This window comes from Quercus robur, chromosome 11 (genome assembly GCF_932294415.1).
Source record: "Quercus robur chromosome 11, dhQueRobu3.1, whole genome shotgun sequence".
NCBI lineage: Eukaryota > Viridiplantae > Streptophyta > Magnoliopsida > Fagales > Fagaceae > Quercus > Quercus robur.
This window is the reverse complement of record NC_065544.1, coordinates 55,658,753-55,730,841: the sequence shown is the minus strand read 5'-3', so window position 1 is coordinate 55,730,841 and position 72,089 is coordinate 55,658,753. Positions and strand designations below refer to the sequence as shown.

General features: G+C 34.9%; 4 protein-coding genes and 1 long non-coding RNA gene across 9 annotated transcripts; 4 read left to right on the top strand and 1 right to left on the bottom strand.

The window, feature by feature from the left end:
- Positions 1 to 19,588: 19,588 nt before the first annotated feature.
- Positions 19,589 to 53,423, bottom strand: LOC126706099 (uncharacterized). 5 transcript variants are annotated; one of them, XR_007648513.1, is made up of 6 exons: positions 53,162 to 53,367; positions 52,849 to 53,032; positions 51,599 to 51,805; positions 51,065 to 51,256; positions 50,538 to 50,867; positions 19,589 to 19,622 (listed from the first exon to the last, which is right to left on the bottom strand). XR_007648513.1 is itself a non-coding variant. In XM_050405371.1 (6 exons), exons 1-5 carry the CDS (start codon positions 53,263 to 53,265, stop codon positions 39,996 to 39,998), a joined length of 822 nt encoding a protein of 273 aa, XP_050261328.1. In that variant the 5' UTR covers positions 53,266 to 53,423; the 3' UTR covers positions 19,602 to 19,805; positions 39,983 to 39,995. The 5 variants fall into 5 exon arrangements, 4 of the variants coding, with proteins under 4 accessions (XP_050261328.1, XP_050261326.1, XP_050261327.1 ...); XM_050405371.1 differs by lacking the exons at positions 50,538 to 50,867; positions 51,065 to 51,256 and adding exons at positions 39,983 to 40,130; positions 40,331 to 40,522 and having other exon boundaries at positions 19,602 to 19,805; positions 53,162 to 53,423; XM_050405369.1 differs by lacking the exon at positions 50,538 to 50,867 and adding an exon at positions 39,983 to 40,130 and having other exon boundaries at positions 19,602 to 19,805; positions 53,162 to 53,402.
- LOC126706102 (uncharacterized) lies at positions 32,359 to 33,150 on the top strand. Its single transcript, XR_007648514.1, has 2 exons — positions 32,359 to 32,664; positions 33,074 to 33,150. It is a non-coding gene; the product is annotated as an uncharacterized LOC126706102 (long non-coding RNA).
- On the top strand, positions 37,800 to 39,071 carry LOC126706101 (metallothionein-like protein 4B). The gene is made up of 2 exons (XM_050405372.1): positions 37,800 to 37,882; positions 38,788 to 39,071. Exons 1-2 carry the CDS (start codon positions 37,800 to 37,802, stop codon positions 38,966 to 38,968), a joined length of 264 nt encoding a protein of 87 aa, XP_050261329.1. The 3' UTR covers positions 38,969 to 39,071.
- A 2,234-nt stretch (positions 53,424 to 55,657) lies between the features above and the next one.
- LOC126706738 (uncharacterized) lies at positions 55,658 to 61,930 on the top strand. The gene is made up of 9 exons (XM_050406272.1): positions 55,658 to 56,307; positions 57,016 to 57,061; positions 57,173 to 57,251; positions 57,365 to 57,410; positions 57,520 to 57,618; positions 59,471 to 59,539; positions 59,621 to 59,972; positions 60,087 to 60,244; positions 60,627 to 61,930. The coding sequence occupies exons 1-9, from the start codon at positions 55,750 to 55,752 to the stop codon at positions 61,617 to 61,619; spliced, it is 2,400 nt and encodes a 799-aa protein (XP_050262229.1). The 5' UTR covers positions 55,658 to 55,749; the 3' UTR covers positions 61,620 to 61,930.
- A 3,482-nt stretch (positions 61,931 to 65,412) lies between these two features.
- LOC126706739 (probable serine/threonine-protein kinase PIX13) lies at positions 65,413 to 69,539 on the top strand. Its single transcript, XM_050406273.1, has 6 exons — positions 65,413 to 65,912; positions 66,340 to 66,674; positions 67,837 to 67,972; positions 68,082 to 68,224; positions 68,501 to 68,624; positions 68,779 to 69,539. The coding sequence occupies exons 1-6, from the start codon at positions 65,846 to 65,848 to the stop codon at positions 69,225 to 69,227; spliced, it is 1,254 nt and encodes a 417-aa protein (XP_050262230.1). The 5' UTR covers positions 65,413 to 65,845; the 3' UTR covers positions 69,228 to 69,539.
- Positions 69,540 to 72,089: the final 2,550 nt, after the last annotated feature.

The window sequence follows — 72,089 nt, the reverse complement described above, 5'->3', positions numbered from 1 at the left end:
GCCGAGTCTGTAGGGATCCCTGTAGCATTAAGAGCATGAGCCCATGAAATGCTGCAGTAATCCCTGCATACCTCTGGTAGCTCTTCGGAAAGCCTAGCTTCAGTCTCCTCTGCCCCAAGCTGATAAGAAGCCCTCTTTTCAGCCTCAGCTGCTTCCTTAACTAGCTGAGCCTCTTCCTTGGCAAGTCGGGCCTCCTCCTTGGCTTTCTACAATGCTGCCTTGAGATCCAGCATAGCTTGCTTTTCAGTAGCAAAGTTGGTCTCAGTCACGTACAACTTTTGGCATTGATCTTCAGCTTGCCTTTCAGCAATCTTCAAGCCAGCCTCAGCACTCTTGAGGCCTGACTCAGCTGCCTTGAGCTTCTCAGATAACTCGTAGTACTCCTGTTTAAGGGCTCCCAGGGCCTTCTCCACCTCAGCACGAGAGAGGGCCTCGACATCAGCTAACTTGCGATTGTCGTGGCACCACTGCTCGGCCACAAATACTTGTTGAGTGATCTGCATAAGAAATGACAAGATGACAGGTTATAACATGAGATGATTTAAAAATCCTACCGATAAGAGGGTGATTTGCCTTACCATCGCAAGATCTCTCTTCAAGGATAGGAAGAGTTCAGGCTGTGAAAATCGCCTGTAAGCCTCCATATCCCTGGGAAGGAGAACGGGTTGTTCCAGAGCTTCAGCAATGTAGCCCGCTCGACCCCGATTGTACTCTCGGATCGAAGCATTGTAGGGAATGGCTGCTCCGTCCACTTCAAGTTGAGGGCTCCAGGTGCGTGGAGGCATACGTACTTCAGCCCGCTCCACCTCTTCTCAGCTTTCCACTGATAGAGCCCTTTTGTCTTGTTGCTCCCGAGTTGTTTTTTGCTGTTTTCCACCCTGGCGAGGACCCACCTCACCTTCCTCGAGGGACTCAACCCGCCTCTTCTTCTTCAGGTCGGGATTAGCCTTCAAGCCGAGATTGGTTGGAATCTGTGGAGGAGCTGGAGGAAGGTCAGAGTGGGTCTGGCTCTTAGTAGGCGCCTTCGAGGTTTGCCCCTTACCTCGTGCAGCAATTAGTTCGCGCAAACTCTTTCCCTTGGAACCCATGTTGTCAACTTCCTCGTCGGAAGAGCCGTCCGAACAAGCAATCACGATAGGAGGAGCTCCGATAACGGAATTTCTATCTGGCTCGCCCTCAACGTCCGAGAGTTCGATCAAAGAAGCCTTTGGGATATCTTCCTCAAAGTAAAATCCGTCTATCTCTTCTTCTAAAGAGAGACGAGAGGACTCAGTCTCCTCCTTAACAGACGCTGCGACCTCAAGATTTTCTTGTGGAGTGGGCAGTGCGGCTAGTTGAAGGTTCTGAAGGACGGGAAAAACTACAAGCGGAAGGTCCTTTCGAGCCAAAAATCCTGGCTTCGACATGTCAATCCTGGCCAACCTCGGACTACCAGCTCTTATAGAATGGCCGACGTCCGTGAAAGTGCGGGATAAAGGCTCGTAACCTAGGATCAAACGAGCAGCACGCAGTTGCCCGTCCGTGTGAACGAAGATCTCCGACCTTAGGAGGTAGTTCAGGGCTTGAACGTTCGTAAGACTCAGCCGAGGAGCGACGTGGCGCCTATCTGTAAAACAGCCGAGAACGAAATTTGTAGTTAAAAAAAAAATTTTGAATCTTCAAATGAAGTAAGAATAAAGGGCTAAACTCCCTTCCCAAGGGATTCATCATAAAGGTACCGTACCTGGTTCTCCTGCCCGAGTTGGACAATGAAGACCGTTGCTCCACTCCCTCGAGATAATTAGGAAGTCATTCTTCATACTCTTATTGGACTTAGGAAGACAGGAAATTAGCCTAACGACCTCGGACCTGGATTTAAGGTAGTACCCCACCTTGTCAAGATGGTGGCACTCGTACAAGTGGACTACGTCGTGCCATGTAAGGCCTAAGCCCATCTACTCGTTCAAAACGTTTATGCTACCCAAAACCCTAAATAGGTTAGGAGCGCATTGATGTGGTGTTAACCTATAGTTAAATAGGTAATTCTGAGTAATCCTACACATGGGAAGCATCATTCCTCCCTCTATAAAAGAGATCATGGGAATGACGACCTGACCCTCTTCCCTATCAGTCAGCACTCGTTCCAGAGGACAATACTCCAAAACCACCCCCTGCGGGATGCGATACCTAGCTCTAAAGGCCTCCATGGCGGCTGGAGTATCTACTAGACACTCGAATTTACTCATCTAGACAATCTGATAGGCCGAGAAGGAGGGCCGAGATGAAAATCGAGATTACGAAGAGGAAGGAAACTTGCGGGTGCCCTTACAGCAATCTCTAAAGCAATTAGGAATCTCTTCAGGGAAAGACGTCTCACAAAAATGACTACGGAAATTCAAAAGGGCTGGACTGTTCGTGAATATCTGGGCACTGGAATTCTCTGGACTTCTTATATGATAATAAAGGAGAAAAGCAAAAAAGAGTCTCCTCAGGGTTTTATATAGCAGGGGGAAAAAGAGAAGGCTACTCCCGCTCAAAGATCTAGGAGAAATGTCAACCGTTGGATCTGCGCTTCGCCGTTGGATATGGGAGACACAAAGCCGCCTGGATTAATAAGTAACGCCTCATAACTTACAACGCGTCAAAATCAACTGTTCCCCATACGCGCGAACCGGAAATTAACTGGTTCTGCCATTTCAAAAGTCAAAAACCCGCTTTTCTCCTCGGATGGATATAAAAAACCGGAGTTTTGAGGGGCTATTGTGAGGGCTACGACCCAAAATAATGAGTTGGACCTTGGGCCCGTCCGAGGAGGCAACGTGGCTCAGCGATCCAGGTTTTAAGCCTTATCACGAAAGGCAAAGAAAAAGGTCTGAGGAGGAATTCCTCCTCGGACACTGAAAATTCGGAACAGAAATACGTCCAAGCCACTAAAGCCCATCCCCTAAATACGTGAAAAGGATGGAAACACAAAATATCTCAGCAAAAGCTGCTACCACCACATTGAATGCACTACAATTACCTTCCTGGCCGCATTAATCTGGAGAAGACCCCTGAACAGTGTTGCCTTAGCCACCGCAACTCATAAAGGATTCAAAGAGGTGTCTGATGGGATGGGTGCTCAAGTGGAGGCTTAGATGATCAACAAGTGTAAAGCCCAGATGGTAAGGAAGGGTCTATATAATGTATAGAAACCCCCATAAGAAAGGGGAGATAGAAAAAAGAGGTGAGAATACTGTGGCATGCAAAGTAACACTAATGTGCTAGTCTGTATGCATAAATTAGACTTTGAATCTCCTTGGACTGTGAGATTTTTCGACGTAATGGTTTTTGTTCTTGTCCATGTGTACCTTTATCCCATGCAAACCTCTGTCTAACTTATCTAACCTTAGTTCTTAAACCCATATTCTACTAAATTCATTGTGTAGGGCTTTTTGGATTGAGACTTCACACGATTGGGGTTTGGGCTCCAAAAATTGTCCCCCTACACTAAGAATGCAGATTTTACAAATAATAGGATTTTCATCTCATATGACAACAGAACTTTACCTTAAAATTTGCATTTTGCCTAGATCAAGTTTTAACTTGATAAAAAAAAAAATGATACAAAACTAGCAAGGGTCCAAACCTCCATTTACCAAACCCTGTTGGTGCCGGTAAGGTGAGTGATAAACAACTGTCCCTTTTCCCAATAGAATTGTGAATCTCAAAATGGAATTTGAATGAGGGGGAGAATTGGATAGAATTATAATTAATTTCCAAATTAACTCCTAATTGCTAAATTAGTCTCAAATTTTAGGTCTTGGGTTCTAGACTTCCAGTCCTTTTGAATCCTTATTAGTGAGTGAGTTGATATCCATTTCCTTCCATGTTGTTCTAGGCGGCGTGTAGGGATTTTCATCATCCCTGCCTATGCATTTTTTCTTTTTACCCCAAAAAAAGTTTCAAATTAAACATATGATTTAGAGGCAATTATAGCTTTGTATTTGAGAATGACTTTTTTTTTTTCATTCTATTATATGTGAATTTTGTTTATGTGCAATTTTTAAAAATCTTACTTTTAAAATATAACTTTTATTAATTTTCTTTTAGTAAGTAAATAAATTAAACATATCAATAAAAAGATAATACAAACATACAGTACCGAGTCAGATTACACAATTATTTTTTTATTAAAGGAGTGCACAATTTGTTCAGTACAAGTAATAACTAATATTATGAATCCTAGAGTTTTTAATGGACTTGATCATGTGAATTGGATCACACAGCATCATAGATGTCCAATATTTTAGCAGTAGTAAGAATGATTATAATTATAGTGTTGGGTTAAGATTTTTTTGTTGGTGGCACAGTCACTGAGAACAACTGATAATAAAAAAATTCTAGGATTTGAAAATATTATCTGCATGTGCATATATATTTAGTTATTGATCATAAATGTCTTTTCTGATTATTATAAAAGTTCGAAGAAAACACTAATAAAACAACAAAAAGATCCAAAGGAAGAAAAAAAAAATATCTCCATCATGTGAGGGCCTTTATGAAACACTGATGACTGATCTATATTAACTGTGGCCCATTTGGTTGAAATTAAAATCTGTCAGCAACCTATGAGAGTTGAAGAGCCACATGCAATACCATCAAGAAGTAGCTCTCAATGTCAAAAAAGAGACAATTTTCCAGATGGGGATTTGGATTTGAGTTTCACCAACCGATTGGACGTATCAGATTAGCAAACAAAATCTCATACACCAATGATTTTCATCCAATTCTGGACATGTTAGTCTAAGACAAAAATTCGACTCAGTAATGTGTCAAGAAAAGTATGATTCTGATTGCCAAATCAAGACTTTAATCGAGTAAAATGTTGTGCACGTACGAAATGTAATCAATCAGTTGGTTGCTTACATGAGAATGTTATTTTCATACTGATTAAAGAAACCATTAGAGAGAGTTACCAAAGTAAATAGAAACTTCTGTGTCGGGGCTAAGTTAATGAAGAACTGGCCAAAGTAGCTGCACTTTCTGGCAAAAGTAGATTGAAAAGGCCAGAATCACAGGCTATATACTTCAATTAGAATATAGGGTCTTTTTTTTTTTTTTTTTTTTGGTAAATAGAATATAGGGTCTTTAGTATTTTATAGTTTAATTTAGGCGAAAAACACATTTTGGTCCCTATATTTTCGCACGATTCCTACTTTGGTCCCTAAATTTTATTTTTACCGCTTTTAGTCTCTGTTTAGAAAAACGCCTTCTATTTTAGTCCTTTCCGTCAGTGCCGTTAGGGCACTGACCTACGTGGCAAACAGAATTATTAAAATAATAATAAAAAATTTTATTTTGTCATTAAAAAATGCCAAGTCAGTATTTAAATTTTAAAAAATAATTTATTAAATTTAACTAAATAAAAGAAATAAAAAACAGAAATAAAAATAAAAAATCACATTTATCAAGATTGAAGTGTGTCTTGAGCAAGAACAACAAGAACACTAACCCAGATTTAAGTACACAAACCCAGAACACAAGAACACAAAATTAAAATTCAAAAATCACAAACCCAAAAAATAAGAACATCAAATTAAACCTGAACAAGAAATTAAATATAAAAACAAACACAAAACACATACCCAAAAAATTAAAATAAAACCAGCACAACACAACACTTCCACGGTGTCCAGATCCATTATTTGTCTTTGTTTTTCTTCCAACACAACACAACATTTCCAGATCTTTCTTTTCAGATCCATGACTCTCTCTTTCTCTCTCAAATACCAACACCTTCGTGTTCAGCATATGGCCGCCGACGCAGCGCACGCACGACGCCGTGGTGGCGTGCCTCGTCGAGATGCTCTCCGTAGCACGGTGGCGCGCCTCGTCGATCTATTTCTCACTCTAAATCTCACACTCTTGGAACCAGCGCCCGATCGGACCTCAATGGTCCCCATCCACCTGAAAACCATCGGCCCATCGTGAACGCATCAGTCCGACCAGATCAGGTCCAAGGCGGCGGCATGACGGCGGTAGTTCTCTTTCTCTCCCTCTTTCGCATTTGGCTTTTATCGTTGGTCTTGGATTTTTGGGGGGGGGGTGGGGTTTGTTGATTGTGTTTGTTGTGAGTGGGCCACGGTGTATGTTCTAAATTTGGGGGTTTCATGGGTTAATTTTTGTTGGGTTGTGGTTCCAATTTGGGTCAGCGTGGTGGTGGTTGGTGGTTCCGATCTGGGTTTGGTCACTGTGATTGTCCCTGGGTTCGTGGCTTGCTTCAGACGTGGTGGTTGATGGGTTTTTCTGAGTTTGAGATTTTTTTGTTTGGATTGGTTGTGAGGTATTTTTGGATTGATTTGGTAGTTTGGAGTTTTAGGATTTGATGATTTTGCTGGTTGAGAAAATGATGATTTTGAAAATTTTAATTTTTGAATTTTAATTTCTGGGTTTGTGTACTTAAATCTGGGTTAGTGTTCTTGTTGTTCTTGCTCAAAGACACACTTCAATCTTGATAAATGTGATTTTTTATTTTTATTTCTGTTTTTTTTTTATTTAGTTAAATTTAATAAATTATTTTTTTAAATTTAAATGCTGACTTGGCATTTTTTAATGACAAAATAAAATTTTTTATTATTATTTTAATAATTCCGTTTGCCACGTAGGTCAGTGCCCTAACGGCACTGATGAAAAGGACTAAAACAGAAGGCATTTTTCTAAACAGGAACTAAAAGCGGTAAAAATAAAATTTAGGGACCAAAGTAGGAATCATGCAAAAATATAGGAACCAAAATGTGTTTTTCGCCTTTAATTTATATTTGAATAAGCATTATAAAGAATAGCATTTTTAACATATTCCAAATTGGGGAACTCGATTATTGTACCATAAATCTAGCAAAAATATCTTGCATTTCATTCCCCAACACACAAACAAACGAACAAAATAAATAAAATACTATAATGGAAAAATGTAAACTTTCGGTATCTTATAGGTATAGAATCGAATAGTTTACCATCCTTATGTTTTTAAGTTTGATGGGCATGGTGAACACAAAAGATCTAGTCCCATATGCTACCACATGATATGATTCAAATTCTATGCTTTTTACAGTGACTCCTGTTGTTTAATATCACTCATGGCATGGCAAAATAATTGTGCCACAAAAGTCTGATAGAGTACGTAATTTATTTACTTCTTTTTTCTTTTGGTAAATGTAAATTATTTAGTATTTACTTCTTCAAAGTAAAGGTAGGTATTTGCTGGTACAATAAGGGAAAAAAAAGAAAAAGAAAAAAAGAGACGTTTAGCCAAAAAAAAAAAAAAAAAAGAGTAAGAGACAAAAATAAATAACCATATGGCTGATTTGTGTTTTTCAAGGAATGGACGAAGGAGCAGAGCTACAGTTGATAAATAAATTGGGTATGTCTGCCACTCAGTCCCCATCATGACCCGTCCCATTCTTGCTTGCACGCCCTCGTAGCCTGCAGGCCATGCCAACTATATATGGGCTTGGGCAGGAACTCTGGTGATTAACATGATTGGATGCACATGAATATGTATATAGTTTTTGAATATTCCTTCATGAAATTAGTCCCTATAGGGTCCGTTTAGATACGGCTGAAAACTGAAAACTGAAACTGAAAACTAAAAAATACTGTAGCAAAATAATTTGACTCCATGGTAGTCAGTGCTTTCCACTATTCCAGGAGTGTCTAAATAATAAGATAACCAAGAGTTGTGGTGATCAATTGCTGTTTCACTGCTGTTTTGATAAGCAGTGATGGAACCACATTATGAGAGTGGCCCCTCAAAGTTGCTGGGCTTATCACCCCAAATTTCAATATATATTCATTTTAAAAAAATGTCATATTCTATAGGAATATTTTACTGGAGTTGGATTCATCCATGGGTATTAAATTACTAACCAATTGTTCTTTTGGCATTTCTTCTTTGGTTAATGATTTCAGGGAGCTTCAAAGCAAGCAATGGATGGTGAATTCACTTCATGTGCTCCGAAAAACTAATTGTTAATGACCAAAATTTGACAAGAAAGCTTATTCCATGAAAAACAAAAAAAGACCATGGGCCTTGACAAAAGACCTAGCCCGAGAAGTTAAGAAGGGCTGTGGAGGTCTAAAAGCCCAAAAGAAGGAAAAGGAATGAAAAAGTAAAAAAGAAGAGGACCCAAACTTAGGCCACGAGTGGGATCCTTATCCTTTAGGAAGCAGATCCGTTGAGGAAAAGCCTAGGAGATCTTGAGAATGACGTGGATGGCTTAGAAGATATTGAGAAGGATGTGGGTGATCCAGAAGATAGAACAAACCACTCACAAGTATCCTTGAAAGAAGGAAAGGTTCGTTAGATTTCTCAAAATCAAGAGGCAGATAGAAGTGAAAGAGACAAGTGGTATCCTCGAGTTTAGTACCTGACGTAAGAACCGAGGGATTTTAGTCAACGCAGAGGACATGCAGCAAAGGGGAGGATGGTTAGAGGCTTCTCAAGCTCACCCATTGTAAGGAGGAATCTATTTCATTTTTGGAAAAATGTCAAATCAGGAAGAGTCAACATTAAGGCCTTAGGACCTTGATGTGTTCTTTTAAAGCCTTGAGAAGAGGAACTTAGTTGACACATGGGAAAGCCAAGGTGTATGTTCAGATTCTCAGCAAAAATCATTAAAAATCCAACAAAACCAAGTATCATCTTTGTAACCCATGGTCCAAGCCCATAGGATCTCGAGTTGGTAGTAAGGGAAAAGTGGTTTGGTCGGTAGGGGAGTGATTTCTGGTAAAAGGAGGGTCCTGAAGTTTTCCCTTGGATAATGTATTTGCTTGGAATGCATGAACCAAAGGAAAACTCAGTTCCTCCATGCATATGACATCTCCCAACAATTTTCTCTCAATTGTCATTTTCAATCAAAGTTGTCACTCATTTCTAAGAAGGCATCTTCCATTTGTAGCTAAAGCCAAATATTTCTTTTGAGTTATAATTGCCAAATTAAGCCAAACCTTTGCCCAATGCACTCTTTCAGATTCCTATCAAAGGACATGGTTTTATCCAGCAGACCAAGTACGTCCTCGCCTAGGGTACTAGACCATTTCTACTATAAAAGGAACACCAAAGCATAACAAAGGGTCAATTTTAGAGTTTGTGAAAAAGGGGAGAGTTCCAAAGATTCAAACTGATAATTCTGAGAATTCTAAGAGTTCAGTAAGGGAAAGAGGAGAAAGAAAGAATAAAATTAGAGTGCCAAGGAAGAGGACTTTGTCCCATATCCTTGAAACCCTTTAAAATATCACTTAGACTCCAAAGAAATATTTACAAAAACATGCACACATCAGATATCACTCTCTCTCAGAAAATACTCCTCACTTGACTATCTTAGATGGAAATGTCCAAGCAAAGCTACTTGGACTTAAGTTCTAAATCCCACAAGTCTTGCGCCAACGCACTAAGTCTATGAGAATTGTGGTTAGGATCCTCGTGGCTTACTCATTTTCATGAAGATCATTTACATATATGTATATGTTTTAGAATGTATATCCTAACCTGAGGAACTAAAAATTACTTGAGAATATTTGTATTGTATAGTTTTTATGTAGAATCTACAAAGGTAAAGCGAAAGGACAAATTCTAGTAAACATGGAGGAAGATCCTGTGGCTAGGGAACTGACATTTCATATTCCCAGATCAAAAGGCCCCATGGTTCAAGGAACAAATGTTTTGGGTTCCATGGATTAAAGACCTAGTACTCTTAGGAACCACAACATTATGCTCAGGGAACCACGGACCCACATCCTAGGAACCGTTGGTGGAGATACCACCACAACATCTTTCCTATGTCCTGGGAATTGCTGGTGGATGAACCACTGCAACATCTTTCTCATATCCTAGGAATTGCTAGTGGAAGAACCATTGCAACATCTTTCCTAAGGAATCATTATGGAGGAACCAAGTGAAGGACCTCTTTTAAATGTTTACATAGTAAAAGATGAGCCTTAAATATTCTATTTTATCTCCTTCTCATTGTGAATGATAGGTCAAAAACGAATTGACCCCTTGTGAAAAATTAACCAATTAAGTTAGTCAAGTGAATTAATTAAGTTAATTAACATGCAAACGCGTTGTAGCACAAACAAATCACCAATAAACTAATTATTCAGCTGAAAATAAATAACATAGTGATTTGTTTACGAATGGGGAAAACCTAACAGCAAAAACCCCACCGGGTGATTTTCAGGTCACCACTCCCGAAATTCCAGTATTTTTAAAAGAAGCGGTTACAAGTAAAGGAATCCCAGTACCTTATACCAACCTACAGTTGAACCCTTACCTCAATACTCAATTGGACTTGTTCTGTAGTGACAATTTCCCCTTTTGAAGCATGGCTCCCAAGTATGTGACTAAACAATGCGCGGATCCCAGTACGCGGCTTCAATCACCAACTAGAGAAGGTTGTTAGCTGCAAAGTTTTTCAGTTCATCCCAACGATGAAGATCAAGAAGATGCTTGGTCATAAAACCTTACGGTGCACATACACAGCAACTTCTTTACAAGAATGATGAACTAGGACAAAACTTTGTCTTCGGTTACAAATTACTTGAACAAACTTTGCTCAACACTTGTGCAACTTGTGTACCCTTTAACGACCCTTAAAATAATCCTTTTATATGTCTAGAGTTAGAAGAAAAAAAAACACAAACACATAATCACGGATTAGAGTCAAAACAGAACTGGAATTCTGTTTTTCATAAAACTCGACAAATACTTATTTGTCAAGATGCCGTCGAGCAGTTGTCGAGCCACGGGGCTGGAACAGCTTCTTAAGCTCGATGGATAGCTAGCTGTCGAGCTAGTTGTTGAGCTTTAATGAACAACACTTCTTCAGCTTGAATCTTGGACATACTTGCATGTCTTTAACACTTGATCTTAAAACACAGTTTCTTGAAGTGTTAAACACATTCTAGATCTACCCAAATACAAGTAAAATGCGTTTTGTCAAAGGATAAGCCAATTACATAAAATAATGACATATGTTCCTAACAAGTGAATCACATATGTCCTAACAGTGAATATTATGAATAATTCTTTTACTCATTTTGTAAGGGTAAAAGGTCATTTTAAGACATTAGAACACTTATAATAATATTTTATTGCTTAGGAGGAAATTACATTTCTTCCTTGAGAAGCTCTATGTGACTTGCACACAAATCGGTTCATATAACGACCCCAATATGCCGCAGAGAACTGAACCTAGTCCAACCAACAATCAATCAGCTATCCTTGGAGGCCCAAGATCTCTTGTCATCAATGAACTTGGCTACCATAAAAAAAAAAAAAAAAAAAAAAAAAAAAAAAAAAGGAAGAAGGAACCCACACTAATGAAACTGTTGACATACTAACTAAAGAAGGCAGAGAAAAGAAATGAGACTTGTGGAATATTTGATCATTGTCCTTATTTTGTTATAATGCTTATCTATTGGATTGTATGGACATTGGCACGTTAGTTTATTAGTCCATGCTTAATAATTATGTACCTAGTTTTTAAATGCATTGCCTACTTTTATCAAAAAGAAAAATGCCATAATCTAAATTGAGAATGTAATTCTGTGTATGTTGCATGATGGAAACAAGATAGAATGGAAAATTATAAAATACTATATATGTACAATAAATGTGTGCTAATTTTTTCTCATATGAATACTAGGTTCCAACATGAATTTAGTTAGAAAGACTCATTCTTATATGAGATAAGAGAATACGTATTTATTATATTCTAGTATTCTTACAATATGCTATAATTAGCCACGACAATATAATGTCAACATAATGTCAACAAAATGGTGACAATACAATGACAACATAATAACAACACACAAATTGGTTATATATATTGCAGTTTTCTAGGACTAGCTTACAAAGAGTGTTCTCAAAATCAATTTCCTGCAATGAAATGGTCTTCTTAGAATAGAAATCCACATCTTCTTATTGAAGGAGCATTCAAAGTTCAAGTGATTTCTAGTTTCAATTGTGCTTCTGCAGTATGTGGATAACAAAACTCCTCCATACCCGCTACTTGAAAGCCTTTTTTCTTTTTCTTTTTTTCTTTTTTAAACCCCTCTACTTGAAAGCCTGTTTGTAGATAGCAATTAGTATTGCATTAGCACCGTGTTGGGCCAAAAGGGGATGAAAGTAATTAGCTATCGTCCCACCATGGCACATATCATTATCTCTGGTAGTAAAAAACAAGTAAAATTTAACTAGGAGCATTGCTCCTTCCTCTCACATGAGGGGTGGGTCTCATGGTGGGACCCACATGTGGAGCCCACCTCTCATGTGAGAGGAGGGAGCATTACTCTGAACTATATATCAAATCATTTTCCGTAAGAACTTACTTGTTAGAATATATAGGTTGAGGTCAAGAATGTTTTTAAGAGATCGAGTCAAAGTTTTTTTTATAATTCAATGGTACAAAGGAGGAGATTTAAATTTTAAACGTTTTTTTTTATTATTATTATTTTTTTTTTATTATATTACATTTTGGGGGATGTCATGTAAACCTTAATTAGAGAAAGATGTTTAAAATAAGGTCAAAGACTTAGCAATTATTTTCAAACACTCCTGGCCCTTTTGGGATTCATAGCCCCTCCAAGCTTATCAATAATCATCAAGTCATGAAAACTTATTAACCTCCTAATTGCATACATGCTTTAATTTGATTTTTTTTTTGTTTGTGTTTCTTTCTGTGTGCATTTACAGAAAATACTTCCAACATTGATTTTATCATGTTGTTATGACTTTGTCAAAGAACGATGATATTCTATCATTTTAGCTAATTAATCCCGGACAAAACTTGTATTATGGATTGGACAATATCTTTAAGCGCAATCCGGGGTTTTTGTACAGAAAAATTCTAAAACCACATAAAATGGTACATTTTGTACCGCAACTATCCATATAACAGATTGTGAATCTATGTGAAATTGACAAACAACCAGTCACAGTTTAACACGTAAGATAGTTGTGGTACAAAATTACCTATAGCTATTCCAAGAAGCATGAAAAAGTCTCTGCCACTTCTTCTACCTTAAAAACCGACACGTTGCTGGTCTCCTTAAACTTTGTGTGCCATTTGTCAGCAAAAGAAGAACCATGAAGAAGTCAATTTGCGACTTCAACTCCATTCTTTGCCATATGTTGATCTTACTATTTGTGCCCAACAATGCCATGTACGTGTAAGATTTTCCGAAAATCTTATACGTGTGCCAGTTGGCATGAGACATGCAAGGCCAAGGAATTGCACTATATAAAGGAAAGCACTGTTGGAAGGAAGATATATAAACTGAAGACTACTGTACCTTAACTAGCGCTATAGCAAGTAATTCAATTGAAAGGTGTTGTGAAAAAATGGCAGATATTCGAGGAGTTTCAGGCATGGGTTGTAATGACAAGTGTGGCTGCACTGTACCATGCCCCGGTGGTGTTTCTTGCAGGTAATCACTCAGTGTTCGATATATATGCATGTGTTGTGCAATTAGCTCCCCATGTTTTACTCATATAAACAAACATGGCCAAAATGAGTTCTTCATTGTTCCTTTAATTATGTTAAACGGGTATATGAAATGCATTAGAGTTATGATAACGATACAACAAAATGTAGAATTGAAAAGAATTATATAGGGTACTCTAAATAATTCAATGCCACCTTTTTATACTTTTTATACTTTGACCCAAAAGAATTATATAAACAAACATGGATTTATATATGACTATTTTTCAATGCAACTTTTTTATACTTTGATCCAAAAATTACCACCAAATTTTGTGAATATGGATTTATACCTAAGGAAAAAAAAAAAAAAAAAAATTGAATTTTGCAATGTGAAACAGGTGTAGTAGCAAAGATTCAACCGCGAGTGGTGGTGAACACAATACATGCACCTGTGGCCAGCACTGTGGGTGCAACCCATGCTCATGCCCAGAGAGTGCAGCGGCTGGTGGGACTGGCAGGGGCTCATGCAAGTGTGGTGCTGGTTGCTCATGTTCAACTTGCCAAGCCTGATTTGGAGAACTAAAATTAGAAATATCAACTACTATGTGCTAGGTGTTTTGGTATATTATGCAGCTTTAGACTATTAAAAAAGCCTCATCATCTATGTGATGAAAGGTTAACTAATGTTGGTTTGTGTATGGCCTTTCAAGAATAATTAAAAATAAGTTGCAACCTCTAGTTGTGTATTTAATTATTTCTACTATATATGCTATGGAATGTTCTTCTGCTCTACCTTCTTCTTAATGTTTTTTTTTTTTTTTTTTTTTTTTTTTTCCTTTAATTAGTTAGGTGGGTGGTACAAGATAAAGTATCAATCCAAAATAAGAGGGAAAAATGGTGAGATTTATAATACGTGAACATTGACTCATTGAGTTATTGTGTGGAATGATTAATCCATCCAAAAGTAGAAAGATTAACTTTTTGGTATCTAATTTTCCAACTGGAAAACTAAGAATACAGATTTTACAAAGAACAGGATTTTCATCTCATATGACAACAGAACTTTACCTTAAATTTTGCATTTTGACTTGTTCAAGTTTTAAATTTAAAGGGCTATGGCTCTCTCTCTCTCTCTCTCTCTCAAATTCTTCCTCATGGCCCCCCTAAGTAGACTTTTAATTGATGAGATTATTAAAAGAAATGGCTTTTAACAAAAGGATCACTTTTAGCCCATGGTAAAAGAGGGATGATGCTGGTGGTTGGATTTATTTATTTATTTTATATGATCGATGCTAATTTTTAGCATCTGTAATTCTATATTAATTGCTGGCTATAGTGCTTTCTCTGTACTTTAATTAGATGTGTTTAATTAAGGTCAGCTAAATTTAAATTCTTTAAATGTATATTCAATTAATGTACTTAGGAAGCAATTTTTTTTTTAATCTATATAAAGGGGAAATATTGAATTTTTTTTTTGGGGGTGAAAAGTGGGATTTATTTAAATATAAAAGCTAGAGGGCTGAGTACAAAAGAGAAATATTGATTAAAACAGTATTCTGTCATTACAAAACTAAGGGATGGGATAGAGGCAAGGCAGGCAACCTGTTCTTATCATCCCTCATGTGCTAGACATAAAAGAAAAGTTATATATATATATATATATATATATATATATATAAGTTTGCATGAACCTCATATCCCAGACATAAACAAAATAGGTTAAATATTTTTTAAACTTTGCATGAATATTGCTTTTCGTGATTTCGTCCTTGTTTTTTATCCCTAAATAATTAGCAATGTTACTGTTAACAATTTTCAACATAAAAAGTTTTTATTTTTTAATCTCTAAATTTAAAAATTTTTATTTTTTAATCTCTAAAGTCTAAACTATTGTTAAGTTTGTTTGTTTTATTTTATTTTATTTTTTTAATCTCTACACTATTATTAAAAAATTGTTTTTCTCCTTAAACTATTAGAAAAAATGAGACACAATTGGCTTCAAGATAGTATCCATATATAGGAGGAAGGCATGGAACCTTTATCTTGCAGACTCAGAAATTAGACTAGATTGGTTTGTGTGTGTGTGTTAATTGTTGGTCTTGTTCAACTTTTGGAACCTGGGAAGTTGGTGGCTTTGTTTGTCCGCAATAAGAGAGCCATTTCATTTGTTTTTCTGCTTTAAACAACCAACAACATATGTAACTCAACCTTTGCTAGAGCGGCTCTATGCGCTGTAATCTCTATAAGGGAGTACACGAATGTCCCCAAAAGACTCAAATCTAAACATTTGCATGAAGTACACCAATGCAGTTGGTCTATTGGTAAGACTAGTGGAACCAGGTAACTACAGAACTCAAACTATGACAGTAAATATCGGTAAAATAGTTTAGGTTGTACTTGTTTTGAGAACTTGTGAATAAGGATAAAACAATTCCATGCACCTTTGATACAAGTTCCACTGCTTGTATTTCACATACGGATGGGTGAACACAAACAGATGCCTCAAATGCACATTGACTCGTCGCTTGCCATATTCTAGATTGCTGTTGAGGTCTAAAAAGTTATAACACCAAGCCCCAAAAAAAAAAGCACAATGGGTGAACCTCATATAAAAGGGTTGACTTCACCACAAGAGAAAAGGATGGCCCAAGTCCATCAAAAGAATGATTTGAAGCCCAGAACCCACGAAAGGATAGGCTTTAGGGCCCATGAAATGGAGGGAAGAAAGGAAAAATCCCAGCCCGTCAAGATCAGAAAATCGAAGAAAGTCTAATGGGTAGAACTGGGTCAGGATACCCATAAACTGCCAAGGGCTCGAGATCTTTAGAACGTGCAACACAGCTAGGATGAGATTGAGATAGTTCAAAAAGAGCACCAAGAAACACAAAGAACGAAGGACAAATACATCCTTCTCAGTCACCCAATGATGCAGAAAGGAAACAGAAGGTTTGGAAATTCATAAACAAGGGGCTGGTATCTCGGACAACCTAGAAAGAAGAACTATAAAGAGAAGTAGTCGAGAAAACCTTCAACCTGGTAGGAATGGATTCGGCTCACTTGGGAAAAATGACAAAAGAAGGATAGCCAAAAAAGCTAAGTCTGAAAAAGGTAAGGATTAGAAGCCTTAAGGGAAGAGAGATTGAAGGTTAGCCCTTTAAGGACACCCAAGAATGGAAAGTCAGCAAGAAGCATTTAGGGAAACAGCACCAAAAGAAGAAAACTATGAGAAATAAGGAAATGACCAATTATCAGAGTGGCTGGCACAACGTGAGCTTTGGTACCTAGGGGAGCAAAGGAGGGGAATCAGTGGTACCCCGGAACTCTAGAATGACGCTATAAAAGGGAGAAGCAGCTAACATTGAAGGGACATTCAGCAATAGTGAATCATAACAGAATCATTAAGAAAACTCTGTCAAAAACTTAAAAAAAGTAGTAAAAGAAAGAAATATTGTCCGGTATCCCAAAATAGCCACTATAGAACATACTTGGATTCAAACTTTGCAAATCTTAGAGGCTTAGATTACCATCTAAGTCTATAATTTTTGAACTTATTTGAACCTTGTAACGCGTCTTAGTGAGAACATTGTGATTTACAACTAAAGAAAGTAATGAAATATTTCATAGTGTTTTAAGGATCCTTAACGTTAACAATATATTTGTTTCTCTCTTTATTACATTATTCTTTTATTGATTCTTGTTGTTCAATACATATATATATTCTTGCTATTATGTACGTATTGTAGGATTTTTGCTCTGTGCACCACTTGGTTTTGTAAACAACCCATTTAACTGTGGTGAACCAAGCCCAGTAACTTTAAATAACAACTTAAAGGCCTAGGGTCCTTGCTTCAACTTGGGCCTAGACACTATCCAAAAAAAGGACCCTCACAACTGCTAAAACAACCCTTTTTTTTTTTTGAGAAACCTAAAACAACCTTTGACCTTGTGTCTTTTGTCAACATGACAAAATAAATCAACAACTTTAGGGACACCAAAAATTTTACTATTTTATATAGTGGAAGGATGTATAATAAAATTAGTGTCAGTAATAAGGCCAATGTGAAACTAACTTATCAAATTTCAGTCCCAAGTTATCACCTTATTACGAATAAGGTTAATGATGCAAAACATTTTACAATTTTATTCACAAAGTATTGAGGAGCAAATGTTGTAAAGTGGTGAAATAATGTAAAACAGTAAAAGTGATGCGTTATCTTAGCAAATTTTTGTATCTTTGAAATTGCTCTTTTTTTTTTTTTTTTGGTAGACAAAAAGGGGTAAGGGTGACCATCGTGACTCACCCCCTTGAGCGTGACCACAGGGGCATTTTTTCTAGAGAATGTTGAATTGAGACATAGCTACTATGGTTAAGAGTGATCACAAACCTCACCCTAACTAGTCCCACGAGAGCGCTAGTAAATCAGGAGTTAGCTGCAAGAGGCAACTCTACACATGGGACCTCAAAACAACGGTCACACACTTTGACCACTAAGCCACCCCTCTCAGTGGTATCTCTGACGTTGTTCATAAACCAAAATTTCTTGATGACACGTATAATTTTGTAATGTGATAGAATGCCACGTGTAGATCTCTAAGATTCTGATGTCCATTTGGCAGCATTACAAGGCCTAAGAAGAAACACTACTATTATTAAAAGAAAGATATATATGGTTGAGGTTACTAGTTAGCTAAGCTAAGTCGCCTTCAGTCTGAACTTTTTTGAGGTTCAAAAATGGATACAATAGGACGAGATTCTGCTGTTTGCAACGAAACCTGTGGCTGCCCTGTTCCCAGTCCCGGAAGTGTGGACTATAGGTCAGTCAATGTTCACTTCTTACATTCTACAAACTGCGCCTTTTGTTTGCTGATTTGTGGAAGAAAAAAATATACTAAAACTATTACTAATTTTAGTATTAAAAAAAAAAAAAAGCTATATTTTGAGGTGAAAAATCAATGTAATCGGTAATATTAAAATTTTAAATTATTCATACATATTAAAAAATAATTTTAAAAAAAAAAATTGCAAAATTTTTCTTTATGTTTTAAAGTTGGTACAAGTATTATTCTAGTGGAAATAGATTTTAAGTGATGATGTTTGAAAACTGTGGGTGGACTTTTCTCATTTCTAATGAAAACATGGTATTATTGCCTCTTCTTCCAAATTGTTAGGCAGTCTATCTAAGAGACCACCAAAACTCAAAATAGTGAGAAATTTTCCAGATACTTTGCAGGATCAAGGAACCGAGTAGTAATATTATACTGAACTGTAACTGAAAAAGAAAAAAAGGATGCCTATTGTTCTCATTTTTTTTTTCAAACCAAAGCTTTAAAACATAGAGTGGCAATAAGGGGGTAAACAACAAGAGGTTCATGAATATTTTATGTTCCCTTTTGATATGAAGTCCTGGTCATTGAGTATTAAAAAAAAAAGTAGAGTAAGAGTTAGGTAAGTGTTAATACTTTAACCAAGTGGTTTTATTGGCTAATGAATCACATAATTGAATTTAATTGTCCTTAATATATATATATATATATATATATATATATATATATATATAACATTCCTTTTGCTAGATTGGTTTTAGTAGGCAGCTATCCTAAATTAGACAAGAATCAGGTCTCAAAATAGGAAGCAAAGCTGATAATTCAGTACAGTTCTAATGACATCATGTCAAGTTATAAAAGCTGTACACTTGCAACCCCCCTATCAGTCAGACAGTCACGTGTTTTAAAAACACATAATTAGTCAAGGAAATTGCCAAAGTTGTTAGCTATAACCATGAACGTGATTGGTGTCACTTCAATAACATAAATAAATAAAATTTGAAATTACTTTTTGCTTCGTGATACATCAGTTTATAAATCTTATTTGTAGTAGTCATAACTGTAGCATCACTCATAAGTCAAACTCACCAATTATAAACCAACCTGAAGCTCATTAGCGGGAAAGTGCAGCTTAAAGCTGAGTGATCTTGTCTTTTAAGAATGGGGAGGCAAAAATGCCCTCAATGAACCCAGCTCTATGCAATTTTACCACTCTCTTTTCGAACAAGGTTTCTTGAAAGAGCTCAATTTAAAGACACTAAACTATTGCATCGCATTAAGCACTCGAAAGAAAATCATAAATAGTACCAACCAAATCAAACATGGTGAACTAATCAATTAAGTCCAGTTTTATTGAATGATTATTCAACAAGTGTAGGAGAGGATTTGTATATGCCTCACATCGTGTAAGGTTGAGTTATATCTATTTTCCTCTTAACAACTAAAAGAAAGAACAAGGATGTCAAAACTCACAAGTTATCTAGCTTGACTCTACTCAGACAAGATTGACCATAGAGATTGTTGGGCCACCTTATTCTATCAATCACTCTGTCTCTTCTATCTGGAAAGTTGCAGTCTGTTCTTTCCACAGATCATTCTCCAGATGCCTCTCATAAAAGAGTACTTCCCCAGTTGCTTTAGCAAACAATGCAGAAGTGCTTCTAGTGCCATAAAGTACCTATGCAAAAGAGAAAAACTTGAGAAACTGTGTCAAAAATATTACAAATTTTACTACATAAACCTTACAAATTGATGTATCAAGAAGTAATTCAAAAATTCCAATGACATTCATTGTCACGTCAATTTGTAAAATTGTAGTAAATTTGTGATATAAGTTTCACATTTTCTGAATCATAATGGAACAGAAACTAGATTTACCAATGGAGTATTTGTGTCAACAAATATGGAACTTAAGTTGTACTCCCTTTCTGGAGGAAAAATGTGAGGTAGCAAGCTTTCATCGTCTTTCTCTGTGTTTTTCATTAGTTTTTCAACCATCTCTTTCACAGGTAGTTCTTCTTCACCATATGTATCCAATAGCTCTTTGAAATTATTGCCCAGTCTTTGAGCCTAAAATAGAAAAATGATTCAGACTAATTTGCTGAGAGAGTAAATGATGCAGAAACTTACCACAAATCAGGATATTAAGTATAAAAAGGCTAGCTGATCTATATTAACTGTGACCCATTTGGTTGAAATTAAAATCTGTCAGCAACCTATGAGAGTTGAAGAGCCACATGCATTACCATCAAGAAGTAGCTCTCAAAGTCAAAAACGATACAATTTTCCAGATGGGGATTTGGATTTGAGTTTCACCAACTGATTTGACGTATCAGATATAAGCAAACAAAATCTCATACACCACTGATTTTCATCCAATTCTGGACATGTTAGTCTAAGACAAAAATTCGTCTCAGTAATGTGTCAAGAAAAGTGTGATTTTGATTACCAAATCAAGACTTTAATCGAGTAAAATGTTGTGCATGTACGAAATGTAATCAATCAGTTGGTTGCTAACAAGAGAATGTTATTTTCATACTGATTATAGAAACTATTAGATAGAGTTACCAAAGTCAATAGAAACTTCTGTGTCGGGGCTAAGTGAACGAAGAACTGGCCAAAGTAGCTGCACTTTCTGGCAAAAAGTAGATTTAAAAGGCCAGAATCACAGAATATCTGAAGCTATATACTTCAATTAGAATATAGGGGTCTTTAGTATTCTATAGTTTAATTTAAATTTGAATAAGCATTATAAAGAATAGCATTTTTAACATATTCCAAAGTTGGGGACCTCAATTATTGTACCATAAATCTAGCAAAAATATCTTGCCATTTCATTCCCCAACACACAAACAAACGAACAAAATAAATAAAATACTTATGTTTTTAAGTTTGATGGGCATGGTGAACAAAAAAGATCTAGTCCCATATGCTACCACATGATATGATTCAAATTCTATGCTTTTTACAGTGACTCCTGTTGTTTAATATCACTCATGGCATGGCAAAATAATTGTGCCACAAAAGTCTGATAGAGTACGTAATTTATTTACTTCTTTTTTTCTTTTGGTAAATGTAAATTATTTAGTATTAACTTCTTCAAAATAAAGGTATGTATTTGCTGGTACAATAAGAATAAGAGACAAAAATAAATAACCATATGCCTGATTTGTATTTTTCAAGGAATGGACGAAGGAGCAGAGCTACAGTTGATAAATAAATTGGGTATGTCTGTAACTCAGTCCCCATCATGACCCGTCCCTTTCTTGCTTGCACGCCCTTGTAGGCCATGCCAACTATATATGGGCTTGGGCAGGAACTCTGGTAGTTAACATGATTGGATGCACATGAATATGTATATAGTTTTTGAATATACCTTCATGAAATTAGTCCCTATAATATATATACAAGCATTTCCATGAGTTTTAAGTTTCACAGTCTACATTCAACAAAAAAACCTATAAAAAAAAAAAAATACATTCGGCAAAAAAAAAAGTTTCAGTGTCTACACTGCTGATAAAAAGTTGACTCCATGGTAGTCAATGCTTTCCACTTTTCCAGGAGTGTCTAAATAATAAGATAACCAAGAGTTGTGGTGATCAATTGCTATCTCACTACTGTTTTGATAAGCAGTGATGGAACCACATTATGAGAGTGGCCCCTCAAAGTAGCTGGGCTTTTCACCCCAAATTTCAATATATATTCATTTTAAAAAAAGGTCATATTCTATAGGAATATTTTACTGGAGTTAGATTCATCCATGGTGTTAGGTTCTAAAGTTTAGGATTTTATGTATTTAGAACTCTAATGTGTATTGTTGGCAAACCATGATCAAAACAATGTGTTTAGAAGTGTTTAAAGCTAACTCAAAGTTGTATGATAATGTAAAGTTGGAATCGAGTTTAAAGCAGGAAACACTGTGGCTTTCAGCCTGTCTCGATCGATCGAAGCTTAGGCTCGACCGATCGAAACTCGGGCAGATTGCTTTTCTGCAGATTCGTCTAACTCAGTCCTATTTGTTTTAAAACGTTTTTAGGGTTTCTTATTTGTTCTAAGTATAAAAGGCAAACCTTAGCCACGTTTTAGTGTTGCTCATATTTGCTGTTTGTGTAAATCTCTTGTGAGATCTAGAGGAGCTTTCCTTTACACAAACTTAAGGTTTTCAATGAGGAGATATTTTCTACGCCTTGATGATTAATTCAGTTGCTGCCATTAAAGCTTAAAGACTACACAAGCGGGTGTGCTTGTAGCTGGTGGGAATCCAAGAAAGAAGAAGTCCGTGGATTCGGAGTTTGCACGTGGTCGTGTCAGTAAATTCTACTGGTTGGTAGCATTAGGAAGTCGAGCGGGGGTGCTTGTAAGTCCTTTTGTATGAACTTCGATTCTTTCAAGATAGTGGATTCAGGTTTACCTTGAGGATAGGTAGGTCAAATCCTCCCCAGGTTTTTACCGGTTTGGTTTCCTAGGTGATCATATCTTGTGTTATTTATTTTCCGCTGTTTTGCATGATTTGATTTTTTATATTGTGATAACCTAGACTTGTTTAATTGGACTAAGTAACAACTTGGCTAATTACCTAGGTTTAATCAATTGTTTAAGAGGTCTAAAAACTAACAAGTGGTATCAGAGCGGGTAACTCTTTTGTTTTAGATCTTTTGATCTCTGAGCTGATCCTTGACCCTTGTTGTCATGGATAATTTGAAGTGTCTTTCTGATCATGTTTCTACTCATGCTTCTATTGATTTTATTAATGCCTGTGAAACTCTTCGTAAGGAATTATTGAAATCTATGAAAATTGCTAAGAAATTCAAGGAAGAGTTAAAATTGGCTAATCTTGAAAAAGAGGAATTGGTTGTTAGATTAGATGAATCTAATAAAAAGAATGAATTTTTGAGAAATCAAATTTCCTCTCAAGATGAGAAGATGAAAAGCTTGGAACAAGAGTTAGTTGAATCTAGGACCAAAATTGAAAATTTGACTAGTACCAAGCCTACTGTTGATAACAGAAGTGTTTCTGTTTCTCTTAAGCCTAAAACTGAGAAAGTTTATATCCCTCCTTTCAAGAGGAATAATAAAGAAAAGGCTTATTTTGCTAGGTTAGACAAAGGTAAAAGTTCTGATGTAGACGCTGATATTTCTAAACCTATATCTAAACCTACTATTAGAGAGCATAATAAATCTGTTTTTGTGCCTACTTGTCACCTTTGTGGTGTTGTTAGTCATATTAGACCAAATTGTTCTTTGTTGAGGCAAAAACCAAAATCTGAGACTAGACTTGTTGTTAGGAATACTGATGTTCCTAAATTTGTTCCTATTTGTCACTTTTGTGGTGTCTCTGGTCACATTCATCCTAATTGTCATAAATTGAAATTTAAGCATTCAGTGTTTCAATCTAGGATATGTGATGATATTTTTCCTGCCATAAGTCCATATAAATTGTTTCATATTATTTTGAAAAATTTAAGCTTGTTGGCTTGTGAAAGGAATTTGCAAGATTTTAGTCTTTCTCAGAAGATTGATGTAATCCCTCATATACACTCTGCTTCACATGAATTTTCACCTACAAAGCTGAAGACTCGTGCTATATGGGTGAGAAAAGATTCTCCAAGGTGAGTGTTGTTAACTTGTCCCTGATTTAATTCTTTCAATTGTTTATGGACATGTTTTGTTTTTGTTTTTGGTTGTTTTGTTTTTTAGATTGGTTTTTATTAAAAAAAAAAAATCCAAAAACATGGAAAACTTTCATAAAGACAAAAATATTTTATTTTGTGTCTTGTTTTATTTGTTTTGAGGATTACATGAATTATGATATTTCTCTTGATTTAGAACATGCTTGACATTGTGGAGAAACTTGAAAGCTATTTTTGATTTTATGTGAGTATGTACTAGTTTGTACATGTACTCAAGGGTTAATTAAGAAATTGATATTTCTTATTTGTGTACCCTCTATAGCTTAGTTAAGCACTGTCATGCATTGCATTTGCATTGTTCATTTAGCATAATGTGTGCTTGTTGTTTTTGGTCATAAATTTTTTTAAACCAAAGAGATTTTTGTGTTTTGTATTTCACATCTTGGATTTATAATCAAGGATTGGCTATATTATCTTTACATAACAAGTTTATGTACCTTGTTTAGCTTTGATGAGCTTATTTATTGCACTTTACTAGTTGAAGCTTTGTAGTGCATGTTGTGTGGGAAAGATGTTGATGGTTTTTTATTACTATGTCTTAATCTTGAAGTCACATGTTTTTTAAATTTTGGACTTGAACTTTTAGAGAAAGGCATAAATAACCATCTCACCACTGTTCACTAGCCAATCATGAACACCTTAGTGCATATCATAAGATTTTGTGCTCGAGAAAGTGTAGCACATGCACAAAAAGAACATAAGGTGAAGTCTCGGGTTAAAATTGCTTAATTCTTAAAATCAAAATTGGTGTGTACTATTAGGTTTGATGTCAAACTCACATGACTTAAAATTGGTATGTATATTATGAGGCATAAATACAAGAAACTTACATGATTGCAAGCTTATGATCTAGGAGATGTGGGAGTTATATGATGTAACTCTTTAGGTGATAGTCTCTTTTAAATTCTTTGTGATGAATTTTGTAGACTTTGTGATTGATTGCTATTCACATATCACCTCACATGTATCTCAAGCTTTTGCTAGTTGCACACACTACACAAGTTACTCTTTGTTAAACTTGATACATTATATTGTGTGTGATCTTGTTGTGACCATCCAAGATTAAAGTTCCTTGATTTTGATGCAAAATGTGTTTAAAGTTTGAGTTTTAAGGACAAATTAATTAAAAAATTTTATGCATCATTTATGTTTAGGATTCACATGCATTGCATTATTTTTTGTATCCATCTTGCAGTTTTGTAGTCATATCTCTCATTGTTTTCACACATAACATGCATACACTTTACTACATTGGGTACTCAACTTGATCAAAAAATTGATTGATTAATTTTTGAGTTATGTACTTTCTAGTATATGCTATTTTTATGTGTGAATTGTAGAAAATTATTTTCTTAAGAGTTATGATGGATAATCAATGTGCAAATATTTTATCTACTCATGCAACTGTTTATGGGTCACATAGTGCCATGTTTGCATTTTATTGAAAGAAAAAATATTTTTTCTTCATGTGTATCCTCAACTTAGTTTTTTTTAAAAACTTGGTTTGTATCTTTTTATTTATCCCCAACCCCTTTATTTTTCCCAAAACTGTTTTTCCCAAAACTTGTTTTGTTTTTTCCTATTTTTATAGGGGGAGAAATTTTTTTTAACCTTTGTGGTTCTTAGGGGGAGTTGTTGTTCTTCATAGAGGGAGTTGTCTCTATTTTCTCTTACTCTGTTGCGTATATTTTCTGTCTATCTTTTGATTAGGTAGACTTTGTCAATACGTGCCAAAAATGGAGAGATGAAATGTGAGAATATGTGGGAATCCTGTTTGTTTTGTTTAGGGGGAGATAAAATTGTTTTTCAAAGGAGGAGAATATAAAAACTTTTTGTTGTATCTAACTTAGGGGGAGAGTTAGTTTATTTTTTTATATTCTGTTTCATATTATTGATATATGTCTTTATTTGTGTGTTGTTTGAAATCAAGAAGTTATTTTGTTTACTTGTATTATTTCCACACATGCGGTTATGCATTTTGTTTAGTGTTTCAGGAAATATACAGGTTGATTCAATTGAGCTGCTGTCTACACTTGCAACTGATGGATAGTAGTTAGGATTGAATTTGGTTTATGAGCATTATTTTGTAAAGGGTTTTTCATTTTGTAAACTTTGAGCTTCTTATTTGTGTTTTGTCACGGATTGCCAAAGGGGGAGTTTGTTAGGTTCTAAAGTTTAAGATTTTGTGTATTTAGAACTCTAATGTGTATTGTTGGCAAACCATGATCAAAACAATGTGTTTAGAAGTGTTTAAAGCTAGCTCAAAGTTGTATAATAATGTAAAGTTAGAATCGAGTTTAAAGCAGGAAGCACTGTGGCTTTCGGCCTGGCTCAATCGATCGAAGCTTAGGCTCGACCGATCGAAGCTTGGGCAGATTGCTTTTCTGTAGATTCATCCAACTCAGCTCTATTCGTTTTAAAACGTTTTTAGGGTTTCTTATTTGTCCTAAGTATAAAAGGCAAACCCTAGCCACGTTTTAGTGTTGCTCATATTTGCTATTTGTGTAAATCTCTTGTGAAATCTAGAGGAGCTTTCCTTTACACAAACTTAGGGTTTTTAAGGAGGAGATATTTTCTACGCCTTGATGATCAATTCAGTTGCTGCCATTAAAGCTTAAAGACTACACAAGCGGGTGTGCTTGTAGCTGGTGGGAATCCAAGAAAGAAGGAGTCCGTGGATTCGAAGCTTGCACGTGGTCGTGTCAGTAAGTTCTACTGGTTGGTAGCATTAGGAAGTCGAGCGGGGGTGCTTGTAAGTCCTTTTGTATGAACTTCGATTCTTTCAAGATAGTGGATTCAGGTTTACCTTGAAGATAGTTAGGTCAAATCCTCCCCAAGTTTTTTCCGGTTTGGTTTCCTGGGTGATCATATCTTGTGTTATTTATTTTCCGCTGCTTTGCATGATTTGATCTTTTATTTTGTGATAACCTAGACTTGTTTAATTGGACTAAGTAACAACTTGGCTAATTACCTAGGTTTAATCAATTGTTTAAGGAGTCTAAAAACTAACACATGGGTATTAAATTACTAACCAATTGTTCTTTTGGCATTTCTTCTTTGGTTAATGATTTCAGGGAGCTTCAAAGCAAGCAATGGATGGTGAATTCACTTCATGTGCTCGGAAAGACTAATTGTTAATGACCAAAATTTGACAAGAAAGCTCATTCCATGAAAAACAAAAAAAGACCATGGGCCTTGACAAAAGACCTAGCTCAAGAAGTTAAGAAGGACTATGAAAGTCTAAAATCCCAAAAGAAGGAAAAGGAATGAAAAAGTAAAAAAAAGAAGAGGACCCAAACTTAGGCCACGAGTGGGATCCTTATCCTTTAGGAAGCAGATCCATTGAGGAAAAGCCTAGGAGATCTTGAGAAAGACGTGGATGGCTTAGAAGATCTTGATAAGGACGTGGGTGATCCAGAAGATAGAACAAACCACTCACAAGTATCCTTGAAAGAAGGAAAGGTTCGTTAGATTTCTCAAAATCAAGAGGCAGATAGAAGTGAAAGAGACAAGTGGTATCCTCGGGTTTAGTACTTGACGTAAGAACCGAGGGATTTTAGTCAACACAGAGGACATGCAGCAAAGGGGAGGATGGTCAGAGGCTTCTCAAGCTCACCCATTGTAAGGAGGAATCTATTTCATTTTTGGAAAAATGCCAAATCAGGAAGAGTCAACACTAAGGCCCTAGGACCTTGATGTGTTCTTTTAAAGCCTTGAGAAAAGGACCTTAGTTGACACATGGGAAAGCCAAGGTGTATGTTCAGATTCTCAACAAAAGTTATTAAAAATCCAACAAAACCAAGTATCATCTTTGTAACCCATGGTCCAAGCCCATAGGATCTCGAGTTGGTAGTAAGGGAAAAGTGGTTTGGTCAGTAGGGGAGTGATTTTTGGTAAAAGGAGGGACCTGAAGTTTTCCCTTGGTTAATGTATTTGCTTGGAATGCGTGAACCAAAGGAAAACTCAATTCCTCTATGCGTATGACATCTCTCAACAATTTCCTCTCAATTGTCATTTTCAATCAAAGCTGTCACTCATTTCAAAGAAGGCATCTTCCATTTGTAGTTAAAGCCAAATATTTCTTTTGAGTTATAATTGCCAAATTAAGCCAAACCTTTGCCCAATGCACTCTTTCAGATTCTTATCAAAGGACATGGTTTTACCCAGCAGACCAAGTACGTCCTCGCCTGGGGTACTAGACCATGTCTACTATAAAAGAAACACCAAAGCATAACAAAGGGTCAATTTTAGAGTTTGTGAAAAAGGGGAGAGTTCCAAAGATTCAAACTGATAATTCTGAGAATTCTAAGAGTTCAGTAAGGGAAAAGGGAGAAAGAAAGAATAAAATAAGAGTGCCAAGGAAGAGGACTTTGTCCCATATCCTTGAAACCCTTTAAAATATCACTTAGACTCCAAAGAAATATTTACAAAAACATGCACACATCAGATATTACTCTCTCCCACAAAATACTCCTCACTTGACTATCTTAGAAGGAAATGTCCAAGCAAAGCTACTTGGACTTAAGTTCTAAATCCCACAAGTCTTGTGCCAACGCACTAAGCCCACAAGTCTTGTGCCAACGCACTAAGTCTATGAGAATTGTGGTCAGGATCCTCGTGGCTTACTCATTTTCATGAAGATCATTTACATATATGTATATGTTTTAGAATGTATATCCTAACCTGAGGAACTAAAAATTACTTGAGAATATTTGTATTGTATAGTTTTTATGTAGAATCTACAAAGGTAAAGCGAAAGGACAAATTCTAGTAAACATGGAGGAAGATCTTGTGGCGAGGGAACCAACATTTCATGTTCCCAGATCAAAAGGCCCCATGGTTCAAGGAACCAATGTTTTGGGTTCCATGGATTAAAGACCTAGTACTTTTAGGAACCACAACATTATGCTCAGGGAACCACGAACCCACATCCTAGGAACTGCTGGTGGAGATACCACCACAACATCTTTCCTACATCCTGGGAATTGTTGGTGGATGAACCACTGCAACATTTTTCTCATATCCTAGGAATTGCTAGTGGAAGAACCACTGCAACATCTTTCCCAAGGAATCATTATGGAGGAACCAAGTGAAGGACCTCTTTTAAATGTTTACACAGTAAAAGATGAGCCTTAAATATTCTATTTTATCTCCTTCTCATTGTGAATGATAGGCCAAAAACAAATTGACCCCTTGTGATAAATTAACCAATTAATTTAGCCAAGTGAATTAATTAAGTTAATTAACATGCAAACGCTTGGTAGCACAAACAAATCACCAATAAACTAATTATTCAGCGGAAAATAAATAACACGGTGATTTGTTTATGAATGGGGAAAACCTAACGGCAAAAATCTCACCGAGTGATTTTTCGGTCATCAATTCCGAAATTCCACTATTATTAAAACAAGCAGTTACAAGTAAAGGAATCCTAGTACCTTATACCAACCTACAGTTGAACTCTTACCCCAATAACCAATTGGATTTGTTCTGTAGTGACAATTTCCCTTTTTGATGCACGGCTCCCAAGTACGTGACTAACCAATGCGCAGATCCCAGTACGCGACTTCAATCACCAACTAGAGAAGATTGTTGGCTGCAAAGTTCTTCAGTTCATGCCAACGATGAAGATCAAGAAAATGCTTGGTTACAAAATCTTACAGTGCACATACACAACAACTTCTTCACAAAAATGATGAACTAGGGCAAAACTTTGTCTCCGGTTACAAATTGCTTGAACAAACTTTGCTCAAAACTTGTGCACCCTTTAACGACCCTTAAAATAATCCTTTTACATGTCTAGAGTTAGAAGAAAAGAAAGCCCAAACACATAATCACGAATTAGAGTCAAAACAGAACTGGAATTCTGTTTTTCATAAAGCTCGACAGATACTTGTCTGTCAAGATGCTGTTGAGTAGCTGTCAAGCCATGGGGCTGGAACAGCTTCTTAAGCTCGATGGATAGCTAGTTGTCGAGCTAGTTGTCGAGCTTTAATAAACAACACTTCTTCAGCTTGAATCTTGGACATACTTGCATGTCTTGAACACTTGATCTTGAAACACAGTTTTTTGAAGTATTAAATACATTCTAGATCTACCCAAATATAAGTAAAATGCGTTTTGTCAAAGGATAAGCCAATTACATAAAATAATGACATATGTTCCTAACAAGTGAATCACATATGTCCTAACAGTGAATATTATGAATAATTCTTTTACTCATTTTGTAAGGGTAAAAGGTCATTTTAAGACATTAAAACACTTACAATAATATTTTATTGCTTAGGAGGAAATTACATTTTTTCCTTGAGGAGCTCTATGTGACTTGTGCACAAATCGATTCGTATAACGACCCCAATATGCCGCGGAGAACTGAACCCAGTCCAACGAACAATCAATCAGCTATCCTTGGAGGCCGAGGATCTCTCGTCATCAATGAACTTGGGTACCATCAAAAATAAAAAAAATAAAAAAATAAAAAATAAAAAATAAAAAGAAAAGGAACCCACACTAATGAAATTGCTGACATACTAACTAAAGAAGGCAGAGAAAAGAAAGGAGACTTGTGGAATATTTGATCATTGTCCTTATTTTGTTATAATGCTTATCTATTGGATTGTATGGACATTGGCACGTTAGTTTATTAGTCCATGCTTAATAATTATGTACCTAGCTATTAAATGCATTGCCTACTTTTATCAAAAAGAAAAATGTCATAATCTAAATTGAGAATGTAATTTTGTGTATGTTGCATGATGGAAACAAGACAGAATGGAAAATTATAAAATACTGTATAAGTACAATAAATGTGTGCTCATTTTTTCTCATATGAATACTAGGTCCCAACATGAATTTAGTTAGAAAGACTCATTCTTATATGAGATGAGAGAATACGTATTTATTATATTCCAGTTTTCTTACAATATGCTATAATTAGCCACGACAATATAATGTCGACATAATGTCAACAAAATGGTGACAATACAATGACAACATAATAACAATACACAAATTGGTTATATATATTGCAGTTTTCTAGGACTAGCTTACAAAGAGTGTTCTCAAAATCAATTTCTTGCAATGAAATGGTCTTCTTAGAATAGAAATCCACATCTTCTTATTGAAGGAGCATTCAAAGTTCAAGTGATTTCTAGTTTCAATTGTGCTTCTACAGAATGTGGATAACAAAACTCCTCCATACCCGCTGCTTGAAAGCCTTTTTTCTTTTTCTTTTTTTTCTTTTTTAAACCCCTCTACTTGAAAGCCTATTTGTAGAGAGCAATTAGTATTGCATTAGCACTGTGTTGGGCCAAAAGGGGATGAAAGTAATTAGCTATCGTCCCACCATGGCACATATCATTATCTCTGGTAGTAAAAAACAAGTAAAATTTACCTAGGAGCATTTCTCCTTCCTCTCACATGAGGGGTGGGTCTCATGGTGGGACCCACATGTGGAGCCCATCTCTCATATGAGAGGAGGGAGCATTACTCTGAACTATATATCTAATCATTTTCCGTAAGAACCTACTTGTTAGAATATATTGGTTGAGGTCAAGAATGTTTTTAAGAGAGTCAGTTTTTTTAATAATTCAATGGCACAATGGAGGAGATTTAAATGTTAAACGTTTTTTTTTTTTTTTTTTCTTTTTTTATATTACATTGTGGGGGATGTCATGTACACCTTATTTTAAGGTAGTATTATTATGAATCAAATAATACTAATTTAATTTCCCGTTTTAAAGAAAAAAGGAGAATGTAAACTTAATTAGAGAAAGATGTTTAAAATAAGGTCAAAGACTTAGCAATTATTTTCAAACACTCCTGGCCCTTTTAGGATTCATAGCCCCTCCAAGCTTATCAATAATCATCAAGTCATGAAAACTTATTAACCTCCTAATTGCATACATGCTTTAATTTGATTTTTTTTTTTTTTTGTTTGTGTTTCTTTCTGTGTGCATTTACAGAAAATACTTCCAACATTGATTTTATCATGTTGTTATGACTTTGTCAAAGAACGATGATATTCTATCATTTTAGCTAATTTAATCCCGGACAAATCTTGTATTATGGATTGAACAATATCTTTATGCGAAATCCAGGGTTTTTGTACAGAAAAATTCTAAAACCACATAAAATGGTACATTTTGTACCACAACTATCCATGTAACAGATTGTGAATCTATGTGAAATTGACAAACAATCAGTCACAGTTTAACACATAAGATAGTTGTGGTACAAAATTACCTGTAGCTATTCCAAGAAGCATGAAAAAATCTCTGCCACTTCTTCTTGCTTAAAAACCGACACGTTGCTGGTCTCCTTAAACTTTGTGTGCCATTTGTCAGCAAAAGAAGAACCATGAAGAAGTCAATTTGCGACTTCAACTCCATTCTTTGCCATATGTTGATCTTACTATTTGTGCCCAACAATGCCATGTACGTGTAAGATTTTCCGAAAATCTTATACGTGTGCCAGTTGGCATGAGACATGCAAGGCCTAGGAATTGCACTATATAAAGGAAAGCACTGTTGCAAGGAAGATATACAAACTGAAGACTACTGTACCTTAACTAGCGCTATAGCAAGTGATTCAATTGAAAGGTGTTGTGAAAAAATGGCATATATTCGAGGAGTTTCAGGCATGGGTTGTAATGACAAGTGTGGCTGCACTGTACCATGCCCCGGTGGTGTTTCTTGCAGGTAATCACTCAGTGTTCGATATATATGCATGTGTTGTGCAATTAGCTCCCCATGTTTTACTCATATAAACAAACATGGCCAAAATGAGTTTTTCATTGTTCATTTAATTATGTTACAAACGGGTATATGAAATGCATTAGAGTTATGATAACGATACAACAAAATGTAGAATTGAAAAGAATTATATAGGGTACTCTAAATAATTCAATGCAACCTTTTTATACTTTGAGCCAAAAGAATTATATAAACAAACATGGATTTATATATGAGTATTTTTCAATGCAACCTTTTTATACTTTTATATACTTTTATATACTTTGATCCAAAAATTACCACCAAACTTTGTGAATATGGATTTATACCTAAGTAAAAAAAAAAAAAAAAAATTGAATTTTGCAATGTGAAACAGGTGTAGTAGCAAAGATTCAACCGCGAGTGGGGGTGAACACAAGACATGCACCTGTGGCCAGCACTGTGGGTGCAACCCATGCTCATGCCCAGAGAGTGCAGCGGCTGGTGGGACTGGCAGGGGCTCATGCAAGTGTGGTGCTGGTTGCTCATGTTCAACTTGCCAAGCCTGATTTGGAGAACTAAAATTAGAAATATCAACTACTATGTGCTAGGTGTTTTGGTTTATTATGCAGCTTTAGACTATTAAAAAAGCCTCATCATCTACGTGATGAATGGTTAACTAATGTTGGTTTGTGTTTGGCCTTTCAAGAATAATTAAAAATAAGTTGCAACCTCAAGTTGTGTATTTAATTATTTCTACTATATATGCTATGGAATGTTCTTCTGCTCTACCTTCTTCTTAATGTTTTTTTTTTTTCCCTTTAATTAGTTAGGTGGGTGGTACAAGATAAAGTATCAATCCAAAATAAGAGGGAAAAATGGTGAGATTTATAATACGTGAACATTGACTCATTGAGTTATTGTGTGGAATGATTAATCCATCCAAAAGTAGAAAGATTAACTTTTTGGTATCTAATTTTTCAACTGGAAAACTAAGAATGCAGATTTTACAAAGAACAGGATTTTCATCTCATATGACAACAGAACTTTACCTTAAATTTTGCATTTTGCCTTGATCAAGTTTTAACTTTAAAGGGCTATTGCTCTCTCTCTCTCTCTCAAATTCTTCCTCCTGGCCCCCCTAAGTAGACTTTTAATTGATGAGATTATTAAAAGAAATGGCTTTTAACAAAAGGATCACTTTTAGCCCATGGTAAAAGAGGGATGATGCTGGTGGTTGGATTTATTATTATGATCGATGCTAATTTTTAGCATCTGTAATTCTATATTGCTGGCTATAGTGCTTTCTCTGTACTTTAATTAGATGTGTTTAATTAAGGTCAGCTAAATTTAAATTCTTTAAATGTATATTCAATTAATGTATTTAGGAAGCAATTTTTTTTTTAATCTATATAAAGGGGAAATATTGATTTTTTTTTTTTTTGGGTGAAAAGTGGGATTTATTTAAATATAAAAGCTAGAGAGCTGAGTACAAAAGAGAAATATTGATTAAAACAGTATTCTGTCATTACAAAACTAAGGGATAGGATAGAGGCAAGGCAGGCAACCTGTTCTTATCATCCCTCGTGCTAGACATAAAAGAAAAGTTTTATATATGTATAAGTTTGCATGAACCTCATATCCCAGACATAAACAAAATGGGTTAAAATATTTTTTAAACTTTGCATGAATATTGCTTTTCGTCCTTGTTTTTTATCCCTAAATAATTAGCAATGTTACTGTTAACAATTTTCAACTTAAAAAGTTTTTATTTTTTAATCTCTAAATTTAAAAAGTTTTTATTTTTTAATCTCTAAAGTCTAAACTATTGTTAAGTTTGTTTGTTTGTTTTATTTTATTTTATTTTTTTAATCTCTACACTAATATTAAAAAATTGTTTTTCTCCTTAAACTATTAGAAAAAATGAGACACAATTGGCTTCAAGATAGGTATGTACTTTCTTACCCACTCCCACAAATCAACCCGGGGGGGTACAGTTAATTCATTCTCCGGTTATGCTGGACTGACTTGAATCCCCAGTAATCATCACAAAAGGATGGCCCTTGAATTCTTTCAAAGAACTTTACATTAGCTTATAAAAAACTATATAATCACATCAAAGTTGTTACAGTCTCCAAATGAAAATTTTGCTATATAGGAGGAAGGCATGGAACCTTTATCATGCAGACTCAGAAATTAGACTAAATTGGTTTGTGTGTGTGTTAATTGTTGGTCTTGTTCAACTTTTGGAACCTGGGAAGTTGGTGGCTTTGTTAGTCCGCAATAAGAGAGCCATTTCATTTGTTTTTCTGCTTTAAACAACCAACAACAAATGTAACTCAACCTTTGCTAGAGCGGCTCTATGCGCTGTAATCTCTATAAGGGAGTAAACGAATGTCCCCAAAAGACTCAAATCTAAACATTTGCATAAAGTACACCAATGAAGTTGGTCTATGGGTAAGACTAGTGGAACCAAGTAACTACAGAACTCAAACTATGACAGTAAATATCGGTAAAATAGTTTAGGTTGTACTTGTTTTGAGAACTTGCGAATAAGGTAAAACAATTCCAAGCACCTTTGATACAATTTCCACTGCTTGTATTTCACATACGGATGGGTGAACACAAACAGATGCCTCAAACGCACATTGACTCGTCGCTTGCCATATTCTAGATTGCTGTTGAAGTCTAAAAAGTTATTACACCAAAGCCCAAAAGAAAAAGCACAGTGGGTAAACCTCATATAAAGGGTTGAGTTCACCACAAGAGAAAAGAATGGCCCAAGTCTATCAAAAGAAAGATTTGAAGCCCAGAACCCACGAAAGGACAGGCCTTAGGGCCCATGAAACCGAGGGAAGAAAGGAAAAATCCCAACCCGTCAAGATCAGAAAATCAAAGAAAATCCAGTAGGTAGAACTAGGCCGGGATACCCAAAAATTGCCAAGGGCTTGAGATCCTCAGAACGTACAACACAGCTAGGATGAGATTGAGACAGTTCAAAAAGAGCACCAAAAAACACAAAGAACGAAGGACAGATACGTCCTTCTCAGTCACCCAGTGATGCAGAAAGGAAGCAGAAGGTTTGGAGAATAACAATTCATGAACAAGGGGCTGGTACCTCGGGCAACCTAGAAAGAAGAACTATAAAGAGAAGTAGCCGAAAAAACCTTCAACCTAGCAGGAATGGATTCGGCTCACTTGGGAAAAATAACAAAAGAAGGACAGCCAAAAAAGCTAAGTCTGAAAAAGGTAAGGATTAGAAGCCTTGAGGGAAGAGAGATTGAAGGTCAGCTCTTTAAGGACACCCCAGAATGGAAAGTCAGCAAGAAGCATTTAGGGAAACAGCACCAAAAGAAAAAAACTATGAGAAACAAGGAAAGGACCAGTTATCAGAATGGCTAGCACAAAGTGGGCTCTGGTACCCAGGGGAGCAAAGGAGGGGAATCAGTGGTATCCCGGAACCCTAGAATGACACTATAAAAGGGAGAAGCAGCCAACATTGAAGGGGCATTCAGCAATAGTGAATCATAACAGAATCATTAAGAAAACTCTGTTAAAAACTTAAAGAAAATAGTAAAAGAAAGAGAAATATTGTCTGGTATCCCAAAACAGTCACTATAGAACATACTTGGATTCAAAGGGATTTAAACTTTGCAAGTCTTAGAGACTTAGATAGCCATCTAAATCTATAATTTTTGAACTTATTTAAACCTTGTAACGCATCTTAGTGAGCACATTATGATTTACAACTAAAGAAAGTAATGAAATATTTCATAGTGTCTTAAGGATCCTTAACAGTATATTTGTTTATCTCTTATTACATTATTTCTTTACTGTTTCTTGCTGTTCAATACATATATATATATATATTCTTGCTAGTATGTACATATTGTAGGATTTTTGCTCTGTGCACCACTTGGTTTTGCAGACAGCCTATTTAGCTGCGGTGAACCAAACCTAGTCCTTTTAAACAACAACTCGACGACCCAGGGTCCTTGCTTCAATTTGGGCCTAGACACTGTCCAAAAAAAGGACCCTCACAACTACTAAAACAACCCTTTTTTTTTTTTTTGGAGAAACCTAAAACAACCTTTGACCTTGTGTCTTTTGCCAGCATGGCAAAATAAATCAACAACTTTAGGGACACCAAAAATTTTACTATTTTATTTAGTGGAAGGATGTATAATAAAATTAGTGTCTATAATAAGGCCAATGTGAAAGTAACTTATCAAATTTCAATCCCAAGTTATCACCTTATTACGAATAAGTTTAATGATGCAAAACATTTTACAATTTTATTCACAAAGTATTGAGGTACAAATGTTGTAAAGTGGTGAAATAATATAAAACAGTAAAAGTGATGCGTTATCTCAACAAATTTTTGTATCTTTGATGTTGCTCTTTCTTCTTCTTCTTCTTCTTCTTTTTTTTTTTTTCTTTGGTAGACAAAAAGGGGCATGGGTGACCATTTTGACTCACCCTCTTGGGCGTGACCACAAGGGCACATTTTCTAGAGAATGTTAAATTAAGACATAGTTACTATGGTTGAGGGTGATCACAGACCTCACCCTAGCAAGTCCCACGAGAGCGCTAGTAAATCTGGGGTTAGTTGATGTTGCTCTTTCTTCTTCTTCTTCTTCTTTTTTTTTTTTTGGGTAGACAAAAAGGGGCAGGGGTGACCATTGTGACTCACTCCCTCGGGTGTGACCACAAGGGCACCTTTTCTAGAAAATGTTGAATTGAGACATAGTTACTATAGTTGAGGGTCACAGACCTCACCCTAGCTAATCCCACGAGAGCGCTAGTAAATTAGGGGTTAGCTGCAAGAGGCAACTCTACACATGGGACCTCAAAACAACAGTCACACACCTTGACCACTAAGCCACCCCTCTCGGTGGTATCCCTGACATTGTTCATAAACCAAAATTTCTTGATGACACATAATTTTGTAATGTGATAGAATGCCACGTGTAGATTTCTAAGATTCTGATGTCCATTTGGCAGCTAGCATTACAAGGCCTAAGAAGAAACACTACTATTATTAAAAGAAAGATATATATGGTTGTGGTCACTGGTTAGCTAAGCTAAGTCGCCTTCAGTCTGAACTTTTTTGAGGTTCAAAAATGGATACAATAGGACGAGATTCTGCTGTTTGCAACGACACCTGTGGCTGCCCTGTTCCCTGTCCCGGAAGTGTGGATTGTAGGTCAGTCAATGTTCACTTTTTACATTCTACAAACTATGCCTTTTGTTTGCTGATTTGTGGAAGAAAAAATATACTAAAACTATTACTAATTTTAGTATTAAAAAAAAAAAAGCTATATTTTGAGGTGAAAATCAATGTAATCGGTAATATTAAAATTTTAAATTATTCATACATACTAAAAAATAATTTTAAAAAAATTGCAAAATTTTTCTTTATGTTTTAAAGTTGGTACAAGTATCATTCAAGTGGAAAATGGATTTTAAGTGATGATGTTTGAAAACTGTGGTTGGACTTTTCTCATTTCTAATGAAAACATGGTATTATTGCCTCTTCTTCCAAATTGTTAGGCAGTCTATCTAAGAGACCACCAAAACTCAAAATAGTGAGAAATTTTCCAGATACTTTGCAGGATCAAGGAACCGAGTAGTAATATTATACTGAACTGTAACTGAAAAAGAAAAAAAGGATGCCTACTGTTCACATTTTTTTTCAAACCAAAGCTTTAAAACATAGAGTGGCAATAAGTGGGTAAACAACAAGAGGTTCATGAATATTTTATGTTCCCTGTTGATATGAAGTCCTGGTCATTGAGTGTTAATACTTTAACCAAGTGGTTTTATTGGCTAATGAATCACATAATTGAATTTAATTGTCCTTAATATATATATATATATATATATAACATTCCTTTTGCTAGATTGGTCAATATAATCATGTAGTTGAATTCAATTTAAGAACAACATATGAGAAATGGTACCTAAAATTCGTATTCTAAAATAATTTACACAAAGCAGTTATTACATTTGAAGCCACATTACTATTTATTACTAAACCTTACTGTGTAGTGGAAATTTTGATCCATGTGACATAGAAATGCAATAAGTTAGTAATGTGATCATGAACAGGTGCACTACCACAAGCGTGAGCTCAACCACAGCCAAAGATGATCATATGACATGCTCATGCGGCGAGCACTGCGGCTGCAATCCGTGCACATGCCCTAAGAATGAGCATACCATGGGAACTGGCAGGGCCTTTTGCAAGTGTGGTGATGGTTGTACATGTGCAACTTGCCTTGCCAAATGAGAGATTGAGATACTATGTACTGGGGTGAATTAAGGGTAAACAGCTAAAAGCCTCATCATCTCTGTGATGAGTGGCAGATAATGTAGACCAGGGCTGGGTGTATGGTTTACATTGATATATATAAGAATAAGTCTGTGGCTGTTGATGTACACAAAAACTATTGTTTCTGAATGTTCTCCTTTATTTTTCCCTTGTGTTTTTTAGCAGGCAGAAATTGATAATTCAGGTCTCAAAATTAGACAAGAATCAGGTCTCAAAATAGGAAGCGAAGCTGATAATTCAGTACAGTTCTAATGACATCATGTCAAGTTATAAAAGCTGTGTACTTGCAACCCCCCTATCAGTCAAACAGTCACTGTTTTAAAAACACATAATTAGTCAAGGAAATTGCCAAAGTTGTTAGCTTTACAGACTGAGATAACCATGAATGTGATTGGTGTCACTTCAATAACATAATAAATAAAATTTGAAATTACTTTTTGCTACGCATCAGTTTATAAATCTTATTTGTAGTAGTCATAACTGTAGCATCACTCATAAGTCACATTCACCAATTATCAACCAACCTGAAGCTCATTAGCGGGAAAGTGCAGTTTAAAGCTGAGTGATCTTGTCTTTTAAGAATGGGGAGGCAAAAATGCCCTCAATGAACCCAGCTCTATGCAATTTTACCACTCTCTTTTCGAACAAGGTTTCTTGAAAGAGCTCAATTTAAAGACACTAAACTATTGCATCGCATTAAGCACTCAAAAGAAAATCATAAATAGTACCAACCAAATCAAACATGGTGAACTAACCAATTAAGTCCAGTTTTATTGAATGATTATTCAACAAGTGTAGGAGAGCATTTGTATATGCCTCACATCGTGTAAGGTTGAGTCTCACATCGTGTAAGGTTGAGTTATATCTATTTTCCTCTTAACAACTAAAAGAAAGAACAAGGATGTCAAAACTCACAAGTTATCTTGCTTCACTCTACTCAGACAAGATTGACCATAGAGATTGTTGGGCCACCATATTCTATCAATCACTTTGTCTCTTCTATCTGGAAAGTTGCAGTCTGTTCTTTCCACAGATCATTCTCCAGATGCCTCTCATAGAAGAATACTTCCCCAGTTGCTTTAGCAAACAATGCAGAAGTGCTTCTAGTGCCATAACGTCCCTATGCAAAAGAGAAAAACGTGAGAAACTCTGTAAAAAATATTACAAATTTTACTACATAAACCTTACAAATTGATGTATCAAGAAATAATTCAAACATTCCAATTACATTCATTGTCACGTCAATTTGTAAAATTGTAGTAAATTTGTGATATAAGTTTCACATTTTCTGAATCATAATGGAACAGAAACTAGATTTACCAATGGTGTATTTGTGTCAACAAATATGGAACTTAAGTTGTACTCCCTTTCTGGAGGAAAAATGTGAGGTAGCAAGCTTTCATCGTCTTTCTCTCTGTTTTTCATTAGTTTTTCAACCATCTCTTTCACAGGTAGTTCTTCTTCACCATATGTATCCAATAGCTCTTTGAAATTATTGCCCAGTCTTTGAGCCTAAAATAGAAAAATGATTCAGACTAATTTGCTAAGAGAGTAAATGATGCAGAAACTTACCACAAATCAGGATATTAAAGCTACGTTTGGATTCGGTTGAAACTGAAACATGCGTCTGCGTTTTTCCTTTTTTCTTTTCACGCGTTTTTGAGATTGCGGCTACTGTTCATATACTGTTCAATGAATAGTAACCACAACGTTGGACTTTTCAAACTTTTTCAGCCAATCAGTGCACATTGTGTACTGTTTACGGATCCACAAATTTCACTTTTCAGCAACTTTTTCATTAAAAATGAGTCCCACGGTACTATTTACACATTTAAAAATTATTTTGCTACAGTGTTTTTCAGTTTTCAGTTTCAGTTTTCAGTTTTCAGCTGTATCCAAACGGATATAAAAAGGCTAGCTGATCTATATTAACTGTGACCCATTTGGTTGAAATTAAAATCTGTCAGCAACCTATGAGAGTTGAAGAGCCACATGCATTACCATCAAGAAGTAGCTCTCAATATCAAAAAAGATACAATTTTCCAGATGGGGATTTGGATTTGAGTTTCACCAACCGATTTGACGTATCAGATAAGCAAACAAAATCTCATACACCACTGATTTTCATCCAATTCTGGACATGTTAGTCTAAGACAAAAATTCGGCTCAGTAATGTGTCAATAAAAGTGTGATTCTGATTACCAAATCAAGACTTTAATCGAGTAAAATGTTGTGCATGTACGAAATGTAATCAATCAGTTGTTTGCTAACATGAGAATGTTATTTTCATACTGATTATAGAAACCATTAGAGAGAGTTACCAAAGTCAATAGAAACTTCTGTGTCGGGGCTAAGTGAATGAAGAACTGGCCAAAGTAGCTGCACTTTCTGGCAAAAAGTAGATTTAAAAGGCCAGAATCACGGAATATCTGAAGCTATATACTTCAATTAGAATATAGGGGTCTTTAGTATTCTATAGTTTAATTTAAATTTGAATAAGCATTATAAAGAATAGCATTTTTAACATATTCCAAAGTTGGGGACCTCAATTATTGTACCATAAATCTAGCAAAAATATCTTGCCATTTCATTCCCCAACACACAAACAAACGAACAAAATAAATAAAATACTTATGTTTTTAAGTTTGATGGGCATGGTGAACAAAAAAGATCTAGTCCCATATGCTACCATATGATATGATTCAAATTCTATGCTTTTTACAGTGACTCCTGTTGTTTAATATCACTCATGGCATGGCAAAATAATTGTGCCACAAAAGTCTGATAGAGTACGTAATTTATTTACTTCTTTTTTTTTTTTGGTAAATGTAAATTATTTAGTATTAACTTCTTCAAAGTAAAGGTATGTATTTGCTGGTACAATAAGAATAAGAGACAAAAATAAATAACCATATGCCTGATTTGTGTTTTTCAAGGAATGGACGAAGGAGCAGAGCTACAGTTGATAAATAAATTGGGTATGTCTGTAACTCAGTCCCCATCATGACCCGTCCCTTTCTTGCTTGCACGCCCTTGTAGGCCATGCCAACTATATATGGGCTTGGGCAGGAATTCTGGTAGTTAACATGATTGGATGCACATGAATATGTATATAGTTTTTGAATATAACTTCATGAAATTAGTCCCTATAATATATATACAAGCATTTCCTTGAGTTTTCATCAAAAGCATTTCCATGAGTTTTAACTTTTAAGTGCCACTGTCTACATTCAACAAAAAAAACCTATCAAAAAAATAAAAAAATACATTCGGCAAAAAAAAGTTTTAGTGTCTACACAGCTGATAAAAAGTTGACTCCATAGTAGTCAATGCTTTCCACTTCTCCAGGAGTGTCTAAATAATGAAATAACCCACAGTTGTGGTGAATTGCTGTCTCGCTACTGTTTTGATAAGCAGTGATGGAACCACATTATCAAAGTGGCCCCTCAAAGTAGCTGGGCTTATCACCCCAAATTTCAATATATATTCATTTAAGGAATATTTTACTGGAGTTAGATTCATCCATAGGTTTTAAATTACTAACCAATTGTTCTTTTGGCATTTCTTCTTTGGTTAATGATTTCAGGGAGCTTCAAAGCAATGAAATGGATGGTGAATTCACTTCATGTGCTCCGAAAGACTAATGAAACTGCTGACATGCTAGCTAAAGAGGGCAGAGAAAAGAAAGGAGACTTGTGGAATATATGTTCATTGTCCTTATTTTGTTATAATGCTTATCTATTGGATTGTATGGACATTGGCACATTAGTTTATTAGTCCATGCTTAATAATTATGTACCTAGTTTTTTAATGCATTGCCTACTTTTACCAATAGAAAAATGTCATAATCTGAATTGAGAATGTAATTCTGTGTATGTTGCATGATCGAAACAAGACGGAATGGAAAATTATAAAATACTCTATAAGAACAATAAATTCGTGCTCATTTTTTCTCATATGAATACTAGATCTCAACATGGATTTAGTTAGAAAGACTCACTCTTATGTGAGAGGAGAGAATACACATTTATCGTATTCTACTATTCTTACAATATGCTATAATTAGCCATGACAATATAATGTCGACATAATGTCAACAAAATGGAGACAAAACAATGACAACATGATAACAACACGCAAATTAGTTATATATATTGTAGTTTTCTAGGACTAGCTTACAAATAGTGTTCTCAAAATCATCAATTCCTGCAATGAAATGGTCTTCTTAGAATGAAATCCACATCTTCTTATTGAAGGAGCATTCAAAGTTCAAGTGATTTCTAGTTTCAATTGTGCTTCTGCAAAATGTGCATAACAAAACTCCTCCATACCCGCTGCTTGAAAGCCTTTTATCTTGTTCTTTTTTAAACCCCTCTACTTGAAAGCCTGTTTGTAGATATCAATTAGTATTGCTTTAGCACTGTGTTGGGCCAAAAGGGGATGAAAGTAATGAGCTATCGTCCCACCGTGGCATATATCATTATCTCTTATAGTAAAAATCAGGTATACGAGCATTGCTCATTCTCGGGGTGGGTCTCATGATGGGACCCACATGTGGAGCCCACCTCTCATGTGAGAGGAGGGAGCATTGCTCCGAACTATATATTTAATTATTTTCCGTAAGAACTCACTTGTTAGAGCACTAGCATTGGGGGGTGTAAACACCCATAATTGCTATTTTACAATTCAAGATAGCAAAAATCCACTCCATCTAGGTTTGTATACTTAAAAAATTTGCAACCTATGAATAGTAATATTGCATATAACCTTACTATTCATAGGTTGTAAAGAAAAAAAATAATATTTAATCTTGTGGTTGTGTATGAAGAGAAAAAGATAGTGGGAGGAAAGAGAGAATAATACTTTTTATGATTTTATTAGGTAGTTTATAATATTTTATTGGGTTGTATGTAAAAATAAAAATTGGGATGTAGGGTGAGTTATAAAATGGGTTGGTAAAATAGATAAAGTAATGTTTGAGGATGCAATTTTTTTTTTTAGCAACCTCGGATGCTAGTGCTCTTAGGATATATAGGCGGAGGTTAAGAATGTTTTTAAGAGAGTCAAATTTTTTTAATAATTCAATAGCACAATGAAGGAGATTTAAATCCTAAACGTTTTGTTTTTGCTTTTTCGTTGTTTTTTATTTTTTATTACATTTTGTGGGATGTCATGCGCACCTTATTTTAACGTGGTATTATTATGAATGAAATAATACTAATTTAGTTTTCCGTTTTAAAGAAAAAAGGAGAATGTGAACTTAATTAGAGAAAGATGTTTAACATACGATCTAAGGTCAAAGAGTTAGCAATTATTTTCAAATACTCCTGGCCCTTTTGGGATTCATAGCCCCTCCAAGCTTAGCTTATTGATATTCATCAAGTCATGAAAACTTATTAACCTCCAAATTGCATACATGTCATTGATGTCAAAGCTTTAATTTGATTGTTTTTGTTTGTGTTTCTGTCTGTGCGCGTTTACAGAAAATATTTCCAACATTGATTTTATCATGTTGTTATGACATTGTCAAAGAACAATGATATCCTATCATTTTAGCTAATTCCGGACAAAACTTGTATTATTGATTAGACAATATCTTTACGCGCAATCCGGGTTTTTCTACAGAAAAATTCTAAAACCACACAAAATAGCATATTTTGTGCCAAAACTGTTTACGTGACAAATTATGAATAGTAAAGAAAAAAATGACGGATTAATATGAAAGTGACAGAGAGCTAGAACTACGTGTGGCAATTACAAGAAGCATGAAAAAGTCTGCCACTTCTTCTACCTTAAAAGTTGACACGTTGCTAGCCTCTGTAAACTTTGAGTGCCATTTGTCAGCAAAAGAAGAACCATGAAGAAGTCAATTTGCCACTTCAACTTCATTCTTTGCCATATGTTAGTCTTACTATTTGTGCCCAACAATGCCATGTACGAGTAAGATTTTCCGAAAATCTTATACGTACGTGTGCCAGTTGGCATGAGACATGCAAGGCCTAGGAATTACACTATATAAAGGAAAGCACTGTTGCAAGGAAGATATACAAACTGAAGACTACTGTACCTTAACTAGCGCTATAGCAAGTAATTCAATTGAAAGGTGTTGTGAAAAAATGGCAGATATTCGAGGAGTTTCAGGCATGGATTGTAATGACAAGTGTGGCTGCACTGTACCATGCCCCGGTGGGGTTTCTTGCAGGTAATCACTCAGTGTTCGATACATATGTGTTGTGTTTGTGCAATTAGCTCCCCATGTTTTACTCATATAAACAAACATGGCCAAAGTGTGTTTTTCATTGTTCATTTAATTATGTTACAAAAGGGTATATGAAAAGCATTAGAGTTATGATAAAAATACAACAAAATGTAGAATTGAAAAGAATTAGGGTACTCTAAATTTTACTATTATTATTAGAATTGATACTAATTGACTTCAGTATTTTTCAACGCAACCTTCAATACTTTTATATACTTTGATCCAAAAATTACCACCAAATTAACTTTGTGAATTTGGATTTATACCTAATAAATTTTTTTTTGAATTTTGCAATATGAAACAGGTGCAGTAACAAGGATTCAACTGCAAGTGGGGGTGAACACAAGACATGCACCTGTGGCCAGCACTGTGGGTGCAACCCATGCTCATGCCCAGAGAGTGCAGCGGCTGGTGGGGCTGGCAGGGGCTCATGCAAGTGTGGTGCTGGTTGCTCATGTTCAACTTGCCAGGCCTGATTTGGAGAACTATATTTAGATACATTATCTACCATGTGCTAGGTGTTTTGGTTTATTATGCAGCTTTAGACTATTAAAAAAGTCTCATCATCTATGTGATGAATGGTTAACTAATGTTGGTTTGTGTATGGTTTTTCCAAGAATAATTAAGAATAAATATATTGCAACCTCTTGTTGCGTCTTTAATTATTTCTACCATATATGCTATGGAATGTTCTTCTGCTCTACCTTCTTCTTAATGTTTTTTTTTCCCCCTTTAATTAGTTATGTGGGTAGTACAAGATAAAGTATCAATCACCCAAAATAAGAAGGGAAAGGTGGAGGAATTTATGCAGATATATGAGAAAAATAACAGGATTTTGATCTCATATGACAACAAAACTTACCTTAAATTTGCATTTTGTCTAGATCAAGTTTAAAATTTAAAGGGCTGTTGCTCTCTCTCTCAAATTCTTCCTCATTGCCTCCCTAAGTAAACTTTTAATTGATGAGATTATTAAAAGAAATGGTTTTTAACAAAGGATCACTTTTAGCCCATGGTAAAAGAGGGATAATGCAGGTTGTTGGATTTTATTTATTTATTTTTATATCTGTATTAGTGGCTATAGTGCTTTCTCTGTACTCCAATTAGATGTGTTTAAAGGTCTTCTAAATTCTTTAAATATATATTCAATTAATGTATTTAAGGTAGATATTTTAATTTATATATTTTTTTAAAAAAAATAAAGGGAATATATTGATCAAAAGTTTAAAACAGTGTTCTGTTATTAAAAAACTAATAAGGATAGTGGCAAGGCAGGCAATCTGTTCTTATCATCTCTCATATTCTAGACATAAAGAAAATGTTAAAATATATATATATATATATTTATATATATTTTAAACTTTTGCATGAACCTGTTCTTATCGCCCATCATATCCTAGACATAAACAATAGGTTAAAATACTGTTTTTTCTTAAACTTTGCTTGAATATTGCTTTTCGTCCTTGTTTTTTATCCCTAAATAATTAACAATGTTACTTACCGTGAACAATTTTCAATTTAAAAAGTTTTTATTTTTTAATCTCTAAACTATTATTAAGTTTGTTTCTTCTTCTTAAACTAGAAAACGAAAAATGAACTTTTTAATTTTAAAATTTAGGAAAATAAAATAAAATTCATGAAAAATTTAAGGAAGAAAGTAATATTTTAACATAAGCAATATGGATACAAAAAGTGAGACACTAGGGGCTGTTTGGAGTTTGGTGTTTTTATCACTCATCACTTTGTTTTCATCACTCATTACTTAAAAATGATGGGACCCACACAAAGAAAGGCTATTTGGATTTGTTTTCAAGTTTTGTTTTCATCATTTAATTCTCTGATTTTTTAGTAATTAGTTAACAAAACTGAAAACAAGTTTTGGGTGTTTTTAAGTTATAGAAATTGAGTTATGATGGCATTTTTGTAAATACACACACATTGAGGGACCCATGGTCAAAGCACTTCTCATCCAACTGCAACTTTTGACTTTTCTCCTGATTTTTTTTATGTTTTGGAATGGGTCCCAGCCGCAACTTTTTAACTTTCAAGTTTTAAAAATGGGTTCCACATTTTTAAGTTTTGAAATTGAAAAACAGAACTGAGGTAGTGCCAAATCGGGTTTTGAGATATTTGGGGATTATTGAGCGATAGGAAATGAGTTATAGAGCGATGAATGATGATATTTGAGTGATAAGTGACCATTTTTTTTCACCCAAACAGCCATATAGGTTTCAAGATAGATATCCATACGAGGAAGGCATGGGGTGGCCAGTCATTAGTACTAGGAATAGGTTACGACTTTTAAGTTGTACAATACCTCAGGCAACCTTTATTATGCAGACTCCGAAATTAGACTAGATTGGTGTGTGTGTTAATTGTTGGTCTTGTTCAACTTTTGGAACCTGGGAAGTTGGTGGCTGTGTGCCACAATAATAAGAGAGCCATTTCATTTGTTTTCCTGCTTTGACCAACCAACAACTAATATAACTCAACCTTTGCTAGTGCGGCTCTATGCAGTGTAATCTCTATCTTCCTAATAATAAGGGTGCGCACAATGTCCCCAAAAGACTCAATCTAAACATTTGCATAAAGTAAACCAAAAGTAGGTGACAACAAAGTTGGTCTATGGGTAAGACTAGTGGAACAACCAAGTAACTACAGAACTCAAACTATGACAGTAAATATCGGTAAAATACTTTAGGTTGCACTTGTTGTGAGAACTTGCAAATAAGGATAAAACAATTCTATGCATCTTTGCTACAGGTTCCATTGCTTGTATTGCACATACGGATGGGTGAACACAAACAGATGCCTCAAATGCACACTGACACGTCGATTGCCATATTCTAGACTCTGCTAAAACAGCCTTCGGCCTTGTGTCTTTTGTCAGCATGGCAAAATAAATCAACAACATTTAGGAGACCAAAAATTTTAAGATTTTATTTGCAAAATTAGTGATAGGCTATAAGACCATGTGAAAGTAACGTATCAATCCCAATTTATCACCTTATTACGAAGTTGTGAAACTTTTTTGTATCTTGGTTTAACAATAAGTTTAATGATGCAAAACATTTTACAATTGGTGTTGAGGTGCAATGTTGTAAAGTGGTGAAAATTATGTAAAAGTGATGCGTTATCTCAGCAAATTTTTGTATCTCTGACGTTGCTCATAAACCAAAAGTTTCTTGATGACACGTATAATTTTGTAATGTGACTGTAGATCTCTAAGATTTGGATGTCCATTTGGCAGCATTACAAGGCCTAAGAAGAGACACTACTATTATTAAAACAAAGATACAGTGTGGTTACTTAGCTAATTCGCCTTCAGTCTGAACTTTTTTGAGGTTCAAAAATGTATACTATAGGACGAGATTCTGCTGTTTGCAACGAAACCTGTGGCTGCCCCGTTCCCTGTCCCGGAAGTGTGGATTGTAGGTCAGTCAACGTTCACTTCCACAAACTGTGCCTTTTGTTTGCTGATTTGTGGAAGAATGAAAAATATATTAAAACTATTACTAATTTTACTATAAAAAGTTGCAAAATTTTTCTTTATGTTTTAAAGTTGGTGCAAGTATCATTCTAGTGGAAAATGGATTTTAAGTGATGATGTTTGAAAACTGTGGTTGGACTTTTCTCATTTCTAATGAAAACATTGTATTATTGCCTCTTCTTCCAGATTGTTAGGCAGTCTATCTAAGACTAAGAGACCACCAAAACTCAAAAAAGTGAGAAATTTTCCAGATACTTTGCAGGATCAAGGAACTGAGTAGTAATATTATACTGAACTGTAACTGAAAAAAAAAAAAAAAAAAAACCTAGATTGTTCTCATTTTTTCAAACCAAAGCTTCAATCATAAAGAGTGGCAATAAGGGGGTAAAACAACAAATGAAGAGGTTCATGAAGTCCAGGTCATTGAGTAAACAAAAAAATTAGAGCAAGAGTTAGGTAAGTGTCATACTTTAACCAATTGATTTTATTGGCTTATGAATCACATAATTGAATTTAATTGTCCTTAAAAAAAAATGTAACATTCCTTTTGCTAGATTGGTCAATACAATCATGTAGTTGAATTCAATTGAAGAACAACATATGAGGAATGGTACCTAAAATTTGTATTCTAAAATAATTTACACAAAGCAGTTATTACATTTGAACCCACATTACTATTTATCACTAAACCTTACTGTGTCGTGGAAATTTTGATCCATGTGACATAGAAAAGAAATATGTTTGCAATGTGATCATGAACAGGTGCACTACCACAAGCGTGAGCTCAACCACAGCCAAAGATGATCATATGACATGCTCATGCGGCAAGCACTGCAGCTGCAATCCGTGCACATGCCCTAAGAATGTCCAGACCATGGGAACTGGCAGGGCCTTTTGCAAGTGTGGTGATGATTGCAAATGTGCAACTTGCCTTGCCAACTGAGAGATTGAATTACTATGTACTGGGGTTTATTAGGGGTAAACAGCTAAAAGCTTCATCATTACTGTGATGAGTGGCAAATAATGTAGATCAGGGCTGGGTGTATGGTTTACATTGATATATATATATATATATATATATATATATATATATATAAGACTAAGTCTGAGGCTGTTGATGTACACAAAAACTATTGTTTCTGAATGTTCTCCTTTTATTTTCCCTTGTGTTTTTTAGTAGGCAGCTATTCTAAATTAGACAAGAATCAGGTCTCAACATAGGAAGCAAAGCTGATAATTCAGTACAGTTCTAATGACATCATGTCAAGTAATAAAAGCTGTGTACTTGCAACCCCCTATCAGTCAGACAGTCACTTGTTTTAAAAACACATAATTAGTCAAGGAAAATGCCAAAGTTGTTAGCTTTACAAACTGAGATAAACATGAATACGATTGGTGTCACTTCAATAACATAATAAATAAAATTTGAAATTACTTTTTGCTTGCTTCATGACACATCAGTTTATAAATCTTATATGTAGTAGTCATAACTGTAGAATCACTCATAAGTCACACTCACTAATTATAAACCAACCTGAAGCTCATTAGCGGGAAAGTGCAGCTTAAAGCCGAGTGATCTTGTCTTTTAAGAATGGGGGAGGCAAAAACGCCCTCAATGAACCCAGCTCTATGCAATTTTACCATCTCTTTTCGAACAAGGTTTCTTGAAAGAGCTCAATTTAAAGACACTAAACAATTGCATCGCGTTAAGCACTCAAAAGAAAATCATAAATAGTACCAACCAAATCAAACATGGTGAACTAATCAATTAAGTCCAGTTTTATTGAATGATTATTCAACAAGTGTAGGAGAGGATTTGTATATGCCTCACATCGTGTAAGGTTGAGTTATATCTATTTTCCTCTTAACAACTAAAAGAAAGAACAAGGATGTCAAAACTCACAAGTTATCTAGCTTGACTCTACTCAGACAAGATTGACCATAGAGATTGTTGAGCCACCATATTCCATCAATCACTTTGTCTCTTCTATCTGGAAAGTTGCAGTCTGTTCTTTCCACAGATCATTCTCCAGATGCCTCTCATAAAAGAATACTTCCCCAGTTGCTTTAGCAAACAATGCAGAAGTGCTTCTAGTGCCATAACGTCCCTATGCAAAAGAGAAAAACTTGAGAAACTCAGTCAAAAATATTACAAATTTTACTACATAAACCTTACAAATTGATGTATCAAGAAGTAATTCAAACATTCCAATCACATTCATTGTCACGTCAATTTGTAAAGTTGTAAATTTGTGATATAATTTTCACATTTTCTGAATCATGATGGAACAGAAACTAGATTTACCAATGGATTATTTGTGTCAACAAATATGGAACTTAAGTTGTACTCCCTTTCTGGAGGAAAAATGTGAGGTAGCAAGCTTTCATCGTCTTTCTCTGTGTTTTTCATTAGTTTTTCAACCATCTCTTTCACAGGTAGTTCTTCTTCACCATATGTATCCAATAGCTCTTTGAAATTATTGCCCAGTCTTTGAGCCTGAAATAGAAAAATGATTCAGACTAATTTGCTGAGAGAGTAAATGATGCAGAAACTTACCACAAATCAGGATATTAAGTATAAAAAGGCTAGCTGATATGGTATAGAAGATAAACCAAATCAATTAAAGTTACATTACTCAAGATGGGATTTGTTTTGACCTATTAATTTATCTACTTTAAAGGAAATGAAGTAGCAATTAGATCATACAATATGCAGCTTTTGAGTATGCAGATTTAAAATTTCTCTTTTTGTGTTCATGAATAAGAAAATATGACTTTCTAATATGGTCAGAATTGCAATTATATAATGTAGACGAAGAAGTATAACATGCCTTCTTACCTTAGGCCATGGAGAGTCTAGGCTTGCATTTGTTAACACATGAATCCCAGTTGAAACCTCAGCGACAAACTTGTTATCTTCTTTTGCTCTATTGGTTACATATACCATGGTTTTGGAACAAAGATCAGTTAATATCAGGTTAAACCCATTATACTGATCCACCTCCTTTGCCACTTCTTCTGCAAAATCCATGGGTTTCTTCTTGCTCTACAGCCATGACAAAACAATCATTCAAGGTCTTAAAAAGAGTTACCTTTTTAAAAAAAATCAATCTCATTAAAGTTGGCTAGCTATTGAATTATGAGTTTAAAAGCTTAAAGGTAAAGCATCCAAAGTGCACAGAACTAGGATCAGTGAGTGATGCTATGGATACTCTAAATTTTACCAGATAAGTGTGAACTTTTTTACACACAACAAAACAAGTAATTTGGAACTTTATTTATTACGTTATTGAGACACCAATCAGATTCCCTGGCATGTCAGTTTGTGAACTTGGTAGTAATTTTAGAAATTTCCAAAATCATTCGGCATCTCACATCAGTCACGATCTACTTGCAAGTCTTAAACAGTAAATAAAGAGAGAATATGATAGAAGGCGTGGCCTGCTTCAGTTCTTGATACAAGATCAGCTTTCTTTCATAACAACTCATACATGGACAAAAATTAGCTACATTCTTTATGAGCTGAACAGATATTCCCAGTTAAACTGAATTATGTTGCCACATTGGCCAATTACCACATGGTCAAATTTAATCATCCATGAGAAAGATAATACATTCACACTCATTGGTCAATGCAATCACATTAAGGAACCTATGGTATAGCATCTAAGGTACCACATTTAATAAATTGTACCTAAGTATTGTCCTTTATACACTGCCCTTTTAAATCATTCAAATTAAAAGGAAAGCAAACAAAACAGAGAGAGTGAGAGATAGCAAAGAATTTTATCAAAAGCTGTTAAAGATAATGTTTATATTGGGTTTATGTGTTAACTTTGTGTAATGGCCCAAGAGGCCTAACTGTATTACTCAGCTCATGTACACCTAAACCATATTGGGGTCATTGACAATGACTCATTGTAATAGACACGGATAATAGTAACAATTTAGCTGTCAAGGGCTTTATCCCATCAAGCCGATCCATGTAATCCTAGCGTTCTCCATCTTTGTTGTTCTCTCATTACTTCCACTCTCTACATCAATCTCGACATTTTTCTCTTTAGATTTAACAAAAGCAAAATGAGTTACCTGCAAGAACCGAGATGGGAGATCCCCTCTACTCTTGGCATCAGGAAGACACTTAACTTCCCTAACATTTGTGAGAAAAGCAACCCTTCCATCCCTGCTACAAGCCAACCATGTCCCACCTGCAAGCTCATCTCTCCCTCCCAATATTTCACCACCATCCCACCATTCCAATTGCCTTGTAGGCCTTCAAAACCAAAACCAAACAAACCCAACAAAAAATAATACCTTGTCAACCTCAGAAACCATATCAGACAGCAAAAACTAATCCCAAAAAAAAAAAAAAACGAAGACCCAGATAGAGATTTGGGCTCACCTGCTGTGATATTCATCCCTGTTAAGCAAAAGAATGAGTGGGTATAGAGGGTGAGCTCGCCATAGAAACACTGCAATACACATGTTCAATTTCTTTGTAGGCATAAAACAATCATGTCTGATTCTTCGGTTTTTAGTACTTTACAAACTACTTGATCGTCCTCCTCTTTGTTCTGTCTCGCTGCTCAGCAGAGGTTGATTCCTTTACGGCACTGTCTTTTCTGTGCTCCAACCAGCTCTTGCCACGTGGCTTCTTGGGCCCCACTAAAAATATTGGTTAATGACATGACACACAATGGATCAATGGTGGCCGAACTTTTTCTCTTTTTTTCGCTTTTAATAGATATTTTCCTTTGACATTGGATTGGAACTTTTTCTCTTTGTTTCGTGTTTCGTTAAAAATAGTAATTTTTATCATGAATTTAACTCAACCCATTTCGAATGGTTAAAAGACATTGTGATTTACCTCTAAAAAAAAAAAAAAAAAAAAAAAAAGACATTGTGATTTGGTTGGTGAGAAGTGAAATATGTGTCTTCATGATAACCAAAAAATAATAAATAAATAAATAAATATGCGTCTTCCTATCCTAAAAGGGACTTTTACTTTGCTTCCCATATCCTAATGTTTCTATAGTATTAATGTTTTGTCTTGATGTTGCAACTTCCTTTTTTTTCAATTTTTTTACTTTTTTAAAAATAAATAAATATAATAAAAACTTAAGTGAAAGTGTGAAACTACATTAAGATCTCTATGAATAGTTTAAAAACTTTTCACATAAATGTGAAGTAATATTCTAGTTAGAAAAACACATGAGATACCCATATCCTAATGTTTCTATAGTGTTAATGTTTTGTCTTGATGTTGCAACTTCCTTTTTTTTTCAAATTTTTTACTTTAAAAAAAAATAAATATAATAAGAACTTAGTGAAAGTGTGAAACTACATTAAGATCTCTATGAATAGTTTAAAAACTTTTCACATTAATGTGAAGTAATATTCTAGTTAGAATAACACATGAGATAAATAACACCTTTACTAAACAATGTTAATTTTCTATGATTTTTCTGTTTGAATAAGTTTTTTTTATTTTTTATTATTCAGCAAAAAAAAAAAAAAAAAAAAATTTTGCCAGCCTCTAAAGCAAATAATATTTCTTGTTATGTCAAGTGTAGACTAACTAGAAAGAAGAGATTATTTGTCATTACCCCTTTATTAAAAAAAAATAGCTTATATTTTTATGTACAATTTTTTAAGTATTTACTTTTTATGGATACAACCGTATTTTAACTAACTTTCAATTAAAAAAAAATAGTAAAATGTCAAAAAAGTTTGTGCCAAATAGACACATATGTACTTTACTTAAGCTACTATTAAAGCATGTCATACTTCCTCAAAAAAAACAAAAAGAAAAAAGAAGAAGCATGTCATAGGATATAATATAATGCATGAGTCAAAAAACAACAACTAGATATTTATGGCCCTAATCATAAACAAACCTAAGAAAAAAAAATTAGTAAAACAAAGGAAGGAATTTGAATCTTAATTCCCCTATTAAAAAAGAACAAACTGTATTACTGAGTTATTCATAAACAAACTAATCACTCTATACTTAATGTATGCACATAACTATATCCTATATTTATCAAGGATTATTCAGAATTCAAATTTTCCCTCCTTATTGTATTAAAATGAATTATAATTTTTTTTAACAGTACATCCTATAATTATCAAGTTCATTTCAAATATATTAATCATTTTTGAACCTAAACATATTTATTCATCAAAACTCAAAAGTGATTCAAAAATTAACTTCAATATATCTAAGGACAAAGTTTGACAATAAATTTGGTTGTAACCTAACACTATAACTCTACTCAATATCTTTTTATTGGATATGAATTTCAACAAATCCACCATTAGATTACATTTTATTCTCATATCATTCATCTTTACAAAATTTCCATAAAATCAAAGATTAATAGCTATACTATCAATCAAATATTTACATTTCAAGTCTTTGTAGATAAAAATTATGCTTAAAATATATATTTATGGATTAAATAGTAAATAATATCCAATTAGTACAAAATTTAATATATGTGTTAGTAAACATAAACAACATAATATAATTCAATAGTTAAATTTTCAAAATATGTGAAAAAATACTACATATTTTGTCCAATATCTAATATTCGTTTTATTCTATTAACCACTTTGAATAGAAAGTTCCAACTTTGATTTAGGAATTTAAATTAATTAAAAAGACAAAAAAAAAAAAAAAAAGAAGAATAAGAAGGATTATCCTAAAATCCCATTGTATTCACAACAACACGTGTTAAAGTAGGATAAACCCCGTGTGAATATCACGTGCTAGGCATGCACCCCTCAGAAAATTAATATATATAAACAAAAAAATTTTAAAACAAAAACAAAAAAAAAATTAAAATAAATAAAAAAATTAACACCCTGTTTGTTTGTCTGTCTCTCCCTAGAGAGAGAGAGAGAGAGAGAGAGAGACTTTCACAGAGAGAGAGAAAGAGGAGAGAGAAACAGAGAGAGAGAGAGAGAGAAACAAAGAGAAGCAGAGAAATGGGTAAGGTAGTAGAGAGGAAGAAGAAGAAGAAGAAAGGTCGACCTTCTCTCTTAGATCTTCAAAAACGCACTCTCAGAGAACAACAACCACAACCACCACAACCACAACACCAGAAGCGTAATTACAACTCTGCCCCTCATTCCGCTCCTAATTACCGAACTACCCCTCCTCCTCATCCTTCTCCTTCTTCCGCCGCCGCTCCCCTCCGCCGATCCACTCGCCGCAACCCTATCCCCGACGAAGACGAAGACGAAGACGAAGAGGAAGAAGAAGAAGAAGAAGACTCGAACTCGAACTCGAACTCGAACTCCGACGATAACGGCAACGGCAACAACGGCAACGAATCCGCCGCCGGGAAGAAAAAGCGCCGCCGGGAGAAGAAGCTCAAGCTGGTTCTCCGGCTGCCTCCTTCGCAGAAGTCCTCGCTCAATTCCGCGTCTTTGAATTCATGCAACTCCGATTCCATCGCCGACGACGACAACAACGCCGCCGCCTCCGATTCCAACAAGAAGCGTAAGATCAATGCGATCCCTCGTGGATCTGACTCTCTCAAGGTATCGAATTTTTGTTCAATTTCGCGCTTTCAAAAGCGCCAATTTTTCCTCTCTCAAGTTTCAATTTTTTTTTTTGTCTGAGAAAAACAAAAAAAAGTTTCAAAATTTTTTTTTTTATATATTTTTGAAAAAATTGCTTTTTTTCTATATGGGTTTTCAATTTCGCGGTTGAAAGCGCGAAAATTCGTTTTCTTTTTTTAAACGTTGACGTTTTTTGAAAACTCCTTGAATTTCGCACCCTTTATAGAGAGTCTTGGACCTTGTATTTTGTGAAAAAAGGGTTTGACTTGGTCCTATATCTTTGCAAATCAAAAATCCAAATTGAATTTCTGGGTGGAGGCAAAATTATTGAATTACTTTTTTGAATTTGTTTTAGGGATTGTTAACCAATTTAACCAGTATTTATTTACTCAACCTTAATAATGATTTGACCGTCAAATCTAAAAAAAAAAGTGTTAATTTGTCTTATCTTTTTTTTTTTAATAATTAGTTTACAGTTTGTAACTGTATTTTCCCTTTTTGGGTGCTTTGAATGTCACCTTAAAACTTTGCTTTTTTTTTTTTTTTTTCATTGCTACTTTGGTTTTTTTTGCTTCACTACCCACAATAGAAAATACTTTCTATTTTCCCTATATGTTTGTTTCTTTGTTTTCATAGCTCATTACTTTGATTCTATTTGCTATTTTTGTTTTTTTCTTTGCTTTGCAGGGTGAGAAGTCTATTTCTGGTACAAACCCCACAAGCACCCACCAAGGTTTGCTTATAATCTGACATCCATTTGGTTAGAAAAGGAAAAAAAAATTTACTTTTTTTTGTTTGTTTGTTGTTTTTTTTTTTTGATGATTAAGTGGATGATTATGTGTAGGGGGTCAGTTGGATTCGGGTCCCTCAACGCCTTTACCAGATAAAAAGCTGCTACTATTCATCCTCGACAGGCTTCAAAAGTGTGTTTTTCAGTTTTCCCAGATTTGCATTTTTTTGATTACTTTGATGTAACTTTTTGGTTTACAGTTTGCTGAGGTGTGTTTTTTTTTTTTTTTTTGAAATTTGATATCAGGAAGGACACTTATGGTGTATTTTCCGAGCCCGTGGACCCAAGTGAGGTTAGTTCTGTTCTTGAGGGTGACAAAAAATGCTGATGCATTAAGTTCTAGGACTTGTATTGTATGCTTTTATTTATGTTACTATTCTGAGATTTATGTATTTATGCAGCTTCCTGACTATCATGAGGTAATTGAGCACCCAATGGATTTTGGAACTGTGAGGAAGAAAGTTTCTGGTGGAGCTTATGCCACTTTGGAACAGTTTGAGGTTGGTTTGAGCTCTTATGGTTTTATCTTAGTTAAAATTCTCTTCTAATTTTAGTTTACTAAGTTGCTAATTTATTGTAAATGTTCCAATTGGCATTTGGTTCTCTAAAGACGTGAGATTACTTTTGTCTTCACTCTTCCTTTAACTCCAGACTGAATGGATTGAGTAAAAAATTTGGAATTCAAATTGTTTGTGTTGGCCATGTTTTGTCTTAAGTGTCTTATTGTCTGGAATGGCTACTGCCGGGTTGGCCTGCCATGCATTACAACTGATTTAATTTATCTTTTAAGGATCTACTGTTGTCGGGATTGAACTTTGGAATATACTAAGTGTCTTTGATTCATTCCTTTTAAAATGCCTTGTTGTATATTTATAAGTTTAATGATCTTGTCGTCAGCTGTTGTGTTTTGTAGCTTCTGTAGAAGGAAGTATCTGTCTCATTTTTTTCTTTGTAGCAATGGTGTAAATGTTTGCACTATATTCATTTAGATATATATCCAAGCCGTGGTTTAATAATTGAATCATGATCCTGTCCAGATTAGCATTTAGTAATCTATCATGTGTCCCATGCTTTGTAGCTTAACAAGCTGAATTCAAGTCAACGAGTTCAAGTATGTAAAATTTGGTTTTCATACTAACCAATGTTACTCTTTTGATAAGTACTAATCAATGTTACTCTGAGTGAGCTTTACCTCTTAAAGATCTGTGAATCATAATTTTTCCTTGTTTCTACTACTCACTAGGAACTGTTTCGGTTTTAGAACAAAGACACCTCTAGACCTTAAGTCTGTTGGTAAACGATTTTGGTGGGCTTGGACCTAGGTTAAATCTTACCAATTAAAGAATGAAAATGAAAGGTTTTAGAATTAATATTGCTCAGTATACAGAGTCTAACTAAAATTTCCAACATGCACAGCATACTACTCAACTTGTTTACATAGTTTTTGGCTGTTGGAGAATCCCAAAACAAGCTGTTTATATAATTCTTGTCCATTTGCAGTTTGGTTGTCAATCTGCTCATAGGATGTAGAAGCTGATGTGCAAGTATTTTCTTGCAGTCTTTGCATTAGATTGTAGCATGTCATGGGAGATTGGATGTGTGTGAAGGAGCTTCACAGTGTCACATTAGTGTTTCATTCAAATCACAAGAGACATCAGGATTAATGTGATGCTTGACATAATTGATGTGTTGTGGGAAGAATAAATGGGAGGACAATCACATTGCAAAAGTTAGGCTGCACCATGTGTCAGTTAATGCATTTTAGTTTATAGACCTTTCATATGCAGCATATATTACAGTCTTCCTCTTTTGCATGTATAAGGGAATCTACAATTACGAGAGCAATGTGCTAAGCATGTCAGATGTATGCTATGCATACATAATGTGAATGATTAGCAGTAGTCTTTGTCTATTCTTCTTTTAGCATCATTGCTTTCTATCTTGTATGGCTGACATACCTGAGAGAGAGAGAGAGAGAGAGAGAGAGAGAGAGAGCGAGTCTCTTTCAGATGTTTCTGTTGGTTCAGCTGAAACAGTTAAAAATATTTTTTAAAGTACTCTTAGGCAAGATGTACTAGTAAACTTCTGCTATATATATTATGGCTTTTTTATATATTGTTTTGGCATTAATGTGCTGCTAAGACTTATCTCCATATATAATTGCTTGGTGGAAATCATAATATGTTACAGATTTATATTTTATTAATTCTGGAAAGTCTTTCGATAATGCCCCTAGAATTATAGGCCAATGGCTTAGTGGAATGATGCTCTGGAAGTCATTCTTCATGCATATTTTGCAAGAATACTTGAACTAAAGTTCCTGAATATTAACTTGATGTTCTTGTTGTGCAGAAAGATGTATTCTTAATCTGTTCGAATGCAATGCAGTATAATGCACCTGATACCATATATTTTCGACAGGTATGTTTTGTTTTAAGCTTCTATCTTGCCATTGTTAGGCCATCCTTTTGTTTTTGTCTGTAACATTCATTTTGTTTTCAGGCACGATCCATACATGAGCTGGCAAAAAAGAACTTTGAAAATTTGAGGCAAGATAGTGCTGATGATGAACCAGAGCCCAAAATAGTGAGAAGAGGCAGACCACCAACCAAGAATTTAAAAAAATCACTGGGCAGGCCTTCCTTGGAGTGTGCTGGCTCAGAGTTTTCCACTGATGCCACTCTTGCTACTGGGGGAGAAAACAACTGGTCCAATGATCTGAGAAAAGGAGCTCATCTTTCAGACAAATCTGCTTTGGCAGATTCATCTGGACGATTCCATGGTTCTCGCAATAATGATGTTTATACTAATTGGATGGCCGATAACAAATCTGAGAGGAATGATGAATTTCCAGGTTTGAAATTTGGGCATTGGCTTGCTTTTGGTTGACCATTCACTTCAATTCTCCTGCTTTGATGCATAAATCCACTTTTAGTGGAGGCTTGAGGCTTTTTTACTTACGTTACAGGTTCCATGATGAAGGGTTATCAAATAAAGAATGGGAAGAAACCATTTGTACTTGATGAGACCAGACGGAATACATATAGGCAATCCCATCCATCAGCTAGTGGACGAGAGCCATCTGTGTTAGCTACTTTTGATATAGAGAGGAAGCAGCTAATGGCTGTATGTTTCACATTAATGTTGAGTTTTCTTTTTAATTCTTTAAGATGAAATTGATGCTACTCAGCCATGCATGAAATCCCTGTCGATTGATGGGAGAGCTTAAAAAAAAAAAAAAAATCTAGAATGAACCAAGGCCAAATGATTGAGTTACAAAAACTTACAAAACAATCACCAATAAAAAAAGATAATTGGATTTAACTGGTGTCACCCTTCAACTATGTTTGGGTCCTGTCCTCTAATATTTCGCTTTCAGGAATCATTACATAATCAGTATAAAACTCCTCAGAAGTTTTGCAGTCTGTGTTTGGTTGACAAATTATTTGGTTCTCTTATCTGACTCTGGATTTTGTTGGTTAGTTGACTTGGCTTTTATATGAATCAGGTAGGGCTTCATTCAGAGCAGGGGTATGCAAGAAGTCTGGCTCGTTTTGCAGCAAATCTTGGACCCATCGCTTGGAAAGTTGCTTCTAAAAGGATAGAAAGGTCTTTGCCTGCTGGCATTAAGTTTGGCCCTGGATGGGTTGGAGAAAATGATGTCATACCACAGAGGCCACTGCTACTCCCTTCATCGTTACCAGGGCAGCTATCACCATTGCAGCCATTTCCTGTTATCAAAAGTTCATCCTCTACTGTGACACCTTGTGCTGTTGAATCGAAGGGAGATGATTTGTCAGAGATGATGCCTGAAGGGAATAATTCATCCGAGAAACATGTACCTTCTGCTCACTCAGCTTTGGATGAACATCCAAGCAAGCACCTCCCTCCGTCTGCCACCACCTCATCATCCCCATTTGCCGCAAATAAATCTCCTGAACCTCTGACTGGAAAAGCAGAAGTTGCTCAAGGAATAAATTCTAACGCTGGGATTAACATATTGAATAGCAGTACAGGTGCAATCAGGCCAAGGCCGTCCTTTCCAACTCACCAAAGCCCTGTAATTCACCCCGGCATGAATGGATTTAGTGGCTCATATGGGTTTAACATTGCTGCTCACATGGGGAAACTAATTGGAGCAGCCAGGCCTCCTGGTTTTAACTTACAGTCGTCGCAGGTGCTTGACACAGTCTCTAGGACTAATACTAACTTCATCCATCCGGGGACTGCAAACAGCCTTAACTCAGAAGACCCTTCAACAAATTCTGGCAGCTCATTGCCAAACTCTGGGAGTGAGGCATTGACTCCCCCAATAAGGGGGCTTCATCCGCGGCCAACTTGGCAAGGGTTGTCACCACAACAGAAAACTGAAGCTAGATTGACACCGCAACAGAAACCAGATTTGGTTCCACCTGACCTGAATGTCATATTTCAGTCTCCAGGATCCCCTAGTTCTAGCCGGGTTGATTCGGCACAGCCAGATTTAGCATTGCAGCTATGAGAATAATTCAATTTTTTTTCATCTCTTTTAACCATAGAAAGGTGGGTTTATGATTTGTTGCTCCTAGTTATGAGACCAACAGGGGGTTTCTAAATGTGGGGCCGATTAGAGCCGCACCTAATTGTATTGTAGAAGAGTGTAGGTTGTTCCTGTACAGATTAATGTATTCTAATTCTTAGGCCCACAAGGAAAAAAAAAGGTTTCATTTGTAACATTGGAAACCATTATTTAGCAAGAATTTGTTAGATAATGTAAGATGTTTATTTTATATTATAATCCTCTGTTAATTATAACAAATAGAAGTTGCTTGAGATTTGATAATTTGTAGACTGCAACGTTGCATGCATGACGATGAGACAAATATGAATGTTTCACTGGTGACCTTTCAATATTTGATCCTACATAATACCAAGTCCACTAAAAAGCTTTCCCACTTTAAAAGCAAAGAGTTAAATGATTCGGGACCTTGGTACTTCTACTTTTGTTGCATACCTGCATGTGCTTTTAGAACTTGAAAACTGCATATAATGTCTTCCTAATTCCCTCTCCTCATTTTTTCCCCCTATAATACATATAAGGTGATCTAATTATTATTATCATTCTATAATTGAGTGTTCTTGAACAAATGGACTTTGTTTCATGAAATATGATTTTCAACATATATGATTGCTTATTTGTTGAAAGTGTTCTAGACAGAAGGGAAGGAAAAGTATTCTTTTGGGTGAGGGCCTTGCCAAAATAAACTCAAAAAACCCAATTAACTGACTCTTTTTGGACTCGCTAAATGCATTTTTCCCCAAAAAAAAAAAAGAAAAAGACCTCAGCTATGCCAAGAAATGCTTCACATGACTATAGGTGACCGGCTCTTTCTAGGATCTGCAATCAATAGAATTTTGAAAACTACTAGTCTGTCTTATGGGGGTGGAACATTACCAGTCGCACAGTGGGGATTGAGATAAAGCTATTCATGAAAAGCATGGATTAATTATTACGGGCCTGAGTTTCGATGTTATGAGTACTTGACCTTTCAATGTTAAGAGTACTTGACCTATGACTGCCCCAATAGACAACTAAAAAAAAAAAAAAAAGCTGCACTAAAAAATTCGGTATCTTGATTTTGATATGGTCAATGCCTACATAAATGGGATTGAGAAGTGTGTTTCTTAATGACCAAAAACCCCAGAAGTGGTTCAATGGATTCAATGGAATACAAGCTGTATTGAGGCTTCCTGGACCCTATTCACCAACTACCTGATAATCCAGCATGCTGGTAATTTAGTCATTTTAATAGAATTGTTTATAGAGTGGGGCCCAGCCTAATCAAGATTAGAAGTTCATATTATTTTCTCCCTATTTTTCTGAAACTGAAAGGCTAACAATTCAGACCAAAAAAAGAGAAATTATGAAAGATAATATTCAGTCAAAGAAAGAAGCTGTAGTGCCATGACTTTGACTTTTCTCTAATGGTGTATGTGGAAAGCTATAATTCGAGGATTCACAACTGAAATAAAAATTGTCCGAGTGAGTTTATTTTTATTTTTTTATTATTTTAAAAATAATTTGGATAAAAATATAGTAAAAAAATATTAAGCTGTACATAAGTAGAAAAGTTGAATAAACTATGTTAGAGTCCTAAGTGCGAGCAACAAGGTAATTCCAAAGCCGTCAAGACTCTGTAATTCTTTTCTATTTGACCATCATTATTTTTTATGTAATTATTGTGGGCACATTCTGGTAAATCAGATGGAATCTGTGCCTAGTTTATATTTTTTGTTTGGTTTTTTTTTAAATGAAATTCATTTAGAAGAAGAAAAAGAAAAACACCAAGACTCTTTTACTGCACAGAAAAGTAAAACATGATGTTTCAAAAAAGAATATCCAAATTAGGTAAATTACCAAAATCAACCAAGAAATGAGGAGACTAGAAATAACTACTAAGCTCCTTTAAAGAGTAACAAAAAAGTTAATTAAACAAGAAAAGAAAAAAGAAAAAAGAGGTAATACGTAGTAGAGCAACCACATCAGCTCTTGCAAAGTATAAAAAAAAAAAAAACTTATTTTACACATTTTAATTAAAAAAACACCCACATCAGTGCACATCAATAGGTGTAAAATTGTGCATAAATACATAAGTGCTACAGTAACCGTGCATTGCATATATACACCGTTACTGTAACTCTTATATACAATATTTTAGTATTATTTCTCTCTCCTCACACTCTCTCTTCCCCTAGTCTCTCTCTCTTCAACTCATAAAAATATTATTTATATAAAATATAGTGTATAATAGATGGATTGATGTGGATATTTTGTAAAAAATTAAAAATAATGGTGTAAAATAAAAAAAGTAGATTTTTTTTGTGTAAAATAAACAGAATCATTTAGAAGAGCTGATGCAGTTGCTCTAAGTCTTATCCTATTAGCGCTCTGCTAAAATGACTAACTAAAAACACCTATACAGCAAAGTTGTTATAAAAAAACTTATTAAAAAAAAAAAAAAAAAAAGGTTAAATTCAGTGCTTTACTCAACCTCATCATTATCTTCTCAATCTCAAATAGCTTTTTTTGAACTGAAACAGTACTAGTTATCACCTTGTATGAATATGATGCAGAAAAACTCGTAAAGTAACCTCGAATGAGTCAAAATAACTTTGTTTGAAATGAAACAGTGCTAGCTGTCAGTATGTCACCTTGTATAATGCAGAAAATTTAGTAAACTCAAGTGAGTCAAATTGAAATAGCTCAATAAAATAAAAGTTTGTGATTAGTTCATAATAAAAATGTAATAAATTTATATACACTATATATTTCATATTTCGTAGTTATTAGGGAAACAATTTTTGATTGTGATTGGTGTATAATAAAAATAATTATAAATAATGATTCTATGTGAAAGTGATGTAATATTAATCACAATCATTGATAATGTATTGTAAAAAAGATTACATATTATGAGAAATTTGAAGATTATAATATGAGTGAAATAAGTCAATAAATACAATAAATTTTACAATTATTTTTCCATAATAGTTACGTAGCAAGTTATAATTAATGCATAATAATGTGAATGCTTTAATGGGAATGCTCCAACCTTGTAAATGATGATCTTATGTAGGATTGATGTAAAACTAATTACACTGCACCTTATAGATGTCAGTGAAATGCGTCATGTCTGATGTAATGTGAGAAATTTTTAAGGTAATTCCCACACTGTAACTAGCTTGGTTTGAACTTTGAAGTGAAACAGTAAAAGCTGTCAACCTATGTATGAGGCAGAAAAATAATTTTACAATTATTTTTCCATAATGGTTAACGTAGCAACTTATAATTAGTGCAGAATAATGTGAATGCTCCAACCTTGTAAATGATGCCAATCAAAAAAAAAAAATTTAAATAAATAAAAACCTTGTAAATGATGATCTTATGTAGGATTGATTTAAAAGTAATTACACTGCACCTTATAGATGTTGGGGAAATGCGTCATGTCTGAGGTAATGTGAGAAAATTTTAAAGTAATTCCCACCGTAACTAGCTTGGTTTGAACTTTGAAGTGAAACAGTAAAAGCTGTCAATCTATGTATGATTGACGCAGAAAAACTTGTGCCTAGAAAATGACGAAGTTTCCTTTCCAACTATGTATTTTTTTTGTTTGTACTTTGTGCCCTCCTATGGCCATAAACACACTGTTGAATTTTAAGAAAAAAGAGAAAAGAAAAAAGGGAATTGCATTGAATTTCTTCTCTCTGACTTGACCAAGCCCTGTGAGCACGGCAATTGACTTGGAATAACGTTGTCAAAAGTCTGCAACAACGCGCGAAGCTTTAAAAGGTTATAAAAAACCCATTTCCTTTTCTTAGTAGACTCAGTCATCACGCAATTAGTGTCTCCCTGTAATATATTTATATTTTTTCCAAGTTGAATGCTACAGTTTATTGCTTATTCTGGTTTGAATAAACATAGACACACGGTCATATACACAACCCCAGAAAGTTAAGAGTCAGAGCCCAGAGGTTTAGACTTGTTAATAGGTAGATAGTGCAAGGAGAAAGGGAAGTTTCAAGCAAAAATAAATTAAAACCCATCTCAAGTTGTTGAAGGATATATAAAAAAAGATTGTCAAAATCACAGGAGTTGAATCTTGAAATAGCTCTGAATCATCAGCAATATCATAACAAAGACTACCCCAAATTTTGTGGCTCTAGCAGGAAGAGAATAGGAAGTTTCAGATGGGGAATTGTTGGGGTTCCAAAGCTAAAAACCCAACTCCAAGCACTACTGGTCGTCTCAGTTCAGGTACCCAATATAAAAAGTTGTGATTTTGAGTTGTATATATTCACCAAATTCTTCAATTTCTTATGTGGGTTTTGTTGTTTTTCTTTCATGTTTCATAATTTCTCTTTTTTGGTCATAAAGTTGGTTTTAAAAAAAAAAAAAAGTTATTTATTTATTAATATTATTGACTTTGTAATCAGTGACAAAATTCTCTGTTATGGATTTTCACAATTGTTTTTAGGACTATTTTGATCTGTCATTACAACAAGAACACCTTGATTGTCTTCAATTTTGTCATGTGGGTTTTTAGTATTTTTAATGTTTGTTTAATTACAACTTCCTCAATCTACATGATAAGTTGATTTGGATGTAAGCTACTGTATGATCAACACCAAATTAAATCCCCAGTTTGTAACATTGAATTTTGTCATTTGGGTAATTCTAACAGGGACAGGGACAGGGACATCTCAGACAATCAGCAACACAATTTCTTCTAAGGGTAGTAACATCTCTGCAATAAGCCAATTCTCAGCTGCTAGTGGGGATGAGGCTTATCCAAATGGTCAGATCTTGCCCACCGCAAACTTGAGGATCTTCAGTTTTACAGAATTAAAGGTTGCAACCAAGAATTTTAGACCTGATACAGTACTTGGTGAAGGAGGATTTGGGCAGGTCTTTAAGGGTTGGCTCGAGGATAAGGGGCAATCCAAGAGTGGAAATGGGACGGTAATTGCTGTCAAAAAATTGAACTCCGAGAGCTTGCAAGGATTTCAGGAGTGGCAGGTAATTCTACCCAACTTGCTAGGGAAGAATATATAGTTGTGAAGTTCATGTGTTTTGAATTCCTTTAGTCCTTTCAGTTGCACTTTTACTGTGCTTCTTGTGAATCCATTTAGGCCTCTCAGTTGCACTTTTACTGTGCTTGTTGTTGCTATATTCATCATTGCTTGTTTCTTTCTAATGTACCCTTCTCCACTTCTAGAAAATGATCATGCAAAAGGTAATTGGACAGGAAAGGTAGTTGCAAATAGTATAAAGTATAAACCACTTTCAATTGTAGTAATGTAAGATCTTATTCACGACTTCTCTTTCTTGTTTGGGTTAATTGCAGCTATCCACCCAAAACTATAAGCTCATTGCAATGTTTATCATCATTTTTTATTTTTCTTGCAGTCAACACCCTGATTCGAGATCAATTTGTAATGTTTACAATGCTATTTAAATTTAGTATCAAACTTAACAAATTAGTGGGCTGATTAGGTGGTGGGATGCTCTAATGTGTTAGTTTTCATTAACTTGCAATGTCCACCCTAACCAACTCACTAATTTGTTAGATTTTTAACACTTATTTGGATGGTTGGGTAAACATTGCTAATTAATTTCAAATTAGCACATTGATTTCAAAGATTCGAGATTTAGAGTGGACATTGCAAACAATCCCATATTTTATGATGACAACTATAATGAACCCTTTGATATATTATATCCAAAAAAAAAAACATTTAGATATGTTATTTTGCTGTGTCTTAAATAATGTAAACAATTGCAGAGAAAAAAAAGAGAGAGGAAACAATGTATTCAGTTGTGATTTGGTTTACTTTGGCTGAACCGTGGCTTCCTCATTGCTACTAAGTCTGGGGTACACAGTACTATTCTGGTTTAGAATGATTAGTGCAGATGGTGCCTAACATAACTAGTTTAAGTGGAGAAGGCTTTATAGACAATTAATTACCTGATGTTCTGAATGCTTGTTCTGTATTAAATTAAGCCAGAGTTCTTGTTTTTCTAAACCACATCAGAGTCCCCCCCCCCTGGCCCCCAACACACACACACACACACGCATTATTTGGAGTTTGGTTAGATGTTTCACTAATTTGCTTTTTAACATTACATTCAAACCATTTTAAATATGTATGCTTATCTCAGTGCTAATTTATTGGTGCAGTCAGAGGTGAATTTCTTAGGAAGGCTCTCTCACCCTAACCTAGTCAAGCTGTTAGGCTACTGCTGGGAGGACAGAGAGTTACTCCTCATTTATGAATTCATGCAAAAAGGCAGCCTAGAAAACCATCTGTTTGGAAGTAAGAGCTTAAAACATAACTGATTTCTATTAATGTCCGTATGTGCAGGGAATGTGATTCAAATATAAAAGTTCATTTGGTTCACCATACATATCTTTTATTTATGCAGGGGGGTCAGCTGTTCAGCCACTTCCATGGGATATACGGCTTAAGATTGCAATTGGAGCAGCTCGGGGCCTGGCATTTTTGCACACATCTGATAAGCAAGTTATTTATAGAGATTTTAAGGCCTCCAATATACTGCTGGATGGGGTAAATTTCTATTGAAAAGTGAATAACTATCAAACTACAAGAGATACACCAAGGAATGATATATTGCTACTGTCCCTGGCCTATTGATTATTATATCATCTTTTCATATTGTTCACATTTCCAACCTTTATGTGCACTCATTTTTCCCTTTGTGAACCCACCTCTCACAATTGATCCACCACGTCATGGAATTAAGAAGTTTAAAAATTCCTTGGTCACAAAAAGAATGTCTCACAAATAAATTTTGAACTTGTCTGACTTCTGGTTTTATTGCAGTCCTATACTGCCAAGATATCAGACTTTGGCTTGGCGAAGTTGGGTCCATCAGCTAGTCAATCACATGTGACAACACGAGTAATGGGCACATATGGTTATGCTGCTCCGGAGTATGTTGCCACAGGTATTATTTCTACCAAAACTTTTGGACTTTTGGTGCTCTTAAGGTCAAATGAGGGTGAGGCTTAAGCTTGACCTAAATTTTGGCAAACTTCAGCTACTTAACCCTGAATGTTTTAAAAGTTGTGCCATGACAATATGTTATGCTGATTATGCAGGGCATCTGTATGTCAAGAGCGACGTGTATGGTTTTGGTGTTGTTTTAGTTGAGATACTAACAGGTTTACGGGCACTTGATACAAATCGTCCAAGTGGGAAACATAATCTGGTGGATTGGGTCAAACCATATCTATCAGAAAGAAGAAAGTTGAAACAAATCATGGACTCCCGGTTGGAGGGAAAATATCCATCCAAGGCTGTATTCCATATATCTCAGCTTGCTCTAAAGTGTCTTGCAGCTGAACCTAAGCACCGACCATCAATGAAGGAAGTTTTAGAGAAATTGGAACGTTTTGAAGCTGCCAATGAAAGACCAAGGGAGCCTAGAAATCATGCTAGTCATCCTATGGTTCATCGACAAGGCCAGCAGCCATTGCACCATCGTTCTCCACTTCATCCAAGACTGGATGGAAATCCAGCCTACCAAAATTCCTCCCGAGTAAGGTGACTTTGATAAATCTGCTATGTACAAGCATAATTCTTCACTTGTATGCTGATTGTTACTCATGAAAAACAACAATTACCACTTTATTTTTTAATTTTAATTAATGTGATCTTTTGTAAGTTACAATGAGTGTTATTATTTTACTGGTGACTTGTATTTACTGAATGAGTATTTAGCAGTGGGACTGTAATTATCTAGAAGGTCTGGTGAGTTGTGCTTAAGGATGTGTTACAAAGTTATTGGTTTTGTTCCCGAAGCCTGCATATTATATATTGGGATCCATTAGTTTGAATATCAAGAATTCTTTCTTCTCAAGCTTCTCATTCTAGTGAGTTTTTACATTTTCTAGCTTGTAATTATTAAAGTAGTGAAGAAAAGAAACTTGATTAGCATCATCTTATCAGTAGTGTGAAAAATATACTTGTATGGTTATACAATCTTTTTATACAACCACGTGGAGGATTGAAGGAGCTGTGTTGTGCTTGTGGACCCTTTTGGTTCTGGTGATGATTCATTTTTGTCAAAGAGACATCAAGATCTCATTCTTTCTGAGTGCATGCCATGCATCTGAATTTTGAGTTGATAAATTAGTAAAACCCATCTGATCTCACTGCTCCTATTTTTAAATTGAAGAGCATCATAGAGTAGTCTTATTTAATGGCTTCTTATATTGGATAGAGGTGTGTTTCTTATATGATATCAGCAATAGAACGGGCTAAACAATTCAAATAACCCAATACATGGAATGCAGGCATAGCCTTGAAATTGAGATTGCATTTGGATTTGAGGATTTTTTTTTTTTTTTTTTAAATTGCTACTATAATTCAACAGCACATAAAATATTTGAGTTTAAGATTTTATTTTATTTTATTTTATTTTTCAATCAAAAGAACTTGTGATATTATGGATTTAAAATGCCATTATACACCTACATATTTTAAATTAGTATATTTATATGATATCTAAAGCTTAAGTGTGTCACTTATTGTTGCAACACTCTTGTTAAGCCACATTTGTGTAGCATTTAGGTATATTTTAGTCCACTTTAGTCCATTCTGTCCAGTTTAGTCTCTTTGGTTTTTCTCCATTATATAAAACAATATTATAATTATATAATTTAAATCTTTTTATTAAATTACGTTTTTCATATATATATACACATTACTATATTGTTATTGAATACAAAATACATTATATGTTCTATTACATAAAACTTATAAAAATAGAAATTATTTTTAACTAACACATGCACTATTTAATTTACAATCTTATATTATATTTTTATATAAAATAATTTTATTACATTTTTTCACACGCATCACATGGGTTTGCGACTAGTATTTACTATATAAAGCTTGTATCCATCCAAAAAGTTCATTAAAAAAAAAACCTCCATACTCTATACAAGTTACTTAAACTACAAATTGAAATCCAAAATTTTCTCTTAAACGCCTCTATCCAAATGAATTATAAAAGAACTAAGAGCATGCTTAATAACATTATTATTAGTTCCAACAAACATGTCTATTGATAAAAGTGAACTTGGAAAAATGAGGAAGAGAGGATGCATCTGTTGATCCTTATTCTTTAACTACATTGCTCCTCAACTCTTGGCTCTTCACATTGTAAATAAACAACTTCTGGCAATGTAGTATCATGATTTCTACTAGACAGGACTTGTCACTTTGGTATATTGCAAGAGGTAAAAAATCATCACTGATAAACTCTTCAAAATTTCTTGATCCAAATAGGTTTAACCCAATCCCTCAAGAGCCAAAAATCAAATTCATCTCTGGAAGCTTGAGTAGCATAACAAAGAATTTCATTGAAAGCTAATAACTTGCAATTGAACATTTCCATGTAGCATATGTTGGGTTTGCATGGCAACTCGATTCATTCCCTAAGCTTCACACTTGATATGTTTATTGTTGTTATATCTTTATCACTTTCTTCAATACTTTATGCTATTCAATTCAAAGCCCCATTACAAACAATATCAAAACAAGTTATGGAATAACTAGGAAAGATTACATGTAAAGAACAGCTCAATTGCCTCCAAGCAACATTTTCATTTACTTCATCATCATTACTATCACACATATATGACACTCAAACATATTCTTAGGCAAACTGCCTTGTACTTCTGGAAGAACGCATCATATACTAGTGAATAGTAGCTCTTTGAACTCATTAGTCATTTAACCAGTGCTATTATTATAGACATGAATATCATTGCCAAATATAGATTTGGGAAGTATTAGCCCATCATAGGCATCTTCAATATCAACAATTGTGCAGCAAGAGTGTTGTAATATTTTACTGTCAAATTGCCATTATTTACATTAAAAGCAAAGTATTCAGACCTTGAATTTTATTTTCAATGATGAATACCCACTTAGATATTTGTATATCATTAAATTATGGACATTGACAAAGTTTGAATCACGAATCATTCTAAACCAGCTTTTGCAAACCCTTTGGATAAGGCTTTCATCAAATGGTCTTACTAATATTTCAAAGACGACATCTTGATCCAAACAAAAATAGGTGAGAATTTGATTTCTTTTCCATGCTCAGCTCCACCCCTAAAGTTTTCTTAAAAACTGCAAATTGGGCACACATTAAAAAATATGTGTTACACACACCAAAAGAAGAAGAAGAAGAAGAGATTAGTGCGTCCATAAAAACACGTTGCCAAATAAACTTTATTCTATCCTCCCTTTGATTGGATCATAAAATCCATTTATTATTTGGATAAGCTTAATTTGTTGTTTGCGTATTTGTTAAAAGTACTATAGAAAAGGAAAGGGAAAAGGGGTTTCCTTTTGGTGTGGGCTTGCTAAAATAAGCTCAAAAAGCCCAAAA

Coding starts and splice junctions, on each gene's coding strand:
- LOC126706739 (XM_050406273.1), top strand. CDS start 65,846: ATGGGGAATTGTTGGGGTTCCAAAGCTAAAAACCCAACTCCAAGCACT. Junction 65,913..66,339: donor TACTGGTCGTCTCAGTTCAG/GTACCCAATATA, acceptor TAATTCTAACAG/GGACAGGGACAGGGACATCT. Junction 68,225..68,500: donor CCAATATACTGCTGGATGGG/GTAAATTTCTAT, acceptor GTTTTATTGCAG/TCCTATACTGCCAAGATATC.
- LOC126706738 (XM_050406272.1), top strand. CDS start 55,750: ATGGGTAAGGTAGTAGAGAGGAAGAAGAAGAAGAAGAAAGGTCGACCT. Junction 57,062..57,172: donor CCCCACAAGCACCCACCAAG/GTTTGCTTATAA, acceptor GATTATGTGTAG/GGGGTCAGTTGGATTCGGGT. Junction 59,973..60,086: donor GAGGAATGATGAATTTCCAG/GTTTGAAATTTG, acceptor CTTACGTTACAG/GTTCCATGATGAAGGGTTAT.
- LOC126706101 (XM_050405372.1), top strand. CDS start 37,800: ATGGATACAATAGGACGAGATTCTGCTGTTTGCAACGACACCTGTGGC. Junction 37,883..38,787: donor CCCGGAAGTGTGGATTGTAG/GTCAGTCAATGT, acceptor GATCATGAACAG/GTGCACTACCACAAGCGTGA.
- LOC126706099 (XM_050405371.1), bottom strand. CDS start 53,265: ATGCCTACAAAGAAATTGAACATGTGTATTGCAGTGTTTCTATGGCGA. Junction 51,806..52,848: donor TCCCATCTCGGTTCTTGCAG/GTAACTCATTTT, acceptor TCATGGCTGTAG/AGCAAGAAGAAACCCATGGA. Junction 40,523..51,598: donor TAGACTCTCCATGGCCTAAG/GTAAGAAGGCAT, acceptor TTTCTATTTTAG/GCTCAAAGACTGGGCAATAA.